General features: G+C 49.0%; 1 protein-coding gene across 1 annotated transcript; it reads right to left on the minus strand.

Annotated features, from left to right (window-relative positions):
• Positions 1 to 444: 444 nt before the first annotated feature.
• On the minus strand, positions 445 to 52,803 carry LOC105496778 (coactosin like F-actin binding protein 1). The gene is made up of 4 exons (XM_011767375.3): positions 52,563 to 52,803; positions 52,223 to 52,305; positions 25,205 to 25,362; positions 445 to 1,803 (listed from the first exon to the last, which is right to left on the minus strand). Exons 1-4 carry the CDS (start codon positions 52,637 to 52,639, stop codon positions 1,693 to 1,695), a joined length of 429 nt encoding a protein of 142 aa, XP_011765677.1. The 5' UTR covers positions 52,640 to 52,803; the 3' UTR covers positions 445 to 1,692.
• Positions 52,804 to 71,786: the final 18,983 nt, after the last annotated feature.

Genomic DNA, 71,786 nt, shown 5'->3' on the forward strand with positions numbered 1-71,786 from the left:
TCTCTACTAAAAATATAATAATTAGCCAGGCATGGTGGCAGGTACCTGTAATTTCAGCTACTATGGAAGCTAAAGCAGGATCATCTCTTGAACCTGGGAGGTGGAGCTTGCAGTGAGCTGAGATCTCCCCACTGCACTCCAGCCTGGGCGACAGAGTGAGACTCTGTCTCAAAAAAAAAAAAAAAAAAAAAAAAATCCCAGCACCGCCACTTTCTATCTGGGTGACCTCAGGTGAATGAGTCCCTCTGAGCCTCAGTTTTGAGGAAATGGGGACAAAAGCAGCCCCTGTTTCTTATGGGTGCTAAGAATGAAATAAGCTAGTGAGCACGAACGTGCCTGGCCCCAGCAGCTCCGCAAACACCCATTAAATCTGAAGGTGATGATGACTGCCTTTGTTTTTACAACAAAGGAAAGAACTTTGTAGGACAAATCAGAAACCAAACTGTTTTTTGAAAAACAAAAAAACATTTATTTCTGTAAACTGTCTGAGCGCAGAGATGTTCTTTACAATCCCAATACAGTACAGATTTCTTCCCCAAAATGAAATGAGCAAGGAAAAACAGAAAAAGAGCTATATCAAATGTGCTCATGAAGAACCAAGCCAATCTCATCTTTCTTCAAAAACCAAACAAAACTATCCTTTTGAATGCGTGGTGCAGGCCTAGGATTGAAGCCACAGGCTTCTGGGGTGCTGTGAGCCCCTGGCTTTGCTCAGCTCACAGCTAGCACGGCGGGCGGAGCAACCCTTTCGCCGAGTCATCCTCGCAGCTTGCACAGAAGCTTCCTGAACCTAAGGAATCCGTTCCCAGCTCTCCTTAAATTCCCAGTCCCCACCCTGGGCCTCTCTCCCTAACGTTCTTGTCGCTTTGGGAGCCTCTGAAGTGAACCCTGAAATACTCCCTCTGTCAGCTCTGGGCTCAGACCTTTGCCCTTCTCTGTGTCACAAGGAAATTTCGGTCAGGAGGTTGGGAACAGGTGGTTTCAGACCGTGCAGCAAAGCCACTGCCAGGCAAGTTTTAAGGCAAATTTTATCTCTTCTTATTCAGTCTGAGCCAGACCTAACCTTCTCACCACCGAGCAATCCTGCCTCTGCTGGACATGCAGCTTAGGCAACTCTGGATGGAGGTGGGATGAGGGAGCCCAGGGCAGATTCCAGGAGGTCTGGGCCTGACGAGGGAATGGACGTGTGTGCTTATGAAGGCTGCAGGCACCGGGTGCAGCTACTGGCCCAGCTGCCCCTCAGTGGTACACAGGAAGCAGGGCCCAAGAAAACTGAGATGGCAAAACAGGCCCGGGCTCTGGAAAGCAACGTGAGGTCGTACAGATCTCACTAGGCAGACCTCATCTCATGGAAGAGAAATGCCAGGAAAAGGGGTCACTGCAGGAGGCACCTCGGGTCTGATGGCAGGCAGGACCTTGCATCAAAATGATTTTTCTTTAGAACAAAAAAGAGGGGGAGAAAAGAAAAAGAAGATCAAAGAAAGAGGTTCCATGAGCGTCATGAGATAGGACACAGCAGGGTTCTAAGGGAAGCAGGAAGGTGGGGGCTGCGGACACAGGGTGGCGGGCGCTGCCTCTCATGGCTTCTTTTCTCCCTGGTGGGCTGGTGGGCTGGTAGCTGAGGCCGGCGGTCCTCTCCCCCGGGGAGCAGGCAGATGACTTTGGCAAGGGGCGGTGCGGGGGGGGCTGGGGTTACTCTGTCTGGGCGTCGTAATTGGCTCCCCCCGCCTTCTTCAGCTCGTTCTTGATGAAATCTTCCTCCAGCTCCTTCCGATCACTGATCACAAACTCCTTAGCGAAATTCTGTAAGAACAAAGGAAAACACAGTGTTCCTATTAAGAAAGAAGGGACAGGATGTGAGGGTGGCTCAGGCAACACACTGGGAAGCAAAGCACTGAAAACCCTGGCGAGGGATGGAAATGGAAATTCAGCAGCAGAAAAAACCTGACTGGGGAGGAGGGAGTGAGGCAGATCTGATGCTGCGTCTTCCCATGTCCGTGGGGACAGCCCGAGGAAGCCGGGGCTGGAATTTTGGCTGTGTTACCTTGGCCAAGTCCCTTCAATTCTCTGTGCCTCAACTTCCTCATCTGTAAAAAACATCTTGTCAGGAGAAGAATAGGTCATGAGGCTGGAAAGGCAGATGGGTGTTCTGGTAAATGTTTAACACCAGGCGCTCCAAAAAATAATAACAATAATAATAAAAGGACAAAAGCTCAGATTGGTGTCTTTTGCCCATTTCCATGGTGTAAATAGTCCCACAGTGGCTGATGTCAAGCTATCAAAGTGACGTCACCATACATGGAGGTGGAAGGAGACAGGCGTAACTGGCTCTTGCCAGCTGGGACAAGCAAGCTTCAGCCACCGATGTTCCTAATGATGCAGGAGCCTCCAGTCCTGGGTCTGCCATGGGCTCTCCACCCGCACTGAGTTACACAAGGGTAGAGGCTCTGCCTTCATTCAACAAATACCATCCAGGCTGTGGGGCTACAGGGCTGAGCAAAATGGATACAGTCACTCTCTCCTCTTGGAGTACACAGGTTTCACCCACAGAACCTGCAGGCACCCATGGTGCACTCAGTAAACACTTGTGGCATGAATGAGGGAAACAGGTGACCTGGCTTATCAGACAGCCCTAAGCCATGATGATACACAGTTACTGCCATATGTGGATCGTAAGACTTTAACAAACGAAATTTCAGGATGATGATGGACAGCTTGACGAAAAAAAAGCTATCAAAACCACAAATAACAAGTCTAAAGGTAAGAAAATCATCCGCATTTTAAAAAAAGCCCATAAGGAAATAACATAAACAATGACCATCATTTTTTTTTCTTCTTGAGAGAAAAGCCTATTGCCCAGGCTGGGGGGCAGTGGCGCAATCTTGGCTCACTGCAACCTCTGCCCCCAGGCTTCAAGCCATTCTCATGTCTCAGCCTCCCGAGTAGCTGGAACTACAGGCGCCTGCCACCACGCCCGACTAATTTTTGTATTTTTAGTAGAAGCAGGGTTTCGCCATGTTGGCCAGGCTGGTCTCAAACTCCTGGCCTCAAGTGATCCACCCAGCTTGGCCTCCCACGGTGCTGGGATTACAGGCGTGAGCCACCACACCCGGCCAACCACAATTATTAAGCATTTCTGTGTACCAGCACAGTGCCACGGTACTGAGAATGACACACAGTAGTAAATATGAATCATGGAAGGTGGAAGGAACCCCTATGTCCATCAACAGAGGAGTGGATTATCAAAACACGGTCCGTCACACAATGGAATATTCCTCAGCCACAGAAAGGAATGAAGCACTGCCACATGCAACTATATGGATGAACCTTGAAAACCGGACACTGAGTGAAAGAAGCTAGGCATGAAGACCATATATTGTCAGCTGCCATTGGTATAAAATGTCTAAAAAAGGCAAACCCATACAGACAGAAAGCAGACTTGTGGTTACAAGGAGCTGGAGATAGGAACAGGAAATGATAGAGACATTCTAAAATTGGGATTGTGGTGATGGGTGCACAACTCTGCAAATTCACAAAAAAGTACTGAAAAAGTACACTTAGGATGACTTGCTTTTGTGGTACACACATTATACCTCAATCAAGTTCTTTTTAAAAAGGCCCGTAAGGTGATCAGCATTATTTCCATTTTAAAGGTGAGAAAAACAAAGGCTGGAGATTACAATGCTTGTCCAAAGTCAGACAGCCAGAAGGTCCAGTTGACGCCAAAGCTGGCATCTTGAAAGAGCCACCATCTCCTTTGGGATGATGAAAAAGTTTTGGAATCAGACAGAGGTAAGGCTTGTACAACACTGTGAATGTTCTGAAAGTCACTGAATTGTATACTTTAAAATGGTTTGGGCCAGGTGTGGTGGCTCACGCCCATCATCCCAGCACTTTGGAGGCCCAGGCAGGCAGATCACCTGAGGTCAGGAGTTTGAGACCAGCCTGGCCAACATGGCGAAACCCCATCTCTACTAAAAATACAAAAATTAGCCGGGCATGGTGGTACATGCCTGTAATCCTAGCTACTCGGGAGGCTGAGGCAGGAAAATTGCTTGAACCTGGGAGGCGGAGGTTGCAGTGAGCCAAGATCACACCACTGCACTCCAGCCTGGGCGACAGGGCGAGATTCATCTCAAAATAAATAAATAAACATACAAATAAAAAGGTTCATTTTATGTTATTTGTTAATTGTCCACCAAAATTAATAAATAAAAAGCAAAAAAGTCACCATACCACCAAGAATGATGAGCCCAGGAACATCCTCAAGGTCAAGCTTTACAATAAAAAGACAAAACATTTGGTGTGCAAAGCCACTGAGAACACTAACAAGATGGAGAAGAGGAGGTTAATTTTTATCAAGCAGCTCATGTGTGCCAGGAACAGCCTCACTCATGTTCTCTTTCAGTCCTCAGTATATTAGCTTTATTTTATTTCACTTTTTGAAGATAAGACTCATAGGCTGGGCTTGGAGAGACTTGCCCAGAATGACAAAAACACCCTTTAGATCCTTTCTGTTCCCACCCCACTATAGTATGTTACTACGTGTATGTGATCAGTGCAATGAAAGAACACAAGTTGGATGTAAGAGCCAGAAAGGAGAATCAAGAATTAATGTATTTCTCAACCCTGAGCCCCACAGCATGAGGGCGGGGCGGAGAGTGTTCAGAAGGAGGAAGCCAACAGCTTAAGATGCTTATAGAAGAAAGTCCAAAGTTCCTCTGCTTTGTGATAGCTATATGTGGCAATCTACAGAAATAAGAACACTTGAAGTTTGAGTCGGTTAGCTATTAGAAGATTTAGATTAAGAAAAATAAGTTTGAGGGCCAGGGATGGTGGCTTACGCTTGTAATCCCAGCACTTTGAGAGGCTGAGGTGGGCAGATCACGAGGTCAAGAGATCGAGACCAGCCTGGCCAACATGATGAAACCCTGTCTCTGCTAAAAATACAAAAATTAGCTGGGTGTGGTGGTGTGTGCCTGTGATCCCGGCTACTCGGGAGGCTGAGGCAGGAGAATGGCTTGAACCTGGGAGGCAGAGATGGCAGTGAGCCGAGATGGCGCCACTGCATTCCAGCCTGGCAACAGAGCAAGACTCCATCTCAAAAAAAGAAAAATAAGTTTGATAAGGTCTAAGAAATCTAAAATGAAAGATACATGGTGCTAGGCACAGGCCAACCTAAAACCACAAGTACTTAGATAATCAAATTATAATGAAACAAAAAGCAGCAAAACAGACAGCAGATCTAGTAAAACATAACAATAAATGTAAATGAACAAAATTACCTTTAAAAATGCTATGTTTCAAACTACAAAAAAAAACCCTCAAACCTTGTACTACGTACCAGAGACATGTTTAAAATCAAAAGATTAGCAGAAAAATGATTCCAAGTTATAGAAACAAAATATATACAAAAGCAACCATATGATCTCTGAAAACGTTTAAAGCCAACTGAATCTCACAAGATAAACAGGGTCATCCTGCAACTTGCTAACCCTCCTGGCTCAGCCAATGTTCTTTCCTCTCTGCTCGGTACAAAAGAGAATGGAAGGTTATTTTCCCTGTAGAAGGGCTGTTTTTATTATCAGTACTTAGAGAGGCCTTAAAAACCAAGTTGTCCAGCAATCCGATTACTGCCAAAAAGCAAAGAAGGGTTAGAAAGCAAGTGTCTTAACACACTGAACTGACTCACACCTAAAAGTCCTGTATTCATATTTCATTTCCAATTTATCCTCAGGGGAACACAGAGAGTTAGATTGTGCAAAATTGAGTCCTCCCTCATTCCTTACTGCTTTTCTTTTCTTTTCTTTTTTTTATGCCTCTTTCAATGACCAAGAAAGACAAAACTTTAAACACTTCTGAAGCTACAGTGACCGTGGCCATGCTGTAGGCCCCTTTAGAACAGACCCCAGATTGTCTGTTCGGAAGAATCCTGACATACTGCCTCCAGGGGTGGGCTGAAGACCTTGTATTCAGACATGAGCCTATTGGCTCCCTTCACCTTCAGTCTGGCTGACAGCTGGCGCATTTGGCACTGCTCCTCTCCTCACACAAGAGCCCCCGCCGCATGGCTGCCAAGGTGTACAGCCTGGGACTCACTGCAGCCCACGCTGGTGCGAAGCTGAGCAGAGAGAAGGGATGGATGGAGGACACTGGAGGGCTGGGCTTCCTCTGGGCCTTACCATTGCCATGGCCTCATAGACAGCAGGGCTGGTGGTCCTTAGAGGTCATCTCTTGCCCCTCAATTCAGAAGGGGAAACTAAGGCTCGGTGAGTGACACCATGAGGCTGGTTAAGTGGTGGTCATCCCCCAGCCCACTGCTCTCCACCCTTGCACCTGGGTCCGCTCGCCTCTCCCCTGTGCCCATCGGCTTCCCAACCCTCTTCGTGTCTCCTCCTCGTGCTGCTCCTGTGTCGTGTCCACCCCTTCCTCATTCTTTGAGCCTGGTAGTGACTCCTAGCACCTTCCAAATAAAGTGTCTGCATCTCAATCCAATTATCCCCCTGGGACTGGCTCCCTGCTGTCACCTCACTGGCAGACTGGTCATGCACAGGCCCGCTGCCTAGACATCCCGTGGACACATGGGTGAGACAGGCCTGTGACCAACAGTGGTCAGTTCCCTTGGAGCCAGAGCTGGACCCCAGCCTGCTCCAGAGTGGACACCAAGCCGCTCCCACCTTCTACAGGGCCAGCACCAACTCTGCAGGGGCCCAGGTGGTCAGGCTGCATGGAGGGGGTACTAGCAGGCCTCCATCCTACACGGGGTGCCCCAAGCCCCCAGAGGCTTACAGAGGTGAGCCAGCACCTCCCATTCAGTGCGTGGACTCCACAGAATGTCCCCAAAATGTCTGACCTGAGCCTCAGCCCACAAACCAATTCAAAACAACCTCAGCACCCCTCCACCTCCACGCCTTCCAGCAGCTCCCACAAGATAAGGGAGTCGCAGGCACCACTGGGGAGTAGGTTTCATTGGAAGTCTTCAAAATGAGGCAGAAGCCGAGCGAAAATGGCACTGGGCAGATGGAGTCTGACTTGGGAGCAATGCCTGAGACTGGAGGGAGCCTGCGTGGAGCAGCTGAAGTCTGCCTCGCACCTGAGGCTGGAAACCACAGGGAACATATGTATGCAGAGTGTGGCCACCCCTATGCCACACACACCTCCTCACAACACAGCACTCGCCAGCACCCACATGCCACCAACACCCACGGGGCCAGGGGCAGGTGGCAAGATTCAGGAGGTAAGTCCTTCATCAGCAGGAGACTTCCAGGGCATAGAGCAATGCGGATACAAACAGAATTTTAAATTTTCTTTTTTTGAAACTCAGTCTCACTCTGTCACCCAGGCTGGCGTGCAGTGGTGCGATCTCAGCTCACTGCAGCCTCAACCTCCTAGGTTCAAGCGATCCTCCCACCTCCGCCTTCCTAGTAGCTAGAACTACAGGCACAAGCCACCATGTCCAGCTGATTTTTGTATTTTTCTGTAGAGATGTGGGTTTTGTCATGTTGCCCAGGCTGGTCTCCAACTCCTGGGCTCAGGCGATCCACCCGTCTTGGCCTCCCAAAGGCCAGAATTTTGAATTTTCTTTCTTCCCTTTTTTTTTGTTGTTGTTTTGAGACAGGTCTCACTCTGTCACCCATGCTGCCAGGCTGGAGTGCATTAGTGCAATCTCAGCTCACTGCAACCTCCATCTCCCGTGCTCAAGCAATCCTACCGCCTCAGCCCCGGAAGCAGCTGGGACTACAGGTACACACCACCATGCCCGGTTATTTTTTCTTTCTTTGTAGATAACAGGGTTTTACCATGTTACCCAGGCTGGTTTCAAACTCCCGAGCTCTAGTGATCCACTTGCCTTGGCCTCCCAAAGTGCTAGAATTACAGGCGAGAGCCACTGTGCCTGGCCTGGAATTTTCAATTTTCTACTAGCCACAGTGAAAAATGTAAAAAAGAAACCAGTGCCATTAATTGTAATAGTATTTTATCTAATCCAATATATGCAAAATATTGTCATTTCCACAATGTCATCAATGCTAAGAGTTACTGACGAGGTCCTTTACATTCATTTCTTTTGAACCCAGCCTTAGAAACGCTGTGTTCCCTCCAGGTCTACGCACACAGTGATATGGCCCGGTGCACTTGAAGTGGCCGGCAACAGTGCAGGTCTAGACAGAACATTAAAGAGTCTGAAAGAATAATGTGATCAGGCAAAGAGAATCATGAATTACAGAGCTTAGAGCCCATCTGAGGGGGGTGGACATCTGCGCCATGTCCAGATCTGGGTGGTGGCTTCAAAGGTAGGCACCACAAACATTCAAAATACACAAAAACTTGGGCCAGATGCAGTGGCGCACGCCTGGAATCCCAGCACCTTGGGAGGCCGAGGTAAGTGGATCACCTGAGGTCAGGAGTTCAAGACCAGCCTGGCCAACATGGTGAAACCCCATCTCCACTGAAAATACAAAAAATTAGCTGGGCATGAGAGGCAGGAGAATCGCTTGAACCAGGGTGGTGGAAGTTGCAGTGAGCTGAGATCACGCCATTGCACTCCAGCCTGGGTGACAAGGGCGAAACTCTGTCTCAAAAAAAAAAGACACACACAGACACACACACACACACAAATTCATCAAGTAGTATTCCTAAGATCTGTGCGTTTTACTCTGTGTAATTTGTTTCAGTTAAACAAAATAGTGAAGGGAGGTGGTGGGGCGTGGTGGCTCATGCTGGTAATCCCAAGCACTCTGGGAAGGCGAGGAGGGAGGATTGCTTGAGCCCCGGAGTTCAAAACCAGCCTGGGGAACATAGTGGGACCCTGTCTCTACAAATAATAATAATAATATTAATAATAATATATAGCCAAGAGTGGTGGTGTGCACCTGTGGTCCCAGCTACTTGGGAGGCTGAGGCAGGAAGATCACTTGAGCCTGGGAGGTCGAGGCTACCGTGAGCCATGATCGCAGCACTGCACCTCACCCTTCAGACCTGCCATTGCCTCTTCATTACGTAGAGGACCAGCAGCAACCCAGAGAGGGGACACAATTCATCCCAGGGGACACAGCAACTTCCCGGCAGGGCCCTGGGATACGTTCCTGGTGCCGGCCCCACTTTCTCCCCACATCCCGCCTCCAGAGGCTGCTCTAGACTGCCAAGCCCTCGAGGTGGCTGCCACAACCTGCCAGAGACTGCACGGCAACATGTGTCAGTCTGGGGGCACTGGCACCTGTGGCTGAAGAAAGCTCTTTGTTTTGTCGAGGAGCTCGGTGCTGCTCTCTCATCGCTGCCAGACAGGGAACTTCTCTTTTCTTGCCAAAGCAGGATTTTTTCCCAAAGGCCTCATCCACCTAAGTCTGACTCCAAATGGCTGAAGCTGCTTGAATGGTTTGGAATTATGCAACCAGCAAGTGGAAGACAAGTTTTTTTTGTTTTTGTTTTTTGAGACGGACTCTCACTCTGTCGCCCAGGCTGGAGTGCAATGGTGCCATCTCGGTTCACTGCAACCTCTACCTCCCCGGTTCAAGTGATTCTCCTGCCTCCACCTCCTGAGTAGCTGGGATTACAGGCAACCACCACCACGCCTGGCTAATTTTTGTATTTTTGGTAAAGACGGGGTTTCACCATGTTGGCCAGGCTGGTCATGAATGAAGACAAGTTTTGTCCCTGTGACCTTTCTCAAGTGCTTATACATTCATGCCTCAAAGATGCAAAACAAACATGCAGCAAAACTTGTCTCCACCTTTCTGAGGAGGGTAATACAGCAGAGGGCACGGGTTAGGTACGGGGACTCCGTACAGAGTCTAGCCGTCTATTTGCAAGGCTGGATTTTAAAGTGCATGTTCTCCTATCTTGGTTTTAAATCATCCTTTTCTTATTTATTTATTTAGAGACGAAGTTTTTGCTCTTGTCACCTAGGCTGAAGTGCAGTGGCACAATCTCAGCTCACTGCAACCTCTACCTCCTGGGTTCAAGCGATTCTCCTGCCTCAGCCTCCCGAGTAGCTGGAATTACAGGCACACCCCACCACACCCTGCTAATTTTTTGTATTTTTAATAGAGACGGGGGTTTCACCATGTTGGCCAGGCTGGCCTCGAACTCCTGACCTCAGGTGATCCACTCACCTCAGCCTCCCAAAGTGCTGGGATTACAGGCGTGAGCCACCATGCCCAGCCCATCCTTTTCATTTTTATTTTTATTTATTTTTATTTTTTGAGGCAATGTCTCGCTCTGTCGCCCAGACTGGAGTGCAGTGGTGCAATCTCAGCGCACCACAACCTCTACTTCTGGGTTCAAGCAATTCTTCTGCCTCAGCCTCTGAAGTAGCTGGGATTACAGGCATGAGCTACCACGGCCAGCTCATTTTTGTATTTTTAGTAGAGAGAGGGTTTCACCATGTTGGCCAGACTGGTCTCGAACTCCTGGCCTCAAGTGATTCACCCACCTCGGCCTCCCAAAGTGCTGGGATCACAGGCGTGGGATCACACCCCACCCCTTTTCATTTTTAAATGGCTCCCAACTGCCCGGGCTTAAACCCCAGCATGCTGGGAGTAGGTTCGGGCCAAATACAAACAGGCACCGTTGTCCACAGGCATCTCCAGTGGCCTGAGCCTCACTGGGGACTCAACCTCCCTAAGCCTGAGTCTCCTCATCTGCAAATGGGGACAACAGCAGCTTCACATCCTAGGGTTGCTGTGAGGGTCATATGAGCATAAAAGGGGCTTGCACACTTGATGAGAATGCCTGGTACAAAGTGGAGTGCTCTACAGTCAGAGAGAATGTTCTACAGGACTATGGGCTCACCTTCATTCTCAGGATCGTTAGGGGAATTTGAGATATAATGAAGTTCCCTCAGTCACTCAGAGTGAAGACACAGGCAGTAGCTGATTCCTCTTCTCATTCCTAACGTTTACTTTGTAACGAAGGGAAGTCCCAGGAATTCCTTGGAATAACCAAGTCAGTGAAACTGGCAGAGAGAAGGTGACAAATCGGCTGCAAACTCCAAAGCCAAGCCCAGGGTTAGCTTCGGGGGAACCGGGAGGCCTGTCAGGGTACAAGTGTAGGGTCTGCTACTCAAGAGTGTTTGGGCCATGAGGATATTCCAAACCAATGCAGAGAATGTGGGTGCAGGGGAAGCTCCGGGGAGAAAACATGAGTGGGGGTTCTTGGGCAGTTCCATTTGTGAAGTCAGGAATGCGTATTTCTATGAAGTGGGGCCCAGGAGAGGAGCTGATCTTCACTGTATTGAAAGACAATGAAAGCAACACAATTTGTTCTTCCCACGAACACATGTTAGTAAACACTTGAAGCCAAATTCTCGTACTTACTGGTCTCTCTGACAGACTGAGAATAGAAAAATAGAAGCAGCGGGCTCTAAAATGCCCAGAAGGCAGTATTCAATGGCTCTGGGCCCTGGTTTCCACCTCTGTGAAAGAAGGCGGCTAGACAACCGGTCCCCCAACCTTTCCCCACCGGTCATCCAGGGATCCTATGCATAAACCTCCAGAGCACATGGACATGGGACGAAGTTCCACCAGGGACACCAGATCCTAAGGCAATGGGGGAACCTGGCATGCAAAAGTCAGCTTTGGGATCAGAGCACGGCTCTCACAACGAAGGCTGCAGGCTGGCTTCAGGTCCATCCCAAACCCTCGCAACAAGGTGTGGGGGCTAGAATCTCCCCTCCCACAGGCACGAGATGGCGCTGGGGATAGACAAGACACGTGCTGGCCACATGAATGTGTCCTTTCCACAAGTGGGTGATGATGACTTATAAACCAAAGACCGTGGACTGCTGAAGAAAAGCAGCCACAGTCCCCAGCACCCTGCATCTTGCTAGGCGACAAGGCAATCTCCAAGGAACGGTAGCCAATTGAAAACGCACAGCCATGAAGCCCACTGGGCACTCACTGGGTGCCCGCTGCCAACCCCACCGAGGCCCCTACACCTCCCTCCCACAACTAGTCAAAGTGCTTAAAAGACTGAGGTTTTAAAATCTACCAGCAAGGCATCATTCACTCAAAAGGAATGGGTTCTTTTTTGTTTGTTTGTTTGTTTGTTTGTTTTTTGAGACAGAGTCTTGCTCTGTTGCCCAGTCTGGAGTACAGTGGTACCATCTTGGCTCACTGCAACTAGGTTCAAGCGATTGTCCTGCCACAGCCTCCCAAGTAGCTGGGACTACAGGTGTGCACCACCACGCCTGGTTAATTTTTGTATTTTTAGTAGAGACAGGGTTTCACCATGTTGACCAGGCTGGTCTTGAACTCCTGACCTTAAGGGATCTGCCTGCCTAGGTCTCCCAAAGTGCTGAGATTACAGGTGTGAGCCACCGCACCTGGCCGGAACAGGTTCTTATAATAGGCATGAGTCATCATAGATAAAGGGAAAAACTAACAGATCAAAATGGCACTGGCTAGGGTTTGACAGATTCAGGAACAAAGGCACCCAGGTCAAACCCTCACAGTTCAGGAGTGACGCGACCCTGCTGTACTGTGAGAGAACAAAAGCCAAGACAGAGGCACACGGCTGTATTTCAGGTGGACACAGGGTAACCATCTAATGAAGATGGAAGGCATGTGTCCCAGAAGCACGCTGTGGCATCCTAGAAGCACGCTGTGGCGTCCTAGAAGCACGCTGTGAGTGTTTTTGCCAAAACCAAATAGGGGCAGCTGTTATTATGCCTGGATCCGTGACCCCGACAGAGCCCCCGACCTCTTCAGCATTTGGGCAACTGCCTGGGGTCTAAGGCTCAGCTTTCCTGACCACAGAGATTTACAGAAGCCCCATATGCACCTTGCCTAATTTCTAACTACAGCTTCATCTAGACCAGGCATGGAAAGCATGCGGGAAACATTCTCCTCTCTCCAGTGTCCACAGCAGACATCACAAATTAATCATGGCACTTTCCCCACCGAGTCCAGGCTTAACCTCAGAATCCCCCTTAACCCAGAGCTCCAAATAGCCCAGGCTTATTGATCAGTTGACAAGCTAGAGATTAAATCCAGGTTCAGATCTTCAACTTCTGCCCCATCGAAATTGTGCCCAGCATTTCTTATTCCTCAGCCACATCCATGTTTGGGGATTTTTCCCAAAGAAGTAACATAATTTTTTTTTAAATGACAACATACATACTCAAAGATGTTCATTGCCGGTAAATACCAGGCTGTTTCCATTTTTTCAGCAAAAGTTGGAAAAGTAAGTAAATAGTATCTATGTAACACTTCATATACACCAGGCACCTATACATGGTATCTTACTGAATTTTCACAATTCCATGAGTGAGATATTATCGTACACATTTTTCAGATGAGAAAATTGAAGACAAGGGAAGTGAAGTAGCCAGCAGATCACAGGATTCACTCCACGCCAGGGAACTCACCAGGTGGAGGAACACACACAGGCATGCATGCACACACAGATATGCACATACACACACACACGCAGGCATGCACACACACAAACACAGATATGCACACACACCCCCACACACACACGCAGGCATGCACACACACAAACACAGATATACACACACCCCTCCACACAGGCAGGCATGCACACAAACACAGATATGCACACACACACCCCCATACACACACGCAGGCACGCACACACACACAAACACAGATATGCACACACCAACACACACACACACAGGCATGCACACACACACACAGATATGCACACCCCACACACACACATATGCAGGCATGCACACACACACAGGCATGCACCCACACAAGTGCACACACACACACAGGCATGTACCCACACAGGTGCACACACACACAGGCATGCACACACCCACACACATACATGCACATGCACATACAGGCATGCACACACAGACAGACACGCAGGAATGTGTCCACACAAACGTATACACACACAGGTGCATAGAAACACAGGTATGTACACACATATGCACATTCAGGCATGCATACACACATATACACATGCATGCACACACATAGACACATGTGTGCATACACACAGATGCATGCAGTGCACACACAGGTATGGACACACATGCACATCCAAGTATGCATACACGCATGTACACATACGTGCACACACATCCACACTCATACACAGGAGTGCACACACATACACATATATACACACAGGCACACACACATCCACTCCCACACCCAGGCATGCAGCACACACACACCATACACAGGTGTACACACACACAAAATGGGTGTCACAGACTTACATATGTTGTACTACATCCACTTACAAAATAATATTTGGCCATTACAATAATAAAAACAGGCTGGGCACGGTGGTTTTTGCCTGTAATCCCAGCACTTTGGGAGGCGCAGGTAGGCAGATCACCTGAGGTCAGGGGTTCACGACCAGTCTGGCCAACATGGCATCTCTACTAAAAATACAAAATTAGCTGGGTGCATTGGCATACACCTGTAATCCCACTACTTGGGAGGCTGAGGCAGGAGAATCACTTGAACCAGGAGGCAGAGGTTGCCATGAGCCGAGATTGTGCCACTGCACTCCAGCCTGGGTGACAAGAGCAAAATGCCATCTCAAAAGAAAAATTATAAAAACAAAAAGCATTTATGAAATGTCAAGAGAAAGGACACAGGCTGTATCTCTGCTCCGCTAAAGGCTGTGGCAAGGGCTCCATGGGAAGGGGCAGACCCCTCTGTGTGAGGTCGGGGGTAGTGGCTGATCACTTAGCTCCTGCATTTTGTTGGAACCCTTTGGGCAAACCACAGCGACTTAGAATAAAACCACCATGGGGCGAAGACTAAACATGTGTGCCTGTTTCATAAGGGAATCTCAAGAAGCAAGATGTCCAGGAACAAAGAATGGCAAGAGGTGGACAAAAGCGTGCAGGGAAGGGGAAGAAAAGACGGGGAGGAAAGACACTTGTACACAGGGGAAAGATTGAGAGTGCAATGAGCCTTTGGCCTTTCAGGAAGGCTGGGAAACATGCCCTTCACACACAAAGACCTCTCCAGATTCATTTCTTCAGGTTAAGACCTGTACATGTTCGAATGCTGCATCCTCACGGCACAGTGACTGGATACCGTGCTAGCAACTGTGTCGGGAATCACCGCACCAGAGCGTCCGGAGGCCAGCTGCTGGCAGGTGCCTGGGGCAGGTACCAGGCTAGGGCAGGCTGGCACTGGTCTGGAGTTTGGTGGAGGGCAGCCAGGTCACAGCCTGCTGGGCAGAATTCTTTGCTTATTAAGGTGGCTTCATATACATCCCAGGCCCAAACCTAGGGTGCAGGGATCTCCTTCTTTCTCCTAAGAGATTTTTTTTTCTCTAAGACTTTTTTTTTGAGACAGGGTCTTGCTCTGTCATCCACACTGGAGTGCCACTGCATCCTCACAGTGGTGTGATCATAGCTCACTGCATCCTTGACCTCCTGGGCTCAGCCTCCCGAGTAGCTTGGACTATAGGTACATGCCACCACGCTTGGCTAATATTTTTATATTTTTTTGTAGAGGCAGGGTCTCGTTATATTGCCCAGGCTGGTCTGGAACTCCTGGGCTCAAGCAATCTTCCCATTTCAGCTCCCCTAAGGGCTTTTAACCTCTTAAGTAAAAGATCCACAAAGCAGACCCATCGCTCTTCAGTTTCAGATCTTCCCAGGGCTCCTCACTGCTCTCCCGTTATAAAAGTCCCACATTGAAAGTGGCCTCCGGTCCCCCACCATCTGACTTCTGCCTGAACACTCACCTTGGCTCAAGAACTAGTCCTCTCTAAGCCTCAGTTTCCTCATCTCTACATTGGGGTCAGTACAGCCCCCGGCTCATGGATGAATAAGCCTGGCCCTCCCTATGCAGTACCTGATCCCACCATTCTCAGGCTGCATGGGAGCTTCTGAGTTTTCAATTGTGCAATTTGTGTTTTAAACATATATGACATGAGGCCGGGCGCAGTGGCTCATGCCTATAATGCCAGCACTTTGAGAGGCTGAGGCGGGCAGATCATCTGAGGTCAGTTTGAGACCAGCCTGGCCAATGTGGTGAAACCCCATCTCTACTAAAAATACAAAAATTAGGCTAGGCGTGGTGGCAGGTGCCAGTAATCCCAGCTACTTGAGAGGCTGTGGCAGGAGAATTGCTTGAACTCGGGAGGCGGAGGCTGCAGTGAGCCAAGATGTCGCCAATGCACTCCAGCCTGGGCAACAGAGTGAGATTCCATCTAAAAATAAATATATATATATATAAAATATATGTAATATATATTACATATATTATATATATTTATATATGTATATATAAATATTTATATATTATATATGTTTATATAAATATATATAATATACATGTTTATATAAATATATTTTTATATATTTATATATACATGTATTTATTTATTTTTATATATATATGTATGACATGAGCAACAAGAAGCTCCCCCAGCCTGAGCCCAGGCCCAGGTGAAATGCGTCAGGCCAAAAAGGCCCTTCTGGTTATGCAAATACAGAGTCCAAGCGTAAACACTCCACATAGAAATAAACAGCGGAAACCCTTTGAAGGCAACAGGCAGTCTATGGATGGTCCACAGAGTGCCAAGTGGTAATTCATGCTTTGCAGATGGGAGCAGCAGCCTCATAAATCTCATCCCATGGAGGGGTGTAGGTTCTCCCGGCTGCCCCGGTCAGCTCTCACTCCTGCTTTCTCTCATTTTTGTTGCTGTTGTTGAGATGGAGTCTCGCTCTGTCTCCCAGACTGCAGTGCTGGTGGCACAATCTCGGCTCACTCCAACCTCTTCCTTCTGGGTTCAAGCGATTCTCCTGCCTCAGCCTCCTGAGTAGCTGGGATTACAGGTGTGTGCCACTATGCCCAGCCTAATTTTTGTATTTTTAATAGAGACGAGGTTTCACCATGTTGGCCTGGCTGGTCTCGATCTCCTGACCTCAGGTGATCTGCCCTCCTTGGCCTTCCAAAGTACTGGGATTACAGGCGTGGACCACTGTGCTCAGCCTCCTGCTTTCTATTGAAACAGAAGCAGATATTTGAAAATTTCAACCTAGCCCCAAGTCCCCTGAGTGTAATTAGCTTCCACAATTTAATTTAAGGCAGAGAACAGTTACTGAGCATTTGTAAGTTTCTGTCCTGGTAATACCCAAAGAGCCTACATGAGCAGATTCATTTCTTTTTATTTTTTTGAGACAGGGTTTTGCTCTGTTGCCCAGGCTGGAGTGCAGTGGTGCAATCTCGGCTCATTGCAACCTCTGCCTCCCAGGTTCAAGCGATTCTCATGCCTCAGCCTCCCGAGTAGCTGGTAGTTGGGATTACAGGCACATGCCACCATGCCCAGCTAATTTTTGTATTTTTAGTAGAGACGGGGTTTTACTGTGTTGGCCAGGTTAGTCACGAACTCCTCACCTCAAGTGATCCACCTACCTCGGCTTCCCGAAGTGCTGGGATTACAGGCATGAGCCACTGTGCCCAGCCCATTTCTTAATTTTTAAAAATTATTTTAAAATAGAGATGCAGTCTCACTATGTTGCCCAGGCTGGTTTCAAGCTCCTGAGCTCAAGCAATCCACCTGCTCCAGCCTCAGAAAGTACTGGGATTACAGGCATAAGCCATGGCGCCCGGCCTCATTTCTTCATTTCTTAGCCTTTGTTATGTGCAAGCACACAGTAACCTTCCAGCACTAGGAGTACGATTCACAAAGCAGCCAGGACTTCTGCCTTCTAGGAGATTATCTCCTTGTTAGTTACTTAATTATAATTCCTTAATTATAATACTATCTAGACCATAGTAGATACAGATGCAGGCACAATTAATTCTGATTGAGGCTGGTAGGAGAATGGGGTAAGAAATCAGGGTTTTGATGGATGAACAGTTCACCGGGCATCAAAATGGAGAAGCCCCTTTCATACCCACTGCTTTTCTTTAATCCTTCCAACCACTCTGTGACATTTTACATTCTCCTTTTCCTAAGTGAAAACACAGAAATTCCAGTGATAAATACCTGCCCAAAGTCCCACACCTGTGAGCTGATGGAGCCAGAATATCAGCTTGAGCCTCACTCCCCTACATGCCATAACTTTCTCCATTTTACACAGCCGCGTTTTTTTAAAGCAGGCACAGAGCAACAAAGTTCACTTTCCAGTTTAAAGGTTCCACCATCAAGGAAAACTGAGAATCAGAAAATTTGAAAACTAATTGCATGGGCAACACGAGTCTACAAAAGGAGTGTCCAGCCCTGCTTATGGCCTTAGAACCTCTTCCCTGGTGCCAGATGGTTTGGGAAATGTGCAGTGTGATGAAGTGGCCGTGTCGGGGCTCTGAGCCCACAGCCTGGGTTCCAGGCATAGCTTTGCCATGTCCAAGCACCCGGACCTTGAACAAGTTACTCAGTTTCCTCGGATCCCAAGCTCCTCATCTATAAAACAGGGAAAGTGGCAGACCTGGCCTCGTGAAGGACAAATGACTTAATACACGGAAAGTCCTTCAAAGAGTGTCAGGCACATAGTAGGGCCACAATAAAACTACTGTTATTCATATTATTGCCACATTGGTACCCAAAAGAGGCCCTCAGAGGGGAGGGGTGGGTAAATCTAGTCTCAGAAATTAAGCCGATCCTGCCCCTAGGGTTTATTTTTATTAATTTATTTACTTATTTTTGAGACAGGGCTTTCCTCTATCACCCAGGCTGGAGTACAATGGCACAAACACAGCTCACTGCAGCCTCCAACTCCTGGGCTCAAGTGATCCTCCCTCCTCAGACTCCTCAGTAGCTGGGACTACAGGCATGCAACACCACGTGCCAGCTAGTTTTTTTTTTATTTTTAGTAGAGACAAGGTCCCACTATGTTGACCAGGCTGGTCTCCAACTCCTGGGCTCAAGCAATCCTCCTGCCTTTGTCTCCCAAAGTGTTGGGATTACAGGTGTGAGCCACTAAGCCTGGTTACTCCTGGGGCTGCGAAGCCATCAGAATAGACTCCAATTGGCTAGTTCACACCATCCCTGGCACGTCGTCCTTCCCACTTCCACTTCTGCTTAGAGGCAGCACCCTCTGATGTCCTCTGTTCCTGACCCCGAAAGTTGAGCTGCACGCCCTCTGGATTCCTGGCTCTGTGAATGTTCATATTATGTTAAAGAATAAATAAAAGGATCAAGTGAATGAGTCCATTCTGCAAGACAAGCAAGATGCAGCATTGACCAAGCATGGCTCTAAATCAAGAGAGCCTGGCCCTGGCACATCGCAGGTCACTACCAGCGGTCACTGCATTGTCCCCACAATCCTGCAGAGACACGAGAACAATGGGACCGAGGTTCTGTCCTGGGCACCAGCCGGGTACTTCTGTGTGGCAGACAACAGCTGTGGCCAGCCAGCCGTGTGTGCTGTGCGTTCAGCGCATTCCCCGGACTCGAGTCTGGGCGTCGCAATCGCCCCGCCCAGCTTGCCTGGCAGCCCCTGCTGCCCCGTGGCCTTGCTGGCATTTGTCTTGTTTTGTCTTGTTTTCCCTCAGCCACAGACGCCTCTCAGTTTCTCAGGCTCTGAATACAGACTAAAGAGGATCAGAGTCAAACTTCACTCCTAATTCTCCCAGGCTCTAGCCCCAGCTCTGTCACTCATTAGCTGTGGGTTTAGAGCAGGTCCTATCACCGCTGTGGGCCTCAGTTTCCCCATATGCTGATGCACCTGTGTGCTGGCCACAGGTGAAGTATGAACTTTTTGAGGTTAGCGCTGGCAAGTGTGGGTGAGGCCAGACCCTTCCTGTGTGGCTGATGGCTGTGACTTTGGCCCAAGCCATTTGTAAGACAACTGGCAATATTGGCAAACAACAAGATTCATGCCCTGGAGCTCAGCATCTGTATCTAGCATCTCCGAAGGAAATAATCTACAGTGTAGAAACATTTCCTGCCCAAACTGTGCATCACGGGGTTGTCTAAACGGAAAACTGGAAATAACAGCTATTACTTCCGGGTCCCAGAAATTAAGACATTGTTCTAAGCACTTTCCCTATATTTGCTCATTTAATCCCCACCACAACCCTACAAGGCAGGCACTACTATATTACCCTTATTTTACACATCAGGTGACTGAGTCCAGAGGGGGTAAGCCATGTGCCCAAGGCCACACAGTAAGTGATGGAGCTGAAATTTGAACCCACGCCACCTGGCTCCAAAGTCCACTGTACTACACCTTCCCCCTTGGCAAAGTAAAATAAGGTTCATTTAAAGGTAAAATGCCTTCATAAACAAATTACTCCATTAAAACAAAAGAAGAGAAAAATTTCCAGAATACCCTAAAATAGAATATGACACAGCAAGTCAACTCATCCAATTCTTCATTTTACAAATGAGGACACTGAGGCCCAGGGGGGGAGAGACTTGCCCATGGTCAGGCAGGTGGTTAGTGACATGCAGATCCCTCCTCTAAATTAGCTGGGCGTGGTGGCACACACCTGTAATCCCCAGCTTCTCGAGAGGCTGAAGCATGAGAATTGCTTAAGCATGGGAGGCAGAGGCTGCAGTGAGCTGAGATTGTGCCACTGCACTCCAGACTGGGTGACTGAGATTCTGTTTCCAAAAAAAAAAAAAACCAAAAAAAACGCCCCCCGGATTCCAGTTCCTCCACATCAATGACCATGCAATTAATTTACACCCTCCACGTTTCACACAAAGCACAGGAATGTATGTGCATTACTTTATTACAATCAAAGTCAAGAGTTTATTAATACAGTAATCTTTAAAAGCCAATCTACTTCTTCTTCACATAGAAATGATGGCAAAAAGGCAGCTGGGGAAGTGACCTGGTCCCCAAGACATGGCATCCAGAATGGGCCCATCTAGAAGGTTCCTTAGAGAACGTCTGCTCTGAACCCCTATGAAGCAGAGGGGAAGCTGATGGGCATGCCAGTCTCTGCATGGCTTTAGCGGCTGTGGAAAGATAGCATGATACCAGCAGAATGGACCCTAAATGGCTATATTTGCAACTGCAGCATAAAAATAAGGTCTTGTAGCAGCTTCAGATAATTGACATTTTTAAGTGGAGAGGTGGAAAATGCAAATGATAATGGTCAAAATATGAGCCTGCACCTGTAGTTCAGGACAGTATTCCAGCTCCCCCACTGCAGCGCACATCTGCGCTTCTTCATTCACCAGCATGCCTTTCTTTAATAACCGGGATCACGTTGGAGCTGCCCATCACGAAACCCCGCCTCCCTGCCCAATAGTGTGCATGTGACCCAAGCTGGGCCAATCAGGGTCCTCTGAAGAGACTGATTGACACTGAGGAAAGAGGCCTCTCTTCTGGGATCCTGACCCAGAGGGACCACCAGAGCATGGACCATTTCTTTGGCTGTGCAGAGGCTGCCTAACGCCAACGCAGAGAAAAACAGAACTGAGAGATGAGATGAAAATACTGCATGAGCCCTCAATCTAGCCACACCTAAAGCCAAAACCCCTGTACTTCCCACTACCAAGAGCCAAGCAATTCCTCTTTGTGCTTCAACTTACTCGAGCTTGCAAACATATAAATTATCGCCACTACTCCCGCCTAAAGGTTCCCACCAGGGAATTAATTTCCTCCAATCCCCCTCAGTCACCGGCGCATCTACCCAAACTGGAAAGAGTTCCAGAGCGGAAAGAAACTCTGCAGACTGTCTTAGTGGATATGAGGTTTCCTTTGGGGGTGATGAGAAAGTTCTGGAACTAGACAGCGGTGTGGAACTAGACAACATTGTGACTCTGTTTAATGCCGCCGAATTGTAATTTAAAATGGCTAACATGGTAAACTTCATGTTATTGTACTTTACAATTTATTATTATTTGTTTATTTATTTTAGAGTCTTGCTGTGATCTCGGCTCAATCTCCTGACGTGATCTCCCGGGTTCGAGCAATTCTCCTGCCTCAGCCTCCCGAGTAGCTGGGACTACAGGCCACACGCCACCACGCCGGGCTAATTTTTTGGTATTTTTAGTACAGATGGGGTTTCATTGTGTTGGCATGTTGGCCAGGCTGGTCTCGAACTCCTGACCTCAGGCGATCCACCCGTCTTGGTCTCCCAAGGTGCTGGGATTACAGGCATGAGCCACCACACCTGGCCTGTATTTTACCACAATTTTTTAAATGGGAAGACAAAAGGGAATCGCAAAGATCTGCAATGTCGTGCCCTGTGCACACATCCTGGAGAACGCCCCCTCCCTCTGCTCCCTTTCCTCCTGGCCACGTCCAAGAGCGGGCCAAGCACGGCGGGCAGAATTCAGCAGGAGACCTTTGGCCACAGAACAGGTCTTCTTTTTCATTTTCCATCTTGCTGCCCCTCGGAAGACCCCTGGAAGCTGGTTAACCATTAAAACCCAACTGGCCTGGAGAAAAACAGCCTGTAGGGTTGAATAAGTGGTTTTCCAAAACAAGGGCTCCAGGGCCAGACAGGGTGCAGACAGCAGTGTCAACCAGGAACGCTGACTAGCATGTGAAACAAATGGCCTTTGTCAGCATTTCCTCGGTCCCAGGCACAGTGCTAGCACTGCTCAAAGCCAATCTGACGCCCATACCTTTTAAAAATGATGATCTCGCCTCTTAACTCCAGAACCCCACCTGCCGAGATTGTATTCTAAACGAATAATTCAACAGAAGAAAGGAGCCGCATGTATTAAAATGTTGGTTGGAACATTGTTTATAAAAATAAAAATTGGAAGCAACTTAAGAGACCAAGAACAGGGGAACATTTAGTACATGACAGTACGCTTGTGAACCAGGACACTCTGCTACCAGAAAACCATGAATTACAGAGGCGGTGCAGCCATATCATTTATGAAATTACATTAACCTTAAAAAAAATAGCTGCAGACAAGAGTGTGACCTGTAGGCTGGGACCACAGCAAAGCCGAAAGGCAGGAGGCGAGCCCGTCCAGAGAGTGGCCAGGAGGGACGTCCAAAAGCAGGAGCTGACGGGGGACCACATGACTCTATTATGTCCTATCATTATTTTTTATTTTTATTTATTTATTTTTGGAGACTCGCTCTGTCCCCCAGGCTGGAGTGCAGTGGCTAGATCTCGGCTCACTGCAACTTCTGCCTCCTGGTTTCAAGAGATTCTCCTGCCTTAGCCTCCTGAGTAGATGGGATTACAGGTACCCACCACCACGCCCGGCTAATTTCTGTATTTTTAGTAGAGACAGGGTTTTGCCATGTTGGCCAGGATGGTCTCGAACTCCTGACCTTAGGTGATCCACCCGCCTTGGCCTCCCAAAGTGCTGAGATTACAGGCATGAGCCATGCCACCTGGCCATATTGTTATTTTTTAAATAAAAGTTTTATTTTGGGCTGGGCATGGTGGCCTATAATCCAAGCACTTTTGGAGGCCGAGGTGTAGGAACTCTTGAGCCCAGGAGTTTGAGGCCAGCCTGGCAATATAGTGAGACCCGTCTCTTAAAAAATTTTTTTTTATTTAGAAGAGCTTTGGATTTACAGAAAAGTTGCAAGAGGTAGTACCGAGTTTCCATATTATCTTCCTTAACACACACACATACATATTTCCCCATTGTTAACATCTTACATTACGACGGTACATCTGTCACAGTGAAAAAGTCAACATTGGTACATTATAATTAATTAAACTCCTGACTTGATTCTGTTCTAAGGTCCAATTCAAGATAGTGCATTGCAGATAGCCTATTTTGTTGTTGTTTTTCTTTTTACAACAGGGTCTCAGTTTCACCACACTCAGGCTGAGTGCATCGGCAAGATCTCGGCTCATTGCAGCCTCGACCTCCTAGGCTCAAGTGATCCTCCCACCTCAGCCTCCCAAGTAGCTGGGACTACCAGTATGCACCACCATACCTGGCTAATTTTTTATTCTTTTGTAGAGATGGAGTAATATTAATACTATGTTGCCCAGGCTGGTCTTGAACTCTTGGACACAGGCAATCCTCCCACCTCAGCCTCCCAAAGTGCTGAGATGGCAGGTGTGAGCCACTGCGCCCAGCCTGTTTTTGTTTTTGACAATTGGTGATTTTTGGTATATTCACAGATATGTGCGACCACCATGATAGTCAATTTTAGAGCATTTTCATCACCTCAAAAAGAAACCCTGTGTCTTTAGCTATCATCCACTTCCATCATTAGACTATTATTTTTATTTTTATTTATTTATTTTGAGACAGGATCTCGCTCTGTTGCCCAGGCTGGAGTGCAGTGGTGCGATCGTGGCTCACTGCAGCCTTGACCTCCTGGGTTCCAGCAAACCTCCCGCCTCAGCCTCCCAAGAAGCTGGGACTATGAGCATGTGCCACCATGCCTGGCTCATTTTATTTTCTTATGTTTTGTAGAGATGGGGTCTCACTATGTTGCCCAGGTTGGTCTCAGATTGCTTAGCCAATAAATCCTCCCGCCTCAGCCTTCCAAAGTGCTGTGATTTACAGGCGTGAGCCACCGCACCCAGCTGAGTCTATTCTTTTTAAACGTTTGTTTTATCATGGACCAATTACACTGCTTTGAATCTTTAAAACAATGTGCATGGTGGAGGACGGGCAGCGGTACCCCCCGCCCTCTGTAACAGACAAGCTGCTGAAGGGACGTGTAACACACTATTTCTGCTCACCTGAACAACAGTTTAAAGGGGTGGTAAGAGGGAGAGATTCCCTAGTTCATGGGTTGTGAGAAATCCTTTTGCAAAATGGAAATCCCTTTAGTAGGGAAAGGCCTCTCTCCCTCCTCTACCCTACCCCAGGGTTACCTTTGTGGAGTTCAGATGTTCTTTTCTCAACATGACCGTTACCCGTATCCCAAGTGAACAACGTTGGAAGCTTCCGACATTGAAAATGTCCATTTTCTTTAATGGCCAGAATGGAAAAGACTTACAGTAGGCACTGTTCAGAGAGGGCACACGTGGATTCTCCCACGGGATCCTTGTGACCACCACCGACAGCCAGCCAGGACGCCACAGGGTAGTGGCCGCTATTCTGGTCCCCCCACCGGTCCCCTTCTCTAGAAGCAAGCAACCTGCGCTACCCACGGAGGCAGGCACCCAGCCGCCATGCTTCTGTTACGGGATAGGTGGAACCACAAACACAGTCACCTCCTCCTAGCCCGCATCCTGAAACAATTCTGGTGACATTTCACCAATGGCTTTACAGGTGCAGAGACACAGCATGGCTTGTCCCAAGTCACAGCTAAGCTACAGACCCAGGAGTCCAACCCAGCCCTCTCTCTCCTTGCAGGATGGTAACCCTTGGTGAGCTGTGACCTCCAGACCCTGGAGGAACTCAGTACCTGTACGACCTCCTTCACCAGGGTCTTGTCCGTCCCGGTTTTGGCGCGCTGCAGCCCGCTGACGTTCTCGCCGATCCATGTGATGAGGGCGAACTTGGACCTCTTGCTCATGGCATCCCCGGTGGTGAAGCGCACGAAGGCAAACAACCGGACGTCATCTGTGGCCGAGAGCGAAAAGAGAACATGGTGCTCCATTAAAACACCCCCACGTCATGTCCCCGAGGAGAGGCCATGAGCCGTGAGTGCGCCTAGAGCAGCACAGCAGGAGCCCAGTGCCGTTCCCTGGGAGCGCCATGTGCAGAGGGCAGGAGGGAAGCACTCATCCCCTGCCCTCGGCACTCTCTCCTGAATCCTGACAACAGCGCTGCAGGCTTCATGCCCGTTTCACAGATGGGAAATGGAGGTTCAGAGAAGTCACATGACACTTTAAAGGTTGTGAGGGAATTCAAGAGGTCATGCTGGGATTTAAACCCAGGCCTCTCTGGTTGCAACGCCTACAGCCTTCCTACAATCAAGGCTCAAATTCTGGGTGGGCCCATTGCACAGATGCGGGCACCGCCAGCAGTGCCAGGGCCCAGTCAAAAAAAATTTTTTAATGAAAATTTAAAAAGGCTCAAACTGTGGATCTTATTTATAGGGACCAGAAATTCATCCTCTTTGTAGACCAGAAATTCATCAACTCTTTTTGCCTCAATCTTTGCAGTCCTACTTGGAATCAGACTCTACACTGTAGAGAGACAGGAACCACCCTGGGGCAAGGGGGGTGGGTATGAAGAGGAAATAAAGAAAGGGGCTCTAAATTTGGCCTGGGATATGGCTCCAGGGATATTTCACTTATGACTAGGCAATTAGGTCAACAATGAATTCTGAACCCTTTTCCATTGGCTGTGTTATGCTTGTTCTATCTTATGTAGTCATTTTTTTCCCTTTTTATTAAAATGGCTTTGAGGGCTATTTTATTCCATTGATCCACATTAAGTTTTATTTCAATGCCACACTGTTTTTATTATCATGACTTTAAAATCTGTTTCACAATCCACTATGCTGAGTTCTCCCATCCTCCACTGCTCTGTTATCAAAATATCATCTGACAGTCTTAAATTTTTTTTTTTTTTTGAGACAGAATCTCCCTCTGCCGCCCAGGCTGGAGTGCGGTGGCGCAATCTCGGCTCACTGCAAGCTCTGCCTCTGGGGTTCACGCCATTCTCCTGCCTCAGCCTCCTGAGTAGCTGGAACTACAGGGGCCTGCCACCACACCCGGCTAATTTTTTGCATTTTTAGTAGAGACAGGATTTCACTGTGTTAGCCAGGATGATCTCGATCTCCTGACCTCGTGATCCACCCACCTCGGCCTCCCAAAGTTCTGGGATTACAGATGTGAGCCACTGCGCCCGGCCTGATACCCTTGAATTTTTAAAGTGATGTGTGTATTGGCTGGATGTGGTGGCTCACCCCTGTAATCCCAGCACTTTGGGAGGCCAAGGTGGGAGGATCACTTTAGCCTCTTTAGCCTAAGAGCTTGAGACCAGCCTGGGCAACATGGCGAAACCCTCTCTCTAAAAAAAAAAAAAAAAACCCCCAAAAATTAGCTGGGCACAGTGGCGGGCACCTGTAGTCCCAGCTACCAGGGAGGCTGAGGTGGGAGGATCACTTGAGCCCAGGAGGTTGAGACTGCAGTTGAGTAGAGACCACGCCACCGTACTCCAGCCTGGGTGGCCAAGTGAGACCCTGTCTCAAATAAAATAAAATAAAATAAAATAAAATAAAATAAAATAAAATAAATAATGTGCGTGTGCATGTGTGTTGTGTGCATTGCATGTGCGTGCGTGTAACATGTGAGTGCATGTGTACTCCACTAGGATAAACCAAAATTGTTCAACATCAGCTCAATTGGCATCTGGGGCCAGACCATTCTCTCTGGTAGGGACCGTCCTGTAAATTGCAGGGTGCTGAGCAGCACCCCTCACCTGGACCCACCAGTTATGACAAACAAAAATGCCTCCATACATTGCAGATGTCCCCCAAAGGGGGCAGAACACCCCCAGTTGAGAACCTCTGCTCTAAACCGTTGGTGTCCCCATTTAATCAGGACCCCTTTTGTGTTTTCCAACAAAGTTCTGTGCCTCTTGAGGGGACCACATATCCTTATTCAGCTTACTTCACAACTAGTTCATATTTTAATTGCCAATATCACCAAGATCTCATTACAATTCCTAACTGGTGGTTGCTGGCACATAGGGATGCCACTGGTTTGGAGTCATTCACCTTGTGTTAGCCACTTGCATGAACTGATGCTCTCTCAGGGCATTTAGTTGCTGGTGTGAGGGTTTCTCAGGCACCCAGTGACATCGTAGAGTGATATGTTTGCTTCTCAAACATTGCATGGATTTGCATCACTGGGGGAATCTTCCTAAATGGAGCTTCTGATTAAACAGGCCTGGGGTTTACGCTTCTAAGAAGCTCCCCAGTGATGCTGATGCTACTGGTCAAAGGATCACACTTTGAGTTAAAAAAAAAAAAAAATCAATCTGCATTTCTTCCTAGAATCTAAGTACCTTCCTGCAGAGTCCCACACAAAGTACGTAAGTTAGTACCAAGACCCAAGGCCACAAACCACCTGTCTAAAGGAGACATGGGCCTGGAGCTGACAAGTTCACTTCCTGGTGATTATCTCAAAACCGGAAGGGCAACCAGCAAGTTCGCCTTCGATAAGAAGCCGCGCTGTCTAATGGATCATCCATCTGTCCCCGGGAGCTAAGGAACACACAGCTCGCAGCAGACCATGAATACGTGATCCTCACTGGGGTCCAGGTTCAGGGACTCCACTACACTTACTTCTTAAAGGAAACTGATCATCTCACACGTGTTTCTTAAAGGAAACACTCACACTGGCACAGCACTTTTCAGTTTACAAAACATGCTTCTGTTTCATCTCATTTGGTCTTTGTAACAATGCTGGGAGGTAGATGAGGTAGAGATGCCATGATCACTTTCATCATCGACATCCAAATCACCTTCATAGATAAGGGCTGGAGGCTCAGGGGCCATGTGATGTGGCCAGAGTCACAACACAGTGAGGCCAGAGCCAAGGGCCTGGACACCTTAGGTGCGTGTGCTCAGTCCCCTTTCTCCAGGGAACTGCCCCACCAGGCCATGGCCATCTGGGGGTCAGTAGGTGACAAGGCAGCAGGGATAGAAGGATGGATGATCTCAGGGACACTGCGCAGGTGAATCAACAGGGCCTGGTGACCAACTGGATGTGCGAAGTGAGGACAGGCCCTGGCCACCACTCGTCCACTTTCTGTCTCTATGGATTGGCCTGTGCTGGACATTTCATTGAAATGGACTCATACGCTCTGTGGCCTCTGGGGTCTGGCTTCTTTCACTCAGCGCCACATCTCCAAGGTTCATCCCCGCTGCCGCGTGCATAGGTCACCACTTCACTCTTTTTTGTGGCTGGACAGTACTCCATTGTATGGAGAGACCACATTCTGCTTATCAGTCCATCAGTTGATAAACATTTGGGATCCTTCCAAAAGGGGGTGATTTCACGCCTCCCGTATCAGGTGACCATGGTGATTAAATGTGAAAGCTACAGAACCCACCTAGCAGTCAGGGTGGAACCTCCAACCTCAAGCTCCTAACACAGGGCGGGGCTGCCAGGTGGCCACTGCACACAGGAAACGAGACTGGGGCAAGAGAGGGCAGTTCCTCCCTTCTAAGGTGCAAAGTGCACAGCCACAGGCGGCAGGTGCAGACTCGGAGTGTGGGGGAGCAGCCCTTCAACTCAAGAGCATTTCTCAGCAGTCCCCACGGTGTCTGGGAAGCCAGGGCTCTGTTTAGAGTAGTGTTGTCAGAGCATCAACACCAAAGTGCTTAATTAAATGGCAGCCTTGACCTGAGGGGGAGGAGGGGCTGCACATTCGCCTCCGACTGCATTTCACAAGCAAAAGAACGCAGTGAGTCTGTTTCCATGGTAACCACTCTCAGGTTCCCATTTCCACAGTGGTCAGCCCAGACTTGGATCCAAACTGCCCATCCCTGGCCCAAGCCTCCATGGAGGAAAGTTACTAGCCCTGCTTTGGGCCAGCGCAGTTTCTGGGGACCCCGACCATGTGTTCAGCCTAGTGCCAAGCCTTCGGGCTGAGCTAGCTCTCCCAGCCTCTCTCTTCTCGATGTGCCCCCCTCCCACGGCTCTGGCCGGCTCCTCTGTGGAGCGTCACGGCTTTTCCAGCGTCTGCCCTCTCTGCTGGCTGCCAAGTGCCTCCACACGCCGGCGTGCTCTGCATACCTCCAACCCTCCACATCCACCCTTCCCCTCTTTCAGACCTCCCCAGGTCTACCTTGGGCAACACCCCTTACCCCTGTAGGCTCACAGGTTCTTGTTGAAGAACCACAAGCATTGTCCCTGTGTCCCAAGTACTAGCCCAGGGCCTGGCACAAGATAGATGTACAATAAGTAAGTCACAGCCCCAACCCCAAGGACACTGGGACCCTTCCAGAACCGCAGCCTGATGTCATTTAAATGATCGTGGGGGAGCGGGGTAAAGAGGGACATGGTTTGCTAGGTGACTGCTGGGTGCTTATCTGACAATGGTTTGGTCAACAAGATTGCTGACAGGCCTGTTTCTGAAAATCCGAGTCACGTTGTGCTTACAAATGTTTGCTGCTAGAGATCTGGCACGACAGTGACAGGTCAGCTGAGTCTGAGACGGAAAACCTGTTGGTCTGCACACCGTTTTTGCAGCTGCCCGGCAGACTGGAGGCCTCTCCCCGACTCCGCTCACCCTGAAGGAGGTTCTCAGCCCCTTTTGACCTCATGCTGGGCAGTGGAAGGGGAAGTGCTAGTTCTTCATCCCTGGTTCAGCTACTTTCCTTCTTCTGAACAAATCGGGTCCACCAACCCCAGTGGCAGTCACAGCCCCCCATCAGCAGTGGAGAGCCCTAGGCTCCCTCGTCTACCTTGGGCTATTGTCACTCCTATACTCAGGAAAACCGGCATATCTACTAAAGGGCACAGAGAAACGCCATCATGTATATATTAATGTGATGTGTGTGTGTGTGTATTTGTGTATGTATATATATACATATATTTGTGTGTATAATAGGTATATATATGTGTATAGGTGTGTTTGTATATGTGTGTATATACATATATTTGTGAGTACAGGTGTACATATATATGTGTATATATATTCAAGTATTTGTGTATGTGTATGTGTGTTATATATATGTGTGTGTCTGTGTGTGTATGCATTAAGATGAAGGTTGTATGCACCAGAAGAAGGTTGGTACCAGGGCTCTCCATCACCCCCACTGTGCCACTTGGTCCCCAACAGGGCCAATGGTCCATCTCTTCAGACTGAGGTTGAGAGTCCAGGTCTAGACAGAGGAGACAGGGAGACTGGGCGACCCCAGTGGGGGACAGGGGACCCAGGACTTCACCCAAACACAGGCACCAGAGACAGATGCCATGAGCTGCTTCTGCTGGAGGCCTCGGCACAGTGGAACAGTCTATACCCTTAACCTTCTCTGCAACGTCCAGATGGCAAGTTCAAATTTCAGAATCTTTTAAAAACTTACCCCCACATGTACTAGCCTTGTGACCCAAACCAGAGTCCTGAATGGCTCTAAACCTCAGTTTCCTCATCCACAAAATGGATCAAATACTTACCTCATAAAGTGGTTGGGAGGATTACATGAAAAAGAAACGAGATCTGAAGGGCTTGGCGGATGGGACTCCTTGCTGGTTTTTGAGCCCCCACACTTCTCCAGTGAAACTACCCTCAGGGGTCCACAGGGGCCTCCTAATTGCCAAAGCCAACAGCATCTTCTCCATGCCCACTGGTGGCGTTTCACACCATTGTCAATTCTGCCCTCCTTGAACTTCTCCCTTCGCATGGCACCCAGCGCATGGCGCCATCTTGGTTCTCATAGCGCTGATCCTGCCTTCTACTTTCTCCCTGGCTCTTCCACCCCCTCTGTCTCCACACAGGCACTCCCCAGGGTTCCACCTCGTCTTCTCCTTTCCCCTGACACTCTCTCCCTGGGAGATCTCAGCTACCACCACAGAACACTGGCGCACCTGCCCCTGTCCTCACAACTGTCCACTGCTCTGTCCTTAACAAGATGCGCACAGTCTGCCCTCCATTTCTCGCCATCTCCTGGCACCTCGTACCCCTTACACACAACTGTTTGCTAAGGCAACCTGGCGCACTGAGAAGAGCACAAACTCCAGAGATCAGCCAGCCGGGGCCGCATCCCAGCCAGGGCCACATCCCAGCCAAGGCCACATCCCAGCCGGGGCCGCATCCCAGCCGGGGCCGCATCCCAGCCGGGGCCGCATCCCAGCCGGGGCTGCATCCCAGCAGGGGCTACATCCCAGCTGGCTTCCTTCTAGCTATGGAACATCAGATGAGGGTGCTTCATGCTCTGAGCCTCAGCTGCTCCAGCTGTAGAATGGGGACAACTTTCTGCATCCAGCTCTGGGTTTCAGAGTGGGGCATTCCGAGGCACACAGTCACGGAGTCACTCCTGTGAGTCTCTCTTGAGGACAGATGGAAGACAGTGAAGGTCTGGGAGGGAACTGAGCCCCAAGTCTACCAAGCACTTATGCGGGGTTAGGCCCCACTCCAAGAATCTGCACATCGCAGATTCTTCTTCTCTGTGAGGGCAGCAGAGATCACAGACCCATTTCACAGATGAAGAAACCGAGGCTTGGAGAGGTGAAGTGATCATGAGCCACACAATCCTCCCTGCCCGCTGCAGAGCTGCTGAAGTCTAAAGCAGCAGCTCTCAAAGCGTGGTCCTTGGACCAGCAGCACCACAACACCCAGGAACTTACTAGAAATGTGAGTGCTCAGGCTCCACTCAACCCTACTGATCCAGACACTGGGAGTGGAGCTCTGAAACTGGGCTCGGATGAGCCCCAGGGTGATTCTGAGGCTGTTGAACCTTGAGACCCACTGGCTTAGAGGAAGAGGTGGAGAAGAGGAAATGGTGACAACTCGCTGTTGGGAGAGGGGACGAGACAAAGGTCTCAAGGGCAGAAAAGCTGAAGTGCTCAGAGCTCAGTTCCCCACGTCTTCCTTGCTGCCTGTCTGCCTTTTATTTTAAACAAGTGACGGCAGGAAGCAGCTTCCTGCAGACTCCATGGTTCCTGAGCTCGTCTATCAAAGACCACCAGGACAGTCCCTCCAGTGTTCCCTCCCTAAAACCCCAACCTCAAGAGAGGGAACAGCCATCATTAGCAAGAGAGCTACTGAGCATCAGACCTGGGTACCGGGAGGCCTTTCTGCCTGTGCTGCCTCTAGCTCCTCTGCTTGCCTATAGGCCACGAGGATTCAGATGTGCATCACAGCATCACACCGAGCCCTGTCTCACCGAGGATACAGCAAGGTCAGGAGCCCCATCCTGAGGACCGTGGTTTCCTTCTGGTCGGTGTCATGCACTCAGAGCTCAGGCTGATTACACACTGGAAGTTCCCGATTTGGAGACTATGGATGCCCTCCCCATCCCACCCAGGGCGAGTTTTGTTTATGAAAAGGCAGCTGTCATGTTTAACATTAATAAAACTCCACTCTCAAAAGAGCCTGACCCTTCCTTCCGCTGATCTACGAAGCCTCATCAGAGGCCAACGATGGAGCTCTGGCTCCTGGAAAGGACCCCTGGAGACCTAGAAGCCCCAGGCAGGGCCCTGCAGGTAGGTAAAGGGAGCCTTAGTCCAATGCCCAGGTCATCTCTTCAAGGTTCCCCGCCTTCATTTACTAAGTAAGTTCATCTGTGTCAACACATCAGCATCCTAATGTTCTCAGGACACTGCCTGGCGCAGAGCGGAGCTCAGCCCTGGTGGCTGTTACAGGCTCTTCTCTCTGGCCTCTCCCTCTCCTGGCTCTCCTCTGACCTTTCCCCTGGGTCCTGGAAGTGCCTTTTCGCCTCCTCCTCCTCCTCCTCGGTGCCTCCTCCTCCCCTTCTTCCCTCCTCCCGACCTCGCAAGAAGAGAGAGGGATGGGGCAGGGAAAGGCCGAGGGGGTAAAGGACAGACAGTGGGGGGTGGGAGGGACCACACAGGGAGACCCAGCGGGAGAACCAAGTGGGGGCAGGGACCAAGGCGGGCAGGGGGGTGGGTGGATTAAAGCGGGGTGGGGGAGAAGAAGCCAGAGCTGCTGAGCAGTCAAAGTGATGGGGATGTGGGAAAAAAAACCCCAATGACATCGGAAACGGAGGATGACCCCAAAGTGGCTAGCTAGGAAGGGGGGCAAAGGCAAGAATTCTCTGTAATCACCAAAGCCACCAGGATGAGCTGCTCTAATAATTCCCCAAAAGTTACAAACGGCATATGGTACCCACTAAGCTCAGAAGGCCTGCCCCTCCCCCCTTCCCCCTCCCACTCAAACTGGAAATCTCAGGCTCAGGTCAGCTCTGAGGAAGAGATTCTGACCAGGCCCACCCAGTGTTCTCACCAGGGCAGCCCCGACACAGGATCCACATTGACTGGGGGCCTTCTCCCCAAAGAGATTCTAGTCTCCTCTGCGTTTCCCCAAAGCCAGTCCTGGCTGGAGAACCAACCCCCGGAGGAAGGAGGATCTGGCTGGGCCAAGCACCGCACAACTCTCTCAACACGTTTGCAAATGTTCTGAACAACTTTTTTTTTCATTACAAAAACACATACTAGGTGTAGAATAATGAGAAACACAAAAAAGCCAAATGAAGAAATTAAGGGTCCCCCACCACCCTAGAAACTTCTTAGTGTAAGTCCTTGTGATCTTTTCAGCTACTTTCATATCTGTCTGGGTCTTGTTATGGCCCCAGCACTGATCCCCACGCCAGGCATGTCATAGGCACCCTCTACGTTATCTGTGGGCCAACGGAAAGAAAAATGAGAGAATCATTTCAGAATTTCAACCCCACACTCAACCTTAGAGCAAGGCAAAAGAAAGGGGGAAGGGGAGGGCGGGAGGAAGTTGCCCCAGAGGGCGGCAAGATTGCAGCTCACTCTAACGCTGCCCTAACTTTACAGAGACTCCGGAGAGGTTATGCAAACACGGCTCAGGAAGGGAAAAAAACAACCCACACACTAAAAAGCTGAGTTGTCAGCTTCCACCGAGGGAGCTCCCTGGAGCGAGGAGGAAAGGAAACGGGAAAGAACTCTTACATCCTGCTGCCCAGAGCAAGGGGACAGCTGGGCAGTCGCCATGGCAGCGGCTGGCTTCCAGCAGGCGGCTAAGGGGAGGGGGGCAAGGCTGAGGAAGGAGAAATGTCTTCTCGCCACCAAAGAGGAAGGAGGGCTCAGTGGGCGCCCGTGTGTGTAAGAGGGAGGGGCCTGAGGCTGGGGCTGGAAGGCTCCAGGTTCGTGGCTGAAGTTGAAGGGAGAGCTCTCACTACTAAGAGGCCGCGTATCACTGTAGCACTTGCTGTCTTTTTTCAGAGTGACTTTCGTAACTTCCCCTGACTGACAAAAACCAAACCAAACCAAACGCACCCTCCTGTCCTGCTCAAAAAACTTTGCAAAAATATTAAAAAATGTAAAAACTAAAACCCATTACTCTAGAAATAAACTCCTTTTGGTTTATTCCTTATAGGGAATGACTAAAGGCTCCTTTTTTTTTTTTTTTTTTTTTGAGATGGAGTCTTGCTCTGTCACCCAGGCTGGAGTGCAGTGGCGGGATCTCGGCTCACTATAAGCTCCAAGTTCACGCCATTCTCCTGCCTCAGCCTCCCAAGTAGCTGCGACTACAGGCGCCCACCACTACGCCTGGCTAATCTTTTTGTATTTTTAGTAGAGATGGGGTTTCACCGTGTTAGCCAGGATGGCCTCGATCTCCTGACCTCGTGATCCGCCTGTCTTGGCCTCCCAAAGTGCTGGGATTACAGGCATGAGCCACCACGCCCGGCCTTTTTTTTTTTTTTTTTTTTTTTTTTGAGATGAAGTCTCGCTCTGTTGCCCAGCCTGCAGTACCGTGGCACCATCTCAGTCACTGCAACCTCCGCCTCCCAGGTTCAAGCGATTCTCCAGCCTCAGCCTCCCGAGTAGCAGGGATTACAGTTGCCTGCCACCATGCGCGGCTAATTTTTGTAGTTTTAGTACAGATGGGCTTTCACCATGTTGGCCAGGCTGATCTCGAACCCCTGACCTCAGGCGATCCTCCCGCCTCAGCCTCCCAAAGAGCTGGGATTACAGGCATGAGCCACTGCGCCCGGTCAAGGCTCTGTTTCTTTATGTGATCTGCATTGTGTGGGTATCTGCGTGTAGGCACATCGTTTCTGCATTGGAGCTCACACTGTAAATGCGGTTTGATATCCAATGCAGAAGGCTCCTCAAATGATCCCTGACTCATTGCATTTTCATTAGGTGTGAATGACCCAGCTTTCCTAGCTTGACAGAGAACATAAGAAAATGGAGTGCAGGATGGCCAGAGGAAAAGAAAGATGATTACTTCGGCAGAACCTCCAGGGTATAAGCTGATCTGGATACCCAAATTAAACTGAGAGCTAAAGGTTTTCCCCCTATGACAAAGCACTAGCACTTTCTTTCAATGATAATTCTCTACTTCCTTAAATGGGAGTTAGTGTGTTAGACCTGACTCCACCCTCTGACTTAGAGAAGGGTGGCTGTAACCAGTCCCTGGAGGCTCTGAGGACCTTATTACAGCATCTATGGCATCTACAAGGAGACACTCGGCCACTGCGGGATTCAGTGTCTGGCTCCCAATCACTGAACAGCCCTGGCACACACTGCTTTATACTCTTGTATCTGCTTTTTACTGTTGTGCTGCGTCTTCCATCGCTGTGGGATGGTTATTTGACAAACACTGACAATCTGTGATACAGGGATTTTGCTGAAAAACATGCAATCCCTACCCTCAAAAAATATACAGTCTACCATGGCAAACAAAAATGTAGTGTGTGAATACCATGACATTACTGCTATGGTAAAGAGTTGTGGCTGGCAGTGATAGGAGCATCAAGGAAAGAAGGAAATCCACTCTGCCTGGATGGCTGTGATCACGACAGGCTTCACAGAGGAGGTGATGTTTGATTAGGGTCTTTTTCTTTTTACTCCCCGAGATGGAGTCTCACTCTGTCGCCCAGGCTGGAGTGCAGTGGCACGATCTCGGCTCACTGCAACCTCCGCCTCCCGGGTTCAAGCAATTCTCCTGCCTCAGCCTCCTGAGTAGCTGGGATTACTGGCACGCTTCACCCCACCTGGCTAATTTTTGTATTTTTAGTATAGACAGGGTTTCACCATGTTGGCCAGGCTGGTCTCGAACTCTTGACCTTGTGATCCCCCAATCCTGGACTCCCAAAGTGCTGGGACTACAGGCATGAGCGACCGCAGCCGTCCTGATCAGGGTCTTGAAGGATGACTTAGAGTTCCTCCAGAGAACAGGGAAAGGACAAAGAGGGTTCTTGTTAACAATTTGAGAGAGAGATTGTGACAGAACTCCAAACAAAGTAACAGCCTCTGCTGGCAAGTTCAAAACGCCTTCCTCCACCAGCCGTCTCTCTGTTTCTGACTCACCACAAGCCAGAAGGGCATAGGATGCAGTTGATTATAACTGTGTGCAAAATAACAGCTTAAAGGCTCAGAATGAGCTACAGGGCTCCTTCAGCTTGCTCAGCCCTACTCCAGGAGCGAAGGAATCTTGTTCCCCAGCACATCCAAAGCACCCAGACGATGCCCCACGTGTGTTAAATACATACATCCTGAACAAATGAAGGGCATCTGCATGGCATCTTTGACCTCTCAGAGGCTTTTCAGTTCCCAATTTGCAGCTGGGGGTGCAATTTTATAAGGTAAAACAAAGAAGATGGGCACAGTGGCTCGGGCCTGTAATCCCAATACTTTGGGAGGCTGAGGCAGGACGATCGCTTGAGCCCAGGAGGTTGAGGCTGCAGTGAGCTATGATCACACCACTGCACTCCAGCCTGGGCCACAGTGAGACTCTGTTTCAAAAAATTTTTTTCTTTTAATTAAAAAAAAAAAAGAATAAAACCAATTCCTTCTCAGGATTTTTGAAGTGTGACTTCCACCCCCAGAGAGCAGGAATGAATAGACAGGCAGGAATGAATGGATATGGACAGACATAACAAGTGATTTGTTTTGACAAATCTGTGGTTTAGTAAAAGTGCATAGGGCTGGATGCGGTGGCTCATGTCTGTAATCCCAGCACTTTGGGAGGCCAAGGCGAGCAGATCACTTGAGCTCAGGAGTTGGAGACCAGCCTGGCCAACCTGGCAAAATCCCGTCTCTACTAAAAATATAAAAATTAGCCACCCATGGTGGTGTACACCTGTAATCCCAGCTATTCAGGAGGCTGAAGTAGGAGAATCGCTTGAGTCCGGGGGGCAGAGGTTGCAGTAAGCTGAGATCACGCCACTGCACTCCAGCCTAGAGATAGAGTGAGACTCCATCACAAAAGGAAAAAAAAAAAATCGTGCATGGAAAGGGCAGGCCGATAAGGTAGTGTTGCTAGAGTCAGCGATGCCTGCATGATGAGGAAGCTGATTCTCCACCTTTCACACACCCCAAGGACGGTGGCCCAGAGGGACGCAGCTGGCTGGAAACGTCAGCCGCAGGAGAGCCTGGAGAGTAGGGTTTAGGTCCTGGCTCTGCCCCTTTCCTCCCATGTGACAATGGCCCAGCGACTTCCCCTCTCTGCCCCCCAGTTCCCCGGAGGCCTCTCCACCTCTGCGTAGGAGCCCCTGGTTGGCGGGGGCAGCCTCGCAGCCGGTTTTCCTTCCCAGTGGACTTTAACAACACTCCAGCCCGCAAGCCTGCACACACCAGCCCCCACGGGGAGGGCTGACTCACTTTACTCTTCTACAGATTCACTTACTCGTTACCCCATGCAACGTCCGAGGCAGAACCTCCCCTCTTCCCAAAGGACCGAGGCAACGAAGCGTGACTCAGCCAGGGCTCTGTGCCAGACTCTGAGTGAGCACATTGGAAACGCGGGTACCACACGGCGTCGTGGCTCGGCCCTAAACACAGGAGGACCCCACTGAGAGCCCAGGGGACCAGCAAGCCTCCCCCTGGAGGTCTCCTCATCAGTGACACAGCACGTTGATCCTCATCAGAGTCAGCTGAGGGGGTGACGCCCTGGGAATTGGGCCAGGCATACAAAGTGTTGAGAAGCGCTAGGTGAGGATAAGGACAAGGCGGCCTTGGGACCAACGGGGACAATGGTAACAGACTATGAAGCGGATGGAGGCAGTGGGGGAGCCGGGAGTTCAGTGGGGAAAGGCAGGGCTGCACTCAGAGAAAGAGGCCGCTCAGGGCCTGTGGGGTTGGCGCATCATCCCTGGGGACCCACAGGAAGAAGTGGCAGAATAAAACTGCCCAGCTGGGAATGAGCCACAAAAACGGCCAAGGCAAAGTTCTAGGAGGACATGAAACCAAAGTAGTCAGAATAAAATGCGTGCTGCTCCAGGAAAACCCGGAGGCCTTACATGGCTCCCGGGGCCACTGCACCCTGGGCCCTGCTAGCTCCCCACCGTCCCGCTTTCCACCCCCCACTCCCCACCCACACATCCTCCCTGATGGCCTCCACCCCATGTTCCCCACTTCCTACGACACCCCCACTCCCCTCTCCCTCCCGCTGCCCCACCGCAGCTGGACCCCATGCTCCCCAACCGCCTTCCCACCCATGCTCCCCTCCCACTCCCCCCCCACTCCCCCTTCCACAGCCCTCACCCCATGGCCCCCACCTACACTACCCCCCACTCCCCAACCCCTGCGATCCCCATTCACATTCACCAGCCATAGCCCTCATCCCACAGCCCCCATCCCCTACTCCCCACCCCACACTCACCCTCCACAGTCCTCACCCCCTGCTCTCCACCCCCACTCCCCACCCACGCTCCCCTCCCATGGCCCACACCCCATGGCCCCGCTAGGTTCCTGCCCTCCTGCCCACCCAGGAGCCTCTTCCTCCTTTTTTCTTTACGCTTCTTAAACCTAAGATATTATTTACACAGCATGAACAGCACCCTGTTAAACTGTACAATTCACTGGTTTTCAGTCCATTCACAAGGTTGTGCACGGTGATGCACCACACTGAGCTCTCCCAGCACGAGTGCCCAGCAGACCGTGAGTGCTCAGTTTATATTTGCTGCGGGGATGAGTGATCAAAGTCACCCAGGAAGAGAGTATGGTGTTCCCAAGAACGGGCCACACAGCAGCCAGGTTTGGCCAAATCCAGAGAGCTCCAGGGTGGACACGGCCCTCTCTGTCCCTCTGTGAGGCAGAGGCCCAGAGGGGGCTGTGGCTGCAGGGGTCACACAGGGGGTGCCATGAGCCTGGCTCTTTGCATCTCAAGCCAGGTTCTTTTCACCCTTCCCCCAGCTCCAGCTGACCCCTGGCCCGCCTGAGGCGGCAGCAGCTTGTATTTGCAAGCCATGAACAATACACTCCATTTTATAAGCAGGGTAGAATTCTAGCCAGAAAGGGGGAGAAAAGCTCTAGCCAGAAAGGGGGAGAAAAGCGCTTCCACTTCCGGGTCAGATCAGACCTCCAAAGGCCAGCCCTTCAGGCAAAAGTAGGGAAATCGGGATTTCCTGGGAAAGTCTCTCCAGGGCAGGAGGGAACATTTGGGTTCAGGAATTAAGGAGCATTGCTCCCCAGACACACTCACAGGTTTTCTGTGTCAACAACAATGGAAGAAATGACCTCTAAACAACAGTGGCTTCTAAACAGTGCCACGGCTCCCCCACGGCCTGGGCCTGGGCCTTAGGTCTGCCCCTTGGTGTTCCACAAAAGAGCCTCCCGTGGTCTTACCTCCTTGTTTCACGAAGATTTTACATTGCAAGCTGGAGTGCAGGGGGTGTCAGGAGTGGGGGCGAGAAGCACATGCACCAGGTAAGAATTGCAGCCCGGCCGCATGCCGCCCCAGCTGTGAAACAGGATAGCAACAGGGCCTGCGATGCTGGGTCACCGTGCATATTAAATTAAATCACAAGAAAGTGACTGTGGCAGGCAAAACAATGGCCCCCAAGACATCTACGTCCTAAACCCCAAAACTGTGAATATGTCCCTCACATGGCAAAAGGGACTTTGAGGATGCGATTAAGGTAAGGATCCTGAGATGGGAGATTCTCCTGGGTTATCTGTGTGAGACCTGTGTGATCACTGCAGTCCTTAAATGGGGAAGGGTGGGGAGGAGGGCCAGAACCAGAGAGATGACATCATGAGGTCTCGACCTGCCACGACTGGCTTTGAAGACAGAGGAAGAGGCCACAAGCCAAGGAATGCAGGCAGCCTCTGGAAGCCAGAGAAGGCAAGGAAATGGATTCTCCCCTGGAGCCTCCAGGAGAAACTGCCCTGTCCACACCTGGATTTTAGTCCTGGGAGGCTCATGTCAGACTTCTGAGTTCCAGAATTGTAAGATGATGCATTTATGTTGTTTTAATTCACCAAGTTTGTGGTCATTTGTAACAGCGGCCATAGGAAATTAACACAATGACCTTGGCTAATGCCTGGCCTAATAAAGGTCCACTGTTAACTATTGCTGTTATCAATTTAGTTACTTGTTACTGGCAAGGAAGCTTACCTAACTACATAGAAGACAAAATAAGTGCATGAAGAAAAACGTGGTGACCATAAACTAAGTACAGAACTAAAAACAAGATCTATGACGGGTTAATTTCAAAATGCACGCATGAAATAAAATATTAAATGCTGAGGTGCCATGCCTGTCTTCAGAAACCAGCCTCTGGGGACCTGCCACTGCTGAGGCCACTGAGCTAAATCAGAAAAGTCTCTGGCACTTGTTTAAGTGGGAGAGGAAGGTGGCGATGTCTGGGCTCTGGAGTAAGAAGCCTGGGGCCAGAGCAGTCACGTGGCCAGTGGTAGCAGCCGGGGAGCCTTGTGGGCCACTGGACTGTTACTTTGGAGGAGGGGACGGCGGGCCCTCCTGTGTGAGCTTAGCTCTCAGACATCTACATAGACTGTCACTCATATGCCTACTCAACGACATCTGTGCAGGCTGCCAGGTGCTGTTCCCAGCGCTGCCAATACTGCAGAAAGCAAAGCTGACCAGGTTTCTGCCCCACAGGGCTTGGATGCTCCCAGGAAAGTCACACAATAAACAGGTGCATAACTGCACATGTGGCTATGATCTTAGGCACTGCTAAATGCTGCAAGGATATGCTTTTTGACTCCTTGTCACCTTCTCGAAGGCCACGTCTGGTTTCAGCGGTGGTGGGCATAGCCATTTGGGTACACCATGACATCCTGCCATGTGCTAGCTGCTCAACCCCACAGAGGCACAGCCTGGAGTGCAGAAACCCTAGAGCCCCTAAAGGACCCCTCAACCAATGGTAGATGAGAGTCGGTGGCTACGTGCCCCCGCCTCCCAGGGCTGTACTCTCCACGTTCCTCTAAGGGTTCCTGTGGGATTTTGTCCCAGATGCCCACAGCAGTAACTGTAGGATTCTGTCCCAGGTGCCTACAGCTCATAAGAAGTAGAGCTGAAATTTGAACCCAGGCATTATGGGTTCTCTTCTATAAACAAGAGACAAAGGGGTGGACAGCCAGCACTTGCTGGGAAAAGCCTATGACCCGGGATACAGCCCATGACTTGGGCCCACTCAAGGAAGCAACACACCCGTGGGGAAAAGAGACTGGGAGCCAGCTAACCATGAAGCTTGGGGATTCCACCACCAACCGGACAAAGTCCCTCTCTCCAGGACTTCGCCAAGGAGATGAAGAAACAGACATGCACACCACCACCACACAGGACACCAGCACCATGAAGACAAGGAGGGCATCCGAGCACAGGGAACATTCACACTGGGCCTTGACAGGTGTGTAGGAGTCCTCCAGGAAAGCGAAACAGATGAAGACAGTGCAGGCAGAGGGAAGAGCATCCACAGGCCTAAGGAAGCGGGAAGGCAGGGCAGCATGGCACAGGGAAGGGCTGGGAGCCTCGGACACAGATCTGGATTCAAAATGCAGTTCTTCCCAGCTGCAGCGTTTCCAGCAAGCAACTCTGGCTCTCCAAGGAAAATGTCAGGTTCCTCCTCAGTGAAGTGCGGATAATTCCTACTTGTGGGTGTCACTCTGCTCATTACACCCTCAGAGAGAAGATAAATGAGATGAGCTAACACACGCAGAGCCCCTACGTAGGGCCTGGGACTTGGGCATCCCTGAGGTCAGCATCGTGTGTGTTGGGGACATGCACTGGAGGAGTTGGCTGGCCAGCCCCTGTCATAAAGGGCACTCCATGTCATGTCTGAGCATTTGGACCTTTTGGGGAAAAGGTGTTGGGAGTGGGAGGCGGAGGAGCAGCCCAACCTGAAGGTTAGAAAGCCACCCCTGGCCTGAACTGCAAGCTCACTGGGGTCAGGGAAGGGACTCAACTCAGTACTTGGCAAAGGGCTTGGCGCACAGTAGATGCTCAAGAAACGTCCTGGAGAAGACAAGGTCATGATCAAGGGTGGAGCCCTAAGAAATGCCTAGACTTATCAGGCAGGAAGCAGAAGAAGAAGCAGCAGAAGGAAGTGAGAATGAGAGGAGAGAGACATAAAAGGAGAACTAGGCAAGTCTAGCCGTGCAGAAGCAGAAGCACAAGCGAGGGGGACTATCTTTTCAGGAGGTGCTGGCCACTGGCAAATGCTGGAGGGAGGTAGAGTGAATCAGAGACAAAGAAATGACCACTAAATCTGGCAACTGGAATATTATCAAAGACCTAGGCGTAGAGCTCCATGCTCCAGGTGTGGGTGGGCGCCAGAATGAAATAGGATAAAGAAAGGATGGAAGACAAGGAGGTATTATAACATCCCTAAAACCTGTAAGCAATGCTTTCAAAAAGTTTGCATTAACTTCTGGAGATTTTCAAGTGGCAAAAACACAATTTAACTAGTGTTTGGGGAAGGCCTTTTTTAAACATGAGACACTGTACTTACCAGGAAGATACACATCTACCATCCCTCATCATGGGTGACAAGGCCACAAACAGAAAAGAAAGCACAAACATCGCCATGCAGTAGACTGAAAGAGCTACCACAAAGCCCACGAGCCTTTGGACACACAAAAAAGCTACGCAGCATGGCTCGGGGCCTCCCAGCTTCAGATATGTGGCAAAGAAGGCAATGGGAGACTGGATCGTGCACAAAATTACAAAGGTAATGTCTCAGCAGCCCTTCAGGGTACCACTTAAAAACAAAACCCCAGCTGGGCGGGGTGGCTCACGCCTGTAATTCCAACACTTTGAGAGGCCAAGGCAAGTGGATCGCTTGAGCCCAGGAGTTCGAGACCAGCCTGGACAACACAATGAAACCCTATCTTTACAAAAGATACAAAAATGAGCCAAAGCAGGTGCCTGTAGTCCCAGCTACTAGGAGATGCTGAGGTAGGAGAATTGCCTGAGCCTGGGAGACAGAGGTTGCCGTGAGCCAAGATCATGCCACTGCACTCCAGCCTGGGTGACAGGGCAAGATCTTGTCTCAAAAATTAAATTAAATTAAAAACCCAACATTGTTTCTGGAGCAAAGTAGGGACTCAATAAAATGTTTGTCACATGCATAACGGACCGACTGTTCAGCACTTTATAACTGCCCAAAGCCCTGTCACAGATTGAGAGCTTCAGTCCCTTAGACCTTAGGAAAGAAGGGAATTTCTCTCCTTCCCTTCTCACCCAAATTTCTGAAACCCGTATGTGTATGTGCAGCTAGGGAAAAAATATGCAGGTGCAAAACAGCATGATACAGAGACTGCCAACTCTCTGTGCGTTGTATTGCTATATATGAGGAGGTCACGGACAGCAAGTGAATTTGACTCCTTAGCATTCCAGCTCCCTTCTTTTGGTAACTATACTCCAGTTTTCCGTAGGAACCACCCCTCCACCACTCTCAGTCTCTGTCATCCAGGTAGGGCTGTTCCCGCCTCCGAGAGGCATAGACCAGGCCTGTACTAAGACACATTTGGTCAGTCTTCCTGGAGGCACAGCAGGCCAGAAAACGGGGCTGTGAGACAGCAGAGCGCAAAGAGAAGGAGCACCTCCTTCAATCCTTTCTTCAACATCTACGCCAAGCGGTTAATCGGACTCTCCTCACATACCTCCCATGACGGGGGCCTCGCTTTCTCCTCTGGTAGCCCGTTCTACCTTGAGGGCTGTTCTTCCTCTCCAGGTCCACCCAAAATCTATCTGATATGGTTTGACTGTGTCCCCACCCAAATCTCACCTTGAATTGTGATAATCCCCATGTGTCAAGGGCAGGACGGGGTGGAGATAACTGAATCACGAGGGCAGTTTTCCCCACACTGTTCTGGTGACAGTGAGTTCTCACAGAGTTCATGGTTTTACAAGGGGCTATCCCCCTTTGCTTGGCTCTCAGTCTCTCTCCTGCTGCCATGTAAAGAAGGATGTGTTTGCTTCCCCTTTTGCCGTGACTGTAAGTTTCCAGAGGCCTCCCCAGCCATGCAAAACTGTTAGTCAATTAAACCTCTTTTCTTTATAAATTACCCAGTTGCCGGTATTTCTTCATAGCAGCGTGAGAACAGACTCACACACTATCCCTGAATTCCTACTGCATAGTCCCATTTACCACATAGGGTTGGTGTGGGGGTAGGAACACAAGAAGTCCACACTTTGCACATGACAGCCCCTCAAACATCTGAAGACAACACTCGTGTGCCCCCAAAGATCTCTCCTCTTGATCTCACAAGGTTAAATATGCCCAATTTCCTCAGTCAGTTCTCACATGAGAGGCTTTAAATTCCTTGTCCAGCCTGGATTCTCCTCTCCTCTGAGACTGTGTCCACCTGCCTAACCTGGAGACTATGGCCAGGACTCTTTTAGATGGAAACTAAATCCAGAACCCACTCATGCTGGCCTAAGAAAAAATATTACTTGGCTCATGAAAGTGAACCGTCTAAGGAGAAAGCTTCAAGCATGGCTGGATCCCAGAGTTTTAAGCCGCGTCACCTGTCTCCACCCCCACCACCAGGCTCTGTTCCTGAGTTCTCAGACAGGTTCTCTCTATAAATGGTAGACACGCCCTGTGAGCTCCAAGTCCTCATCATTCTTATTTGTTTTAATCCCAGAGAAAGATAAAAAGACTCTTTACCAACAACTCTGTCCAGAGTCTCAGGGATGAATCTGATTGGCTAGATGTGAGTCACAAGGGCCCTTGAACCAGTTGGCAGAGGGGTGGCTTACTCTGATTGGACAGTCTGGGTCATGTGCCCTCTCACAGGCACTACATTGGCTGCCCAGGATTATTATGAAATGGAAGGAAGAGTTTCCCCCACAGGATGGAATGCTGGACAGAAAAACAAAAACAAAACAAACAAAAAAAAACCCCATCAATCCCTACATCTCTCTGTGTGACGTTTTGGATTAAACACTACTGGTTGACCAGAGCCTCATGGGAATATCGTCTCCACCCAGACCATCATCCAACAAATGTTACAAGGCACCTGCCTCCAAGCAAGTCGATGCTGCCCTTCATGAAGGTGCCTTTTCTGGTAACCACCCCACATCTCAAATTTCTTTCAACCTATCCATTGATATGTAACACCTTTCAGAAGGTGCTACTTTAACAACAACCACATTTATTGAGCATTTATTCTGTGTCAGGCAGTACTCTACAAGCTTTATATGGAACATGCCGGTTTATCCTTACAACAACCTACGTGCAATCATTATCCCCATCTTTACAGACGAGAAAACAGAAACTCTGGGAGATCTGCCCAAGGTCACACAGCACAAGGCTATCGTTCAAAGCAAGATGCCCCAGCCCCACCACTGGTGCTCTTAACCAATCAGCTCTAAAATCTGCACCAACAGAAAACTGGACTCATTCCCAGATGCCTGGATTCCTTCTAAAATAAAACTGCTTGCAACACATAATTTGAGGTCCATGGATAGAGGATTGGTTTAACAATGTTACATTTGTATGAGAGAAACTATGTAGCCATTTTCAAACTGGTACTGCAGAATAAGAGAGGAAGATAGGGAGGACTTTGGAATGGTGGGGAGGTGGCTCTAAAATATCTATGATCCCCTTTTGTAGTAGAATTACAAATAGAAAAATATCTCAAGAATATAGATAAAAATGAGACCGGTAGTCTGTCCTGGGAGATGACAATAAAATGTCAGCTCCATGAGGACAGGGGCCTTTCCTGCTTCTATACTTAACCTCAGTGCCTAGAATCGTGCCCCCACAGAGTAGCACTCTCATATGTTCAATAAATTAAATGAAGAAATGAACAGGAGAATGAAGGAATAAATGAATGAATGAGGGAACAAGTTCCTGAGTGTTTGCAAAACTGTATCTGAACTGTATTACTTGGTATTCTCTTCTTTTGGTTTAATCTTGGTTTATGAGTATGCTACAAAGAATATGTATTATTTGAGTGGTACAGAAACAAAATGTGATTTCATAGACAGCCCCAGCCACTGCCTCGCCATACATACATGATCTGTAAGCCCTTTCTGCTGTGGTCAGACAGATCATATGACCGGTCTGGTAAATGGCTTCTTTCCCTCCACCTCTGCCAGCTGAGCCCTGATTGCTCCTGGCTCCCAGTGGCTATGTTAGGTGAACCTGTGACCCTCCAGCCCAGCTCAGCACCCATTTCCTTCCCATCACCTCTCCCCCTTCTGTCTTCTTGGTGCTCTTGAACGCTTCTTCCACATCACTTAAATTCCACAGACAAAAATGGCAATCACAGTGACTGACATTTATGGAGTGCTCACTATGTCCCAAGCAGCATAAGGACTTGCTTCTTTAATCCTTCTAATGACCACACTGTAGCAGGTTACCAGACGGGTAACTCACCTGCTCCAGAGCACATGACTGGCAAGTATTTGAACCCAGGCAATCAGACAAAACCCAAACCTTGAACCACTGAGCTAAGCACCTCTCACCATGCTCCTGCACGCAGACCCGTGCCAAAGGTCTAATGCGTGTCCACATGGGGCCAAATGCCTATTGCATACCAGCCTGGGCCAGGTGCTACTGTGTGCTGAGTGGGGACGTGTACTGAAAGCTTCCGAATGGAAAGCATAGTGCCTCCATGAGTGCTATCAGAGTAAAAACAATTATTTGAGGCCGGGCACAGTGGCTCACACCTGTAATCCCAGCATTTTGGGAGGCTGAGGCAAGTGGATCACTTGAGGTCAGGAGTTTGAGATCAGCCTGGCCAACATGGTGAAACCCCATCTCTACTAAAAATACAAAAATTTGCCAGGTGTGGTGGCACGTGTCTGTAGTCCCAGCTACTTGGGAGGCTGAGGCAGGAGAATCGCTTGACCGCAGGAGGCAGAGGCTGCACTCCAGCCTGGACAACAGAAAAAAAACTCTGTCTCAAAAAAAAAAGAAAAGCAGTGGTAAGGGCAGCCAACACACACCATGGCCTGTGCTCTCATTTTAGGTCCATTACTTCAGGGAACCTTCCCAGTCACCTTCAAAGGTAAGCATGTCAGGATCCCCATTTTACAGACCTAAAAACTGAGGCACAGAGGGAGGGATGCACTTGCCCAAGGCCACACAGTGAGTGAGAAGCAGAGCTGAGATGTCAATCTAAAATGTTTCTTTTTTCTTTTTCTTTTTTTTTTTTTTGAGACAGAGTCTCACTCTGTTGCCCAGGCTAGAGTACAATGGCACGATCTCAGCTCACTGCAACCTCTGCCTCCTGGGTTCAAGCGATTCTCCTGCCTCAGTCTCCGAGTAGCTGGGATTACAGGCACTGGCCGCCATGCCCAGCTAAGTTTTGTATTTTTAGTAGAGACAGGGTTTCACTATGTTGGTCAGGCTGGTCTCAAACTCCTGACCTCAAGTGATCCGCCTGCCTTGGCCTCCCAAAGTGCTGGGATTACAGGCATGAGCCATGGCGCCCGGACTAGAGCGTTTTTGATTCCAAAGTGTACTCAGAGTTGAAATAAAGAAGGAATCACAGTAAGCTAGGTAGGCGGCTGAGTCCCACATGAGTTGAGATGGGGAAGAGGAGTTCCTCATGGTAGAAACCTCCAAAATCAAAAGCACCAAGGCGGGGATGTTACAGTGTTGGGCTGCAGGTGCGTGAGGGAGGCTGTGTGGAGATACTAGAGAGGAGATGTGGGTGGGGACAAACCAACTAGAAAACCAAGCAGACAGCCTGAGTGTAATCCAATGGGCAGAAGGGAGCCATAGAAGGTTAATGAGCAGAGGAGTGACTTGATTAGAAATATACTATAGAAAGAATTACCCCAGCAAGGGAGGACAGAGTAGATACCAGACAAGGAAGATCGAGGGCAAACAGACTGTTGCTATAAAGAGGAAGGCAGAGATGTTAAGGGGCAAATGGACACTTTTCTGAAAGTGGCATGCCATTCTTCCCTAGAAGGCCACCTCCCCAAGTCAGTCTCCTGGTTTGGGTGGGGCTGCCCCCTCCCCCCACTCCAGAGGTGCACATGTGATCCAGGCCTGGCCACCCAGAGTCTCAGTGGTTGGTCTAGGGATGGGCACATGACCTCAGGGGAGCCACAGACAGTCCAGGGACCCCCAAAATCACTGGCAAAGAGGCCTGCTCTCTCTCCACCAAGATGGCTCTGCCCAGGGACTAAACCTTCCCGTTCCCCGCAAGAATGGAGGTGAAGGATGAAGACAGAGCTAGGAGGACGAAGACAGGCTGTTTGGAGTTTGGGCAGCCTTTGCTGCTGCTAGAACTTCCCCTGGAGTTTCCAACCTAGAGGCCACAGTGGATTTTCTGCTTACATTAATCTGCACCGGGCATCTCTCATGGCCCTTGCAAGGTCTCTGACCATCCCAGGTGAACTGAGCTATGGAGCAAGAAGCAAGAGCAGAGGTAGTGGTGGGGCAGGCAGCGAGGAAGGCCGGTAGCCAGGCGAGCCCGGGAAGAAGCAGTACAGACACAGAGCAGGCAGAAAGATTGGGAGGATGAGTGCGGGGGTGGGAGGGAACTGGTCTGGCAGCGCAGACACCCAGTGGCCCTCTGGAAAACAGCTCCGAGGGAGGAAAGGCCAGGCCAGGAGGCTGGGGAGAGAAGAGGAGGGGAGGCTGGGTGGAGAGATCCCATTCTGGAACGCCCTGGGGGAGGAAGGGGAGAAAGGACAGTAGCCTGAGGTGGGAGGGCCACGGAAGCGGGTATTTTAGAGAGAATGCCTGAGTGCCAGAGCAGGGAGTGATGGGAGGAGAGCAGGACCCCAGGATGGCCCACACCCTGAGTTTATAAGGAAGAAACTGGGTGCTGTTTCTGGCCTTCCAAGTCTGCTGGCCACCTTGCGAGATGTTTGGAAGCAGGAAGCGCGAGCCCGAGTGGAACCTTTCTTCTCAGGCCTATCGGGATACCTGGCAGGGAAGTGGGGCCACAAAAGAGCCCTCTCTGCATCACAAGTGGGCAAAAACATGTCATTTGCAACCTGCAAGCAATCCCACCCAGAGGTGAGAATCTAAACGACCTCCTCAGAAGCCAAGAGTACGTCCCCCGAGCCAGCCTGCCTGGGTTCAAGTCCTGACTCTGCCACTTTCTAGCTGGGTGAACACAGGAAGCCTATTAACCTCTCTGGGCCTCAGTTTCCTCATCTGTAGAATGGGAACAACCTCAGTACGTGCCACACCAGGCTGTTCTGAGGCATGACCAAGATAAGGCATGTCGAACGTGACTAGTATCCAGCCGGCGCCAGTGTTGAGTCCATTGTCCCTGGGTTATGAGGACACGACGGCAGGAAGGAACAAGCTTTTCCGAGAGGAACAAGAGAGACATGGCAACCATAATTCTCCTATGCATTTGTCCAACAGATGGCTGGGGAAAGAATGCAGACTGCAGCTGAAGCTCCCATAGCCCATTCATGAGGATCCACACACAGCAGGGGAGCATTTTTAGCTTCCTCGCCAGACGTGCGCCACTCCCCACTCCCGTCCCTGGGGGGCAGGGGGTGCGTATGAGCAGAAAACCACAAGCCTTCGGGAGGAAGTGTTTTCCCACTACGCCAGAGTGGGCTGAGGCCTGGGAGTATCTGCCAGGAGTCCCCTGATGGGAGGGATGCTCCTTTCCTCACCTTCTACTTGCTGGAGAGAACAGTAGCTTCAGGGGCAGAACATGGTTTGACGGGGGAAGGGAGTGATTGGCGACCAGCGGGAGGAAAGAAGTGAATTTAGCGAGGGAAGCTGGCCTGTAAAGCAGAGCCTCAGAGCTGGCAAAGCAGAAATACTGCTGAATCTTCTGGCTGTTCACTAACCGGAGGGGAGAAAGTTAAGATTTTGCACTTATTCCGCTTGCAAAAACATTCAGCCACAGAGGCAGAGGGACGGAGGCCTGGGTTCAAATCCTGCCCTGCCAACTCTTCACATCATTGCAGTGCTTTATGCTGCTATTTTAGGCCAACTGTTTACAAAAGCAATGAATGAATGTCTAGAGGCAGCGCACAAGGAGTAATTTTAGGGGTGTGTGTGTGTGTGTGTGTGCACATTCTTAGTATCGCTCAGCCTCTAGTAGTCCCTCCACAAATATCCTTTGAATTGAACTAAATGTAAAATAGAATTTGATTATGGAAGCAGTTAAGGAAAGAAACACCCACATGATCCCTGGCACAATTTTGTACTTTTTATTTATTTCGCAAATAATCATGTAGCTTGTACAGGCACTGTTCTGAGCATTTTACACATACTGACTCACTTACCCTCACAACGGCACTGTGAGAGTGCAGGTGAGGAAACCAAGACCCCCAGAGATGAAGGAACTCGCTCCAAGCCACACAGCCAGGACGCAGCCATTGAGGGATTCAAACCCACACCGTCGGCTGGGCTCGGTGGCTCACGCCTGTAATCCCAGCACTTTGAGAGGCCAAGGCGGGCAGATCACCTAAGGTCAGAAGTTAGAGACCAGCCTGGCCAACATGGTGAAACCCCCATCTCCACTAAAATTACAAAAAATTAGCTGGGCGTGGCGGTGGGCGCCTGTAATCCCAGCTACTCAGGAAGCAGGAGACTCTCTTGAACCCAGGAAAGGGAGGTTGCAGTTAGCTGAGATTGGCCACTGTACTCCAGCCTGGGCAACAGAGCAAGACTCTGTCTCAAAAAGACAAAATAAATAAATAAATAAATAAATAACAAACCCACACCGTCTGGCTCAGGGTCCACGCCCTAACCTCCGGGCTGTGCTGCCTTTGTCCAAAAGTTTGCTTCCAACTAAAGACCAGAGATGGGAGGGAGTCGCATTCTCCAATCTCTTTAAAAGGTCCCATTACCAACATCACAGAGCCTCTGCCACTACTGAGGGGTTTATGGCGATGCCTGCCACGTGGTCTTTCTTTTCATGGTTCATACACAACCAGGAAGTGCCTAAGGCACACAAATCTTAAGTATACAGTCTGATGATTTTTTACGTGGGTACACACCTGCATAACCCCCTCCCAGATCAACAAATGTCTACAGAGACATTTCCAGCTCCCAGCAGTCCGGGTGGTGTGCCCCTCCCAATCAGAGGCTATCTACCCCAAAAGCTAACCTGATTCTGACATTCACACCATAGATTAGTTTCGCTTTGTCTAGGATTTATAAATGGAATCATATGGTGTGTACTCTTTTGCATCTGATTCTACTCGTCAAATTAAAAATCACATAAAATTAGCACACGGTTAGACAATGATAGTGGGAGAAAGGAGGGCGCGGCTGAGTTTCTTTCCCTTCCAAGCAGCCCCCTAGCCTGTTCGTATTTGGGCTCAGTGACTGATCAAAAGGGACAGTGGGAAGAGCTGGACACTGGAGTTTGGAAACACAGGAGTTGACCTTGGAAAACCAGTGAACCGCAGGGGGCAAAAGAGCTGCCCCGCCTGGAGAAGGCATTGTGGGATGGCGGAGGCAGGTGGGTCAATTCTGTTGCTTCGGTTGTCCAGAGGGGAGAAGGTTTTATGAGGCCTTAAAACGCTCACATCGGGTTCCTCCCACGCCATGCGCTAGGAGCACCCCATGTGGCCACCGGTTCCTCCCAGGTTGGCTCTGGCCGGGGCTCCCCGGGTGCAGACAACCTCCCAACGACCGCGCATCCGCCCGGCAGGCGCGCCTCCCTACCTGTGCACTGCTGGATGAAGTGCTGGTACTCCGCTCCCTGCTCGCCGGGGACGATGGTGGAGCCGTCATATTTAAAAGTCACCCTTTGGGTTGGGAGAAGAAAAAAACACACACACACACATCAGCGCTGGTGGCTGCGCGGCGCGGCGCTTGCAGAGGACAATCTAACAGACGCGCTGGCCACGGAGAAGCCCGCGGGGGCCTGGCACGCCGTCCCGGAATAAGGCGAGGAAGACAGCGCGGGAGGCCCCGAATCCGTCCCGCCTGGAGGCCGGCTCGGTGCACGAGGCCCCGCGCGAGCCCGGGGAGCGGGGCGTGGAGAGGAATGAAAAGTTCCTACCAGATGACGGCTGAGCCGTCGTCGCGCACCAGGTTGTACGCCGCCCGGCAAGCCTCTTTGTCGATCTTGGTGGCCATCGCCGCGGGGCCTCAGCGGGACACTGTCCGGGGCGGCCGAGCGCGCCCCTGGCCGGCGGCGGGAATGGGAGCGCGGCGGGTACGCGCCGAGGGCGCACGGGCTGGTGGCGGTGGCTACAGCGACGCGGCGCCTGCGAGCTCCGAGCACGGCGGCGGCTTCCACTGCGGACGGAGAGCGCGCGGGGACCCCCAGGCCGTGGCCCACCCCGCCCCCCCGCGCCCATTGGCCGCCCAGGCCGCGGCCCGCCTGGTCATTGGCCGCCGGGCTGCGGGGGCGGAGCGTCTTGATTCTCCGGCGGCCAATCCCAGCCCAGAAGGCTTGCGCAACTCGGGGATGGGGGCCGGAGTAGGGGCTTTGCCTCCTCCCTCTCCCTCCTCCCTCCCGCTCTCTTCTCCCCCAACATGCCTCTTCTCTCTCCTCATTCTCACTTCCCCTCCTCCCCTCCCGACCTCTCCCTGGAAATTCCCACTATCCTAACCCCCTTTCCCACCCCACCTTCCTCCTCTCCCTCCTCCTTCCTTTTCTTCCTCCCACTCCTTGCTTCCCCCACTTCCCTGACCTCTTCTCCCTACCTTCCCTCCCCCTCTTTCTCCCTTCCCCCTTATTCTTCTTCCTCTCTCCTCCTCCCTCTTCTTGCCTATCCCAGCCCGAAACTTCTTCGTCCTCCCTATTTCTTTCTCCCCAAGCACTCTTCCTTCCTCCTCCTTGACCCCCTCCCCTGCTTCCCCCTGGCTTCCCCTCCCTCTTCTCCACTTATCCTCCCGGCATCTCCTCCCTCCCTGTCCCCTATTCCCTCCTCCCATTCCCCCTCTCCCCTTTCCTCATTCTCCCCATGCCCCTGCCCCGAGGCTGCAGGGCTGCAGAGCTCCACAGGGGACCTCCACGTGGATGACGTAATGCATCAAACCCAAGGAGACAGGCTGGCCACTACCTACCCCAGCGTTTGGTTCCGTGGATTCTAGGTGGGGAAGAATTGGAAAGAATGAAGCATTTTTAATAGGAAGAAGTAGAAAGTGGACTGCTTCCAAAACGCTGGTGGGCTCTCTGTTTACTCTAGATTTTGGTCATTTGCATTCCTATCTTAACCTCTCGCTTTGGGCTCCTCTGAAAGCAAGAGCTGACTCATTCTGTCTTCCTCATTCCTTCACTGACTCATTCATTCATTCCCTCATCCAGCCATTCCACAAAGACCAGTTACAGCGTCCAGGCAGGTAAAAAGGCAGGATCCTGAAGACTGGGCTCTTAAATTGCATCCAGTACTGCCACTTTCCAACTAAAGGGCCATTGGAAAGCCTCAAAACCTCTCTTAAATGACTCCTCAAATGAGAAAAATAGTGTAACTGATATCACTGCTTTGTTTTAAGTTTAATTGAAATGACACATGGAACAAATATACTAGACATTCGATAAAATGTCATCATTTTTGGTTATTAAGTGATAAAAACAAATCCTAAATAGAAACCCAAAAGGTCAGGGACAATGTCCAATTAATATTAGAATTCTCAACAAGCAAAACAACAAAAACAAGAAATTGAATGAACGAATCAACCAGTCAATCAATGGGTAGTTGAATGGGTGGATGGACAGGAACACAGCTTCAGAAGAGTAGAGGCTAGATGCTGTTATAAGACAAAAAGAAATTCTCATTTCATTCCTCACAAAGCGGTTCTTACTTAACTCTTTGATAAGGGTAATGGGACAATTGGCCATTGGAAAGAAGAACAAAGATGGATCCATTGATCAGGGAAAATTCCAAAAGGATCAAAAATGTAAACACAAATAAAGGAAATCAGACCAGTTGCAGTGGATCACACCTGTAATCCCAGCGCTTTGGGAGGCTGAGGTGGGAGGATCTCATAAACTCAGGAGTTCGAGACCAGCCTGGATAACATGGCAAAAGCCCATCTCTACTAAAAATACAAAAATTAGCCAGGCATGGTGGTGGATGACTGTAATCCCAGCTACTTGGGAGGCTGAGGCAGGAGAATCGCTTGAACCCAGGGGGGCAGAGGTTGCAGTGATCTGAGATCGCACCATTGCACTCAAGCCTGAGCAATAAAGCGAGACTCTGTCTCAAAAAAAGGAAATCACAAAAGTGCCAGAAGAAAATATGGGGAGCTTCCTTCTAACCACAAACCATGTTACCCAAATCCAAATCCAAAAGCCATTGAAAAGATGAATATATTCAAACATAAAAAGTGATCCAAGAAAAAAAAAAAAAACCCATACCATACCACCTGATGCAAAGAGTAAAAATTAAAAGACACAGCAGTAAAAAGTGTTTGCAACTCAAGTAAAGAATTAGTCTTGCTAAAATATAGATAAGTCAATCTTAAAAAAAAAAAGAAAATGAAAAGAAAAATGGTCACAGAACATGACCAGACAGATTAGATGATCTTAAACATGCGAAAAGATGCCCAACCTCAACTCCTAGTAAGAGAAATGCAAATTCAAGCAAAACAGATACCTTTAAAAATAAATCAATAAACAAGCAGGTTGGCAAAAATAAAAACCTCTGACCAGCCTACTTTGCTGGGGAGGCTGTGAAGACCCAGGCCCTCTTGTACATTGCTGGTGGGAGTGTGAATTGACAAAACCCCCGTGGAGCAGCATGGAGGTCAGTGGGCAATGTCTAGCAAATTTACAAGTCTGTGTGCCCTTGATCAACCCATTTACCCTATAGGGTCAGTGGTGCCCGGCCCTGGCTGGACATGGGAATCACCAAGGTCCTCTGATCCCACACCCAGACATTCTGATATAATTGGTGGGATATATGCCCTGGGTATGGAGTTTTTTTTTTGTTTTTTTTTGTTTTTTTTGAGACGGAGTCTCACTCTGTTGCCCAGGCTGGAGTGCAATGGCGTGATCTCGGCTCACTGCAACCTCTGCCTCCTGAGTAGCTGGGGTTACAGGTGCATACCACCATGCCTGACTAATGTTTGTATTTTTAGTAGAAACAGGGTTTCACCATGTTGGTTAGGCTGGTCTTGAACTCCTGACCTCGTGATCTGCCCGCCTCGGCCTCCCAAAGTGCTGGGATTACAGGTGTGAGCCACCACACCCGGCCTATTTTTTTTTTTTTTTTTTTTTGGTTCTTGCCTGCCTCAAAAAACTGTCACCCAGGCTGGAGTGCAGTGGCGCAGTCTCAGCCCACTGCAGCCCTGACCTCCCAGGCTCAAGCGATCCTCCCACCTCAGCCACTCAAGTAGCTGAGACTACAGGCACGTGTGCCACCACACCTGGCTAATTTTTGTATTTTTTTTGTAGAGACAGGTTTTTGCCATGTTGCCCAGGCTGGTCTGGAACTCCTGAGCTCAAGTGATCCGCCCGCCTCAGCCTTCCAAAGTGCTGGGATTAGAGGTGTGCGCCACCCGTATGGGGATTTTTGTAAAGCCCCCTGGGTGATGCTTATGTTCAGCTGGGGCTGAAAGTCACTGCTAGATACACTTGTATGTGTGCAAAATATATCCAGGTTATTCATTGAGATTTATTTTTAAGGCAGAAGGTGAGAGCTAACCTGAGTCCCCATTAATGAAGGGCTAGACGAATAGGTAATAATACTGGTGAACTATGCAGGGCTATGAAGCTGTAAAAGAAAAAAAGGATGAGGACTCTTTCTAGATGCTGATATGGAACAGTCTACAAGATAGATCATGAATAAGCAAAGCTAGCTACTGAATAGTGTTTGGAACAATACTACCTTTTGGGTAAAATGGGGTGGAGTGTTAATATTGTATTTGTTTTGTTTTGTTTTGTTTTGTTTCACACAGAGTCTCACTCTGTCACCCAGGCTGGAGTGCAGTGGCGCCATCTCGGCTCACTGCAACCTCTCCCTCCCAGGTTCAAGTGATTCTCCTGCTTCAGCCTCCTGAGTAACTGGGACTACAGGTGCGCGTCACCATGCCCAGCTAATTTTTGTATTTTTAGTAGAGATGGGCTTTCACCATGTTGGTCAGGCTGGTCTCGAACTCCTCACTTCAAGTGATCCACCCACCTCGGCCTCCCAAAGTGCTGGGATTACAGGCTTGAGCCACCGCACCCGGCCTGCATTTGTTTATATTGGCATTAAAACTTCTGGTAAGAGTACACAAGAGAAAAGTAACAGTACCTGTGGTGGACATGAAGCAGAAAGTCAGGCAAAAAGGATTGTGGTAGGGGGCTTTTACTATATTCTTTCTTAGTTTAGTTCTCAACCATGTGAATGTATTTTCTGTTCAGGATGCTAAACTACCACCCAAAAACGTGGCTGCCGTGCTGAATTCGATCCTCAGTCTCCCTGGTTCAGCGTGTTCCTGGAGGAATCCCACGAATGTGCTGGGAATTGGGAAGCCCCACTTCATTCCGCCTTTCATTGCTGTTCTCTTTCTAGTCATTGTTGCGATCGCCCTCTACTGGACTAAAAGTGTAAGGGATTGGTTTGAAAGAGAACCCTGATTTTGAGCTCCTTGCTGTCCATTTGCCCAGCTAAAGGAGAAAAATAAACCTCATATCAGAAATAAACATTCTGTGTAAATATTTGTTTAAATTGCAAACCATGTGATAGAAAACAATCTAATTCAATTTATGTTTCTTTAAGAGAAATCAAACTATTTGACACTTACCTATGTGCTATGCACTGTGTTAAGAACTGCAGAAGTCAGCCGCGGTGGCTCACGCCTGTAATCCCAGCACTTTGGGAAGCCGAGGCGGGCAGATCATGAGGTCAGGGGTTCGAGACCAGCCTGACCAACATGGTGAAACCCTGTCTCTATTAAAAAAAAAAAAATACAAAAAATACCCGGACGTGGTGGTGGGCACCTGTAATCCCAGCTACTCAGGAGGCTGATGCAGGAGAATCACTTGAACCTGGGAGCGGAGGTTGCAGTGAGCAGAGATCATGCCACTGTACTCCAGCTTGGGCGACAGAGCAAGACTCCGTCTCAAAATAAAATTAAATAAAAATAAAAATAAAATAAAATAAAGCTATATTAAAAAAAAAAAAAAAAGAACTGTGGAAGTAGGACAGGCACAGTAATCCCAACAATTTGGGAAGCCAAAGCAGGAGGGTTTCTTCAGCCTGAGAGTTTGAGACCAGGCTGATCAACATGGCAAAACTCTGTCTCTAAATAAAAATAAAAATAAAAATAAAAGCTAGTAGGGTATGATGGAAAGTGCCTGTAATCCCAGATCGTGAGAGGCTGAGGTGGGAAAATTGCTTGAACCAAAAAAGATCACGGCTTCAGTGAGCTATGATCAGGCCACTGCACTCCATCCTGGGTGACAGAGCAAGACCCTGTCTCAAAAAAAAAAAAAAAAAAAAGGAATTGGGAAGTGCTATAAATTCATCCATCCATTCATTCATTCTTTCCTGGCACTGAGCCTATTTCATGTCCAAGGGGGTCACAAACTTACTAGCCTGTAGGGGGCAGGCATGGAATGTAAATGAACCAAGCACAGATCATGTAAGAAAATTTGTTCTGGAAAGGGTGATCCTCTCTGTTCTGTCTTCCTCCGGGTGAAAGTTTCATGTTCAGAGCAGCTTCCTCATCCAAAGAGGGTCACTGGTTCTCAGCTTCGCCATAGTTGCTATGCACATGCCAAGCTTCCAGTTGTTTCAGCAAAGCAAAAAATCTGGATGTCTCTGTGAAATCTCTTATTTTTACGTTTTGGTGATAAAAATGTGACATACAGGAGCTACTTGTGTACAAATGTGAACTAGACAAGTATCTCCTAAATATCTCTCAGGGCTTAAAGTCTATTATGGGTGACAAGCATTTACTTCAGTGTGGACACTGTTGGTTGTCAGCAAGAGAAAACTCAATTCAAATGGGCTTGAACAATGGAGAAAAAAAGTAAAGACCTGCTGACAAGAGTCCAGATGAAGGTGGAATTCAGGCATGGCTTAATCCTGGCTCTGTAGCTCTGCATGTCTCTACTTTGCCCTCCTTTGTATATCAGTTTCATCTTCAAGCAAATTCTACCCCTCTGCCTGGCACATCCCATCTCATCCCAAAATCTGAATGGCTAACTTCTCATTCTGACCTCAAATGTTACCCCCTCCCTCAGAGGGGCTTTCCCCAGCATCCCAGTTTAGAAGTCCTCCTCTGTAACCCTCCACCAGCCACTATCACATAACCATTTTTTGTTTTCCGTAGTACTCACTAATCACTATCTGAAATTACCTTTTTCATTTATCCCTTTACTTGAATATTGTCTATCCACTCCTAGAACATCAGGTCTATGAGAGCAGGAACAATGTTTATCTTGCTCACCACTGAATGCCAGCTCTGGGCATAGCACCAGTCCCAGACAGACACACAACTTGTTGTTGAATGGAAGGATGCAGGGCGACAGGGAGTGGAGAGTCAAGGAAGGTGGTATGGACAAAAGCACAAACATAGAAATCAATGAAATAGAAATGAGAGTCCAGAAATACACTCTTACATTTATGGCCCCCCCCCTTTTTTTTTTTTTTTTTTGAGAAAGAGTCTCGCTCTTTCTCCCAGGCTTGAGTGAAGCAGTTCAATCTCGGCTTTGCAAGCTCCTCCCCTTGGGTTCAAGCAGTTCTCGTGCCTCAGCCTCCTGAGTAGCCGCCACTATGCCCGGCTAATTTTTTTATTTTTAGTAGAGATGGGGTTTCGCCATGTTGGCCAGGCTGGTCTCAAACTCCTGACCTCAGGTGATCTGCCCATCTCAGCCTGCCAAAGTATTGGGACTGTAAGCGTGAGCCACCGTGCCTGGCCTGGTCAATTGATTTTTGAAAAGGGTACCAAGCCAGTCCAATGGAAAAAGAACAGTCTTTCAACAAATGGTGATGGGACAACTCGATAGCACATGCAAAAGAATGGAGTTGGACCTTTACCTCACACCATATACAAAAATTAACTCAAAGTGGATCACAGACATAAACATAAGAGTTACTCTTAGATGAAAAGATAGGCATAAATCTTTGTCATCCTGTATTAAGCAAAGATTTCTTAGCTGTGGCACAAAAAGCAGGAGTGATTTTTAAAAATTGGATAAATTGGACTTCATCAAAATTAATTTTTTTTTTGAGATGGAGTTTTTTGTTCTTGTCACCCAGGCTAGAGTGCAGTGGCTCGATCTCAGCTCACTGCAACCTCTGCCTCCCAGGTTCAAGAGATTCTCCCATCTCAGCCTCTCGAGTAGCTAGGATTACAGGCACTCACCACCCAGCTACATTTTCGTAGTTCTAGTAGAGACGGGGTTTTACCATGTTGGTCAGGCTGGTCTTGAACTCCTGACCTCAGGTGATCTACCCACCTTGGCCTCCCAAAGTCCTGGGATAACAGACGTGAGCCACTGTGCCCAGCCCAAACTAAAATTTTTTGTGATTCAAAGGGCACCATTAAGAAGGTGAAAAGATAATACACAGAAGAGAAGAAAGTATGGGCAAAATCATATCTGATAAGGGTCTAGTATTCAGAATATTAAAAACGAAAACCTTTTACAACTCAACAATAAAAAGGTAAGTAACCCAATTTAAGAGTAGGCAAAGAATTTGAAGAGAGATTTCTCCAAAGAAGTTTTACAAATGGCCACTAAGCACATGGAAAGATGTTCAGTGTCATTGGTCATTAGGGAAATGCAAATCAAAAGCACAAGGAGGCTGAGAGTGGGGGCTCACACCTGTAATCCCAGCACTTTGGGAGGCCAAGGCGGGTGGATCACTTGAGGTCAGGAGCTCTAGACCAGCCTGACCAACGTAGAGAAACCTTGTCTCTACTAAAAAAAAAAAAAAAAAAAAAAAATAGCAGGTGTGGTGCTGGGTGCCTGTAATCCCAGCTACTTGGGAGGCTGAGGCAGGAAAATCACTGGAACCCAGAAGGCGGAGGCTGCAGTGAGCCACTGCACTCCAGCCTGGGCAGCAGAGCAAGACTCTATCTCAAAAAAAAAAGCATAAGAGATACCACTTCACACCAGAAGATAGACAGACAATAACAAGCATTGGTGAGGATGTGAAGACACTGGGACTCTCATACAGTGCTGGTGGAAGTGGAAAATGGTGCAACTGCTTTGGAAAACAATTTGTTAGTTTCTCAAAATGTGAAACAGAGTTATTATGTGACCCAAGAATTCCACTCCCAGGAATATACACAAGAGAAATGAAAACATATGTCCACGTGAAAACTTGGATGTGCGTGTTCACGGCAGCATTATTCATAATAGCCAGAAAGTGGAAACCTAAATATCTGTCAGCTGATGAATGGATAGACAAAAGTGGTTTATCTGTACAATAGGATATTATTCAGCCATACAAAGGAGTTAAGTATTGATTCATTCTACAACATGTACGAACCTCAAAAACATTATGCCAAGTCAAAGAAGCCAGTCACAAAAGACCACACATTGCATGATTCCATTTATATGAAAAGTCTAGAATAAGCAAATCTATAGAAACAGAATGCCGATTGGTGGCTGCAGGGGCAGGGGGAGGAAGAATGGGGAGTGACTGCTAGTGAGTATGGGGTTTCCTTCAGGGGTTGATGAAATGTTTTCAAATTCAATAGTGATGGTGGCTGTACAACTTTGTGAATTTGGTTGCACTAAAAAATCACTGAATTGCACACTTAAAAGTAATATATATGTCATATATATATACACACACACATACATACATATATATTTTGAGACGGAATGCAGTGGCACGATCTTAGCTCACTGCAATCTCCGCTCCTGGGCTCAAGCAATTCTCCTGCCTCAGCCTTCCAAGTAGCTGGGATTACAAGTGTGCGTCACCACACCCAGTTAATCTTTGTATGTTTATTATTTATGTTTTACTATTTATTTATTTATTGAGACACAGTCTCACTCTGTCACCCAGGCTGGAGTGCAGTGGCACAATCTCAGCTCACCGAAACCTCCACCTCCCTGGTTCAAGTGATTATCCCACCTCACCTTCCCAAGTAGCTGGGATTACAGGTGTGCACCACCACACCTGGCTAATTTTTGTATTTTTAGTAGAGATGGGGTTTCGCCATCTCGGCCATGCTGGTCAGGAACTCCCGACCTCTGGTGATCCACCTGCCTTGGCCTGCCAAGGTCCTGGGATTATACGCGTGAGCCACCACGCCCAGCCAATTTTTGTGCTTTTAGTAGAAACGGGGTTTCGCCATGTTGGCCAGGCTAGTCTCAAACTCCTGACCTCAAGTGATCCACCCGCCTTGGCCTCCCAAAATGTGGGGATTATGGGGGTGAGCCACCACACCTGGCCAAAGTCTTGTATATTTTTTAAGCTCAGCAAAATACTAGCCCCAAAATTACATTTTTGAACTAAAAAAAGAGAATCACAGAAAGCTGCCAGGTTTCGGGCTGAGCACCCAGGTGCGTGGTTGATGAGGTGGCAGTGCTGCATCATGCTTGGGGTCGCTGCATTTGAGCTACTGGTAGGACATGGCAGTGGAGACGTCCAGCAGCTGGACAGGTCTGAGACTCAGGACAGAGCCTGGCTTGGAGATACGGATCTGGGAGCCACAGGTCTTTGGGTGGTGATTAGGCCACGAGGGTGTCTGAGTTGGCCTGTGGAGGATGCTTAGGTGGAAGAAGAAGGTCAGGGGCAGAGCTTCATGGAACACCAGCATTTATGGGAAAAGGAACTTGCAAAGAAGACGGGATTGTCCAGAGAGAGAGAGGAAGAGTTTTTTTTGTTTTGTTTTGTTTTTTAAACAGATTCTCACTCTGTTTTTTTTTTTTGAAACAGATTCTCGCTCTGTCATCCAGGCGCGGTGGCTCACACCAGTAATCCCAGCACTTTGGGAGGCTGAAGCAGGTGGATCACTTGAGGTCAGGAGTTTGAGACCAGCTGACCAGAAAACCCTGTCTCTACTTAAAATACAAAAATTAGCCAGGCGTGGTGGTGCACATCTGTAATCTCAGCTACTTGGGAGGCTGAGGTGGGAGAATCGCTTGAACTCAGGAGGCAAAGGTTGCAGTGAGCCAAGATCACGCCATTGCACTCCACCCTGGGTAACAAGAGCAAAACTTCATCTTAAAAAAAAATTCTATTATTATAACATATATTAGTAATAGTAATCATATTCTATATCATATATGTTATATAGTAACCACATTATGTAAAACTAATACTAGAAATGTCTTCCTGGCAGGGCACAGCGGCTCACACCTGTCATCCCAGCACTTTGGGAGGCCAAGGAATGCAGATCACAAGGTCAGGAGTTCGAGACCAGTCTGGCCAACATAGTGAAACCCCGTCTCTACTAAAATTACAAAAAATTAGCCAGATGTGGTGGTGTGCGCCTATAATCCCAGCTACTCAGGAGGCTGAGGCAGGAGAATCGCGTGAACCTAGGAGGCGGAGGCTGTAGTGAGCTGAGATCACACCATTTCTCTCCAGCCCAGACAGCAATGCAAGACTGTCTCAAAAAAAAAAAAAAGAAAGAAAGAAAGAAAAAAAAGCAACGCAACGTCTTCCTATATATTGTGCGCTATGTGCCAGGCTGCATGCTAAGTGCTTGATGGCTATTTTCTCAGTGAATTCTCACATCAACCCGAGGAGACACTGCAACTGTTCCCCCAATACAGATGAAGGAACTCAGGCCTCAAGACGGGAAAGTATACCTCCTCGTGTCTGAACATTGTGGAGACGCTATTTGAACCCAGGGTCTTGGCCTCTACACCAAGAAGTAGAGTTTGGTGGACCTTGACATAGAACCGGGGTAGCTCACTACACGTGCCCTGAAGCAACTGAAAAATCTGTGCCAGCTTTTTAAGAACCTGGTTTTTGCATGGACTTTATTTCTTTCATTGCAAAAACCTCACAGACTCTTTAAGGTCAGTGTCCTGGTTTTTCCTTCCGGCTACAGATTAAAAATAAAATAAAAATAATTTAAAAAAAAAACCACCTCAGCTGTAATTGGAGACTGGGAATAAAACATAACCCTGAACCTTGCTTTTCTCAGCAAGGTAGTTGTCATTCTGAAGCAGGTGCCTTACACGAGATGGCTATTTATAGAAAATGATATTTATGGAATCTGTGCTGATCTCACTGATTGTCAAATCTCTGAAAAGAGGCTTGCAGGAACATTGGAAGTTGCAGACGTGGAGCCCCTGACTGAGGGAGTGTCAAACAGCACTCTTGAGTGGTCCTCCCCAGGCCCCGCGACTTGGGGCTTCAGCCTCCGGTGAGTAAGGGCAGAGGTGGCAGAGGGAGCCCAGGTCGTTTAGCCAGGAAGTGTGCTCCAGTGATTAGGAGCTTGGGCAGCTGCTCACCCAAACCCTGGCTCTGCCACACCCCTGAGCTCCAGTTTTCTTTTCTGTGAATGGAGTATCTCTCATGGAAGGTTTTTATTTTTTGCGGATCACAGTAGAAAAATTCATGTAAGGGGCTGGGCGCGGTGGCTCAAGCCTGTAATCCCCGCACTTTGGGAGGCCGAGACGGGCGGATCACGAGGTCAGGAGATCGAGACCATCCTGGCTAACCCGGTGAAACCCCTTCTCTACTAAAAAAATACAAAAAACTAGCCGGGCGAGGTGGCGGGCGCCTGTAGTCCCAGCTACTCGGGAGGCTGAGGCAGGAGAATGGCGTGAACCCGGGAGGCGGAGCTTGCAGTGAGCCGAGATCCGGCCACTGCACTCCGGCCTGGGCGACAGAGCGAGACTCCGTCTCAAAAAAAAAAAAGAAAAATTCATGTAAACATATGAAATGATAGCAAGTATTTTAAGTGCTAGCTTCCCAAACCTGTATATCTGTATACAATTTGTAACTACATTACCAAAAGTAGCACGCAGTGCTAGACTTCACCCTGGAAAACAGAAACTATCAAGTATATGAAAGTAGGAGGCCGGGCGTGGTGGCTCACGCCTGTAATCCCAACACTTTGGGAGGCCAAGGCAGGCAGATCGCTTGGGGTCAGGAGTTCAAGACCAGCCTGGTCAACATGGTGAAACCCCATCTCTACTAAAAATACAAAAATTAGCCAGGCATGATGGCAGTCACCTGTAATTCCAGCTACTAGGGAGGCTGATGCAGGAGAATCATTTGAACCTGGGAGGCAGAGGTTGCAGTGAGCCTAGATTGCACCACTGCACTCCAGCCTAGGCAACAGAACAATACTCTGTCTCAAAAAAAAAAAAAAAAAAAAAACTAGGAAAAAATGAATGCAAGGTATTAACGTTGGCTACATCAGGGACGGGCAAGCTGGAAAGCTGAGCAGGTTGGTGAAGCCCCCCAAGACTGGCCACAGCATAGAGATTAGCTAATGACCCTGAGCCAGAAGGACAGGGGAAGGAGGGGGGACCCTGGAGACCAGAGCCTAGCATCACCAAGGGATTGCTGGAGTGCAGAGCTACGGCTGCTGGAGATTTGCTCCAGAGAGAGGTTGAAATACCCCCCGCCTTTTCTTTCCTCCTGCCCTCCAGCTGGGAGCCACTGACCAGGGACTTGTGAACACAGCCTGAAAGGGCGACGCCTCCCCACCCCTCCACCTCCCTACCACTGGACTCCAGCATCCCAAAATTCCCAGCAGAGTAGGCCGGGCAAAGGGGAGGAGCAGGTCTAACAAGTCCTAGAGCAGGGCTCACACCCCAAACAAGGGTGCTCTACCATAAACTACTGGACCACACTTTGCTTTGCGGCAAGAGAGCTCCTCAGGAACGGGAGACAGTTCTCAGGTCTTAGGGCCTCAGGAAGCCTCTCCTCTGCACGATAAACCCACACCCATAGCTTCTCCTCCCCTCCTAAGCCCGCTCCGTGTCAGCTAAGTCCCTGCTTAAGCACATCAGAACACAATTCCCAAAGTGTGGTCCATGAGACCTGAGAACCGTCTCCCCATTCCTGAGGGCTCTCTTGCCACAGACGGTCATCTTCCTACATGAACCTCTGGAGAGCAGAACAAAACCAGTTACAGAGAGACAGTGTTGGGGTCGACATAAAGAAGCTCTTTCCAATTGAGACCAAACACTGTTTTCTGTGAGGTAGTGAGTTCCCCGTGACAGCAAAGGGCTCTCAGAATTTTATGTATTTATTTTACTTCTAATAGTACTTTGCTTTTTTTTTTTTCTTTTCTGTCTTTTTTTTTTTTTTTTTTTTTTTGAGACTGAGTCTCACTCTGTTGCCCAGGCTGGAGTGCAATGGTGAGATCTGGGCTCACTGCAACCTCCACCTCCCAGGTTCAAGGGATTCCCCTACCTCAGTCTCCCAAGTAGCTGGGACTACAGGCGTGTGCCACCACGCCCGGCTAATTTTTGTATTTTCAGTAGAGACAGGGTTTCAGCATGTCGCCATGTTGGCCGGGCTGGTCTGAAACTCCTTACCTCAAGTGATCTGCCCACCTGGGCCTCCTAAAGTGCTGGGATTACAGGCGTGAGCCACCACGCTCAGCCTCTAATAGTACTTTAGAGAGAATATTTTTAAACAGGGTCTCACTCTGTTGACCAGGCTGGAGTGCAGTGGTGTCATCATGGCTCACTGCAGCTTCGAACTCCCAGGCTCAGGTGATTCTGCCACCTCAGCCTTCCAAGTAGCTGGGAGAACTACAGGTGTGCACCACCACACCCAGCTAATTTTTTGTATTCTTTGTACAGATGAGGTTTCACCATATTGCCCAGGCTGGTCTCAAACTCCCGGGCTCAAGCAATCCACCCACCTTGGCCTCCGGGAATGCTGGGATTGCAGGTGTGAGCCATGGCACCCAGCCAGGAGTCAATTCTTGACCTACTGACTGTGGCCATTCTGAACTGGTCTCTCCTTTCACTGCATCAAAGAAGTTATGGTGACACAGAGGATCTTGTATCATTCGTTGAGTTTTTACACTTGCTTTGTAAAAACTATCTGTTCTATTTCCCACTACCAGGCTATAAGTTTCCAGCAGACAGATTTGTTTATCTGTGTGACTTTCGGCAAAAAAAAAAAAAGAAAAAAGAAAAAGAAAATCTGAGGTTTTGGTTTTACCAAAACCACACAAATGTACCACGGAAATCCTTTAAACAGTAATTTTTCCTAGAACAATAAAAATATAATTGTAGGTTCATACATGTTTATTTCTGAAACATTTATTGCATGCTGGAAAGGAGAAAGTATTACACTGGGGAGGCCCACAGAGAGGAAGAAATTAATGTGAACAACATGCAAATAAAAGGCCACAATTATCTGCAGCATTTGCTAAAGTGAGCCTGCCTTTGGCTCTAAAGTAAGCCTGCCCTTGACTTTCAGCCTATAACAGCAGCGTGCAGTAGGTAAAGAAATACTGTTTAAGTTAGTTAACACAGAATACCCCATTTAATTCAGTAAATATAATAAATTACTGATCTTCAGTTCCGTATTTGGGCACATAATAGGTAAAGAAAACAGCAGAGAAAAGAGAGAAAGAAATGGAAAGAACAGGAGCAAAGAGAAGACAGACCTTCAGAAAGATGTGGGGCCAGGCACAGTGGCTCACACCTGTAATCCCAGCCCTATGGGAGGCCGAGAAAGGCAGACTGCTTGAACTCAGGAGCTTGAGACCATGCTGGTCAACATGGCGAAATCCCATCTCTACAAAAAATACAAAAATTAGCCAGGTGTGGTGGTGTCCGCCTGTAGTCCCAGCTACTTAGGGGTCTGAGGTGGGAGGATCTCTTGAACCCCAGAGGTGGAGATTGCAGCAAGCTGAGATTGCACCACTGCACACCAGTCTGGGTGACAAAGTGAGACCCTGTCTCAAAACAAAACAAAACCAAACAAAACAAAACAGAAAGATGTGGAAGCCTTCTTGTCCTGTGAAATCAGGACTTTGGTCAGTCAGCTAATGGTGAATCTAAGAAGTCAGTTAACTCAGGGAGTCCTCTTAAATTCATTCGTATCGTACATCTTTTACTTGCCCTGGTGTTTATGAGTGCATCCTTTCTTTCAGACGGGGCTGGCTGAAATAGGCGTTGTGTCTCTCTTCTCCCATAAACCACATCCATAATCCTTCTGCTACAATTTCCCATTTCCTATTCTTTACACAAAGACACTTTCAAAACATGTATGTGTAGAATCATTCCAGGGTTCACAATTCCCTCCACCCAACCTTCCCCAGTTTTTGCCACTAATTCAGTATAAATTGTCTTAGTTACATCTTCAAATCATCCAAAGTTTCATCTGAGTTTTATAGTGATGATATTCCTTCTGTTTACCCTCATGTTCCCACGACTTACCTAACATTTAATTAAATCAATTAATGACGATAATCAACACAACTGCCATGAACAGTTTTGGGAGCATACGCAGCCAGTTCTAGATAAGCACAGAGCCCGGGTGGTAAGGGAGGCAGCGTCAGCACCCTGTGCCCGGCTGCCGGCATGTTTCACAGGAGAAATGGGACAAGTCTGTTAATCTAGTGAGTCGATTCAGAAGAAGTTGGTTAAGAAAGCATATTAAATAAAGGCTTAATAATTAAAATTTGATTAGACATTAGAAGTTAGAGGTGTCTTTCATGCATTGGCTAATTTCATTCAATCATCTATTCATTCTTTATGCTTGTTTTTGTTTTTGAGACACAGTCTCACTGTCACCCAGGCTGGAGTGCAGTGGTGCAATCACGGCTCACAGCAGCCTCAACTTCCCAGGCTCAAGTGATCCTCCCACCTCAGCCTCCTAAGTCTCTGGGACAACAGGTGCATGCCACCATGCCCAGCTAATTTTTGTATTTTTGTAGCGACAGGATCACCTTGTATTGCCCAGACTGGTCTCAAATTCCTGGGTTCAAGTGATCCTCCTGCCTCAGCCTCCCAAAGTGCTGAGATTACGGGCCTGAACCACCGTGCATGTCCCATCCATTCATTTTTTTCCATTCAACAGATATCCCCTTGGGAACCTCACAACACTAGACACAGTGCTTGCTGCAGGCTGACTGGCAGGGTCAGTGTTGCTGTGTCCATTTTATTGGTGGTAAGACTAAGGCTCGGCCATTTGTTCTTTGTCATATATGGTAAGTAAAAGTAGGCCAGGCATGGTGGCTCACGCCTGTAATCCCAGCAGTTTGGGAGGCTGAGGCAGGCAGATCACCTGAGGTCAGGAGTTCAAGACCAGCCCAGCCAACATTGGTGAGACCCTGTCTATATTAAAAATACAAAAATTAGCCAGACGTGGTGGTGCATGCCTGTGATCCCAGCTACTTGGGAGGCTGAAGCAGGAGAATCGCTTGAACCGGGGAGACAGAGGTTGGAGTGAGTTGAGATCGTGCCATTGCATTCCAACCTGGGTGACAGAGCAAGACTCTGTCTCAAAAAAAAAAAAAAAAAAAAAAAAAAACTAAGTAAAAGTGCCATCCCCTGAAGCCAGGACTTGTGATTATAGACCCTGATGTGCTCTCTATGGAATGCTGTGGGTTCAGATTGACCTTCCCATTAGAACAGAAGTTCAGGTTCTCCAAGTTGACACTAGAAAACAGGCCATCCTAGGAGCCATTCCAGAGAATGACAGATAAATGGATGGAAAGTCAAAGTGTCCCAGTGTAGAGAGTCAGGGTGCTGAAACCAAGCAGAAGGCACATCAGGTGGAATTCTGAAGGGACTGTAAACAAGGGACTGTTTAGAGAACTGAGTTAGAAGAGCCAATAAGACCCATTAAGACACCCAGGGGAACGAGAACGGGCACTGTTCCCACGCTCGGCAGGAGAGCGCAGGAGGAAAGCCTGTGCCCGGAGCCCGGGGAGCCGGAGTTGAGCGGGAGGGATTGCCTGGACCAAAGTCGGGTTCCTCGGAGCCTGCCTCTCCACTCAGCCTTGACCTTGGACCCATCCAGTCTTTGGTCTGCTGAGTCCAGTTTTAGTAAAGAATCCTGCTAAGTCAGTTCAGGGACAATACCCCCACCCTTGATATCTGATCACATTCCCCATCCTCCCCAGCCTTGCTATGTAAGTAAGTTCTTGGTCTGTCTGTAGCAAGAATCCTGTGAAGTCAGTTTAGCAGGACTCCCTCTGCCCTGGTGTCTTCCCTTAGTGACTTCTCATCTGCTCACCAGCTACCAATCTCCGCTGTCTTTGCTACATTTGTAGTTGAGCTCAGCCTCTCTCCCCTATTGCAATAGTTTTTAATAAAGCGTCAGAATAATTTATCTGTTACAAGATCGCCCAGCAGAAGCAGTGGTCACGGAAGGATGTGGCCACAGGCTGACCTCAGTCCGAAGCAGGGACTGTGCTGGGGAGAAATGCCCCAACCTCTCTCCTCCCAGCCTCCAGTCTCCTTCCGGTGCCTCCCAGTGGCTGAACCCAACCAGAAGTCATAGGGGAAGGAGCCCAGGTGATGCCATCCCTCAAGGTCAGACAAGGTCAGAGAAAGTGGAAAATGGGAAGTGAACAGGGAATAACTAGCCCACACTGCTTGCCAAAGAGTGGTGTAAGCTGCTTAATTAATAGAGTCAGGTTTCTTTCTTCCTTTCTTTCTTCTTTTTTTTTTTTTTTCCCCGACCAAGCTGGAGTGCAGTGGCACGATCTGGGCTCACTGCAACCTCCACCTCCCGGGTTCAAGCAATTCTCCTGCCTCAGCATCCTGAGCAGCTGGGATTGCAGGCGCCCACCACCACGCCCCGCTCATTTTTTGTACTTTTAGTAGAGACAGAGTTTCACCATTTTGGCCAGGCTGGTCTCGAACTCCTGACCTCAGGTGATCTGCCTGCCTCAGCCTCCCAGAGTCCTAGGATTCAGGCGTGAGCCACCGTTCCCAGCCTTTTTTTTTTTTTTTTTAATGTGAAGAATTTTCTGAGACTGACTCAAGAGACATGGCGGGGGCAGGAGGAGGACATGCCAGCCAGGGCAGTACCAGTATTGGTGCCAGTCCTCTTAGCCAGCCAGTGGCAGTGGGCAGCATCAGGGAACTAAGTCACAAAACCAGGAATGTTCTTAATGGTGACACCTAGACCAGAAAAGGGATTGAAGGTCAAGAAGGCACACAAGGGGATGGCAGAGATGACCCTACAGTTCCCAACCTGCTTCAGGGCAGTCCCAGTAAGCATGGGACTGTGATCGCCAGTCTGTTAGATGAGACACAGTGTCCTGGTGAAACGCACATCCTCCACATCTTCCTCCTGTTGCCGCACAGCTAGCTGCTTGCACAGGCCTCGATATTTTGTGCAAGAGCAAAGTGGCAGGGACCACCAGCCAAGACCACCTACCTCATGTTTTCTGTCCCAGGACTTCCCAGACCCCATGGGGTGCAACTGTGAAGAGCCCTCTAGGGGCTCATACATGCACAAGCAGAGGATGACAGGGCTTGGGGGGCACTCAACACCCATGGCCACCCTCAACCAATGGGAGTGTGAAAGCTGTTAATCAAATGTGTCCCCCTTTCTTTGGGAGGCCAAGGTGGGCAGATCACTTGAGGTCAGCAGTTCAGACCAGCCTAGCCAATATGGTGAAATCCTGTCTCTACTAAAAATACAAAAATTGGTCAGGTGTGGTGGCAGGTGCCTGTAGTCCCAGCTACTCAGGAGGCTGAGGCTGGAGAATTGCTTGAACCTGGGAGATGGAGGTTGCAGTGAGCAGAGATCGTGACACTGCACTCCAGCCTGGGTGACAGAGTGAAACTGCATCTCAAAAACAAAACAAAACAAATGAACAAAAAACATGAATGTGTCCCCCGTTCAACTCCTGGGTGGGCAGTTCTGAGATGCATTTCACTCACCAGGAGCTCCCACAGGATTGACCACTCTGTCACCCGAACACCGGATGGTGTGACAGTGCATCCAGACTGGCTTCCCCGGTACCCTGTTCCACACCCCCATCCCACATTCCAAGTTACACGTGTTATGTAACTTGGAAAAGAAAAATATGAAGCATGCCAGTTTCCTTCTGGGAATCAACAGCATGGGAATGGCCTGGCCTGGCCTCAAGTACACAGATTCATAACCCAGGGCTCTCAGCAGACAAATATGTCTTCATCCCTGAAATACTGCCACTTCTGAGTTTGGGGGATTAAAGTATCATTAGATCCTGCATTTGTCAGGACGTTCTTGTCACAGTCAAGAGAAACAGAAGCTACATCAGCTTAAGCCAACAGTTTTGGAGAGCCGGGGGAAGATGGGGGATTTACTGGCACATGTGAACACCCCATAGAAAGGGGAGGTACAGAGAGATCTGAGGACTTGAGCATCATCATCTTCACCCTCTCTCTCCCTCTGTCTTGTTCATCTCTCAGTCCTATTTCTCTGTGTTGGTCACATTTTTCTTT

The sequence above is a fragment of the Macaca nemestrina genome, chromosome 18 (assembly GCF_043159975.1).
Source record: "Macaca nemestrina isolate mMacNem1 chromosome 18, mMacNem.hap1, whole genome shotgun sequence".
Taxonomy (NCBI): Eukaryota; Metazoa; Chordata; class Mammalia; order Primates; family Cercopithecidae; genus Macaca; species Macaca nemestrina.

What these genes read in the sequence shown, in the direction of transcription:
- LOC105496778 (XM_011767375.3), bottom strand. Translation starts at nt 52,639, where the DNA reads ATGGCCACCAAGATCGACAAAGAGGCTTGCCGGGCGGCGTACAACCTG. An exon ending in CTTCATCCAGCAGTGCACAG is followed by an intron (nt 25,363 to 52,222) that starts GTAGGGAGGCGC and finishes TCTCGGCCACAG; the next exon opens with ATGACGTCCGGTTGTTTGCC. An exon ending in TGGTGAAGGAGGTCGTACAG is followed by an intron (nt 1,804 to 25,204) that starts GTACTGAGTTCC and finishes TTGTTCTTACAG; the next exon opens with AATTTCGCTAAGGAGTTTGT.